At 35.6% G+C, this 72089-nt stretch overlaps 2 protein-coding genes across 10 annotated transcripts; one reads left to right on the forward strand and one right to left on the reverse strand.

Moving 5' to 3' along the window:
* The first annotated feature begins 5105 nt into the window (after nucleotides 1-5105).
* Nucleotides 5106-15922, forward strand: LOC120085665 (dihydrolipoyllysine-residue succinyltransferase component of 2-oxoglutarate dehydrogenase complex 2, mitochondrial). Of its 7 annotated transcripts, none has more exons than XR_005484011.2 (16): nucleotides 5106-5379; nucleotides 5638-5699; nucleotides 5774-5848; nucleotides 6104-6164; nucleotides 6270-6297; nucleotides 11474-11544; nucleotides 12250-12324; nucleotides 12419-12474; nucleotides 12581-12625; nucleotides 12708-12965; nucleotides 13066-13160; nucleotides 13588-13678; nucleotides 13811-13921; nucleotides 14375-14569; nucleotides 14935-15185; nucleotides 15562-15922. XR_005484011.2 is itself a non-coding variant. In XM_039041792.2 (15 exons), exons 2-15 carry the CDS (start codon nucleotides 5649-5651, stop codon nucleotides 15124-15126), a joined length of 1404 nt encoding a protein of 467 aa, XP_038897720.1. In that variant the 5' UTR covers nucleotides 5106-5379; nucleotides 5638-5648; the 3' UTR covers nucleotides 15127-15479. The 7 variants fall into 7 exon arrangements, 4 of the variants coding, with proteins under 4 accessions (XP_038897720.1, XP_038897721.1, XP_090174031.1 ...); XR_016532153.1 differs by having other exon boundaries at nucleotides 5226-5379; nucleotides 5786-5848; XR_016532154.1 differs by having other exon boundaries at nucleotides 5254-5379; nucleotides 10577-11544.
* A 5917-nt stretch (nucleotides 15923-21839) lies between these two features.
* Nucleotides 21840-42478, reverse strand: AT-HF (HIS HF). Of its 3 annotated transcripts, none has more exons than XM_039042013.2 (19): nucleotides 42034-42478; nucleotides 41865-41947; nucleotides 41425-41519; nucleotides 41171-41274; nucleotides 40577-40746; nucleotides 40351-40465; nucleotides 39957-40012; nucleotides 39815-39853; nucleotides 39507-39605; nucleotides 38228-38290; nucleotides 38054-38116; nucleotides 37865-37947; nucleotides 37619-37727; nucleotides 37480-37533; nucleotides 32398-32485; nucleotides 31914-31951; nucleotides 29837-29942; nucleotides 23049-23215; nucleotides 21840-22238 (listed from the first exon to the last, which is right to left on the reverse strand). In XM_039042013.2, exons 1-19 carry the CDS (start codon nucleotides 42224-42226, stop codon nucleotides 22179-22181), a joined length of 1785 nt encoding a protein of 594 aa, XP_038897941.1. In that variant the 5' UTR covers nucleotides 42227-42478; the 3' UTR covers nucleotides 21840-22178. The 3 variants fall into 3 exon arrangements, with proteins under 3 accessions (XP_038897941.1, XP_038897942.1, XP_090174033.1); XM_039042014.2 differs by having other exon boundaries at nucleotides 39815-39850; nucleotides 42034-42391; XM_090317907.1 differs by lacking the exons at nucleotides 21840-22238; nucleotides 23049-23215 and adding an exon at nucleotides 29723-29746 and having other exon boundaries at nucleotides 42034-42455.
* Between the last annotated feature and the right edge of the window lie 29611 nt (nucleotides 42479-72089).

A 72089-nucleotide genomic window follows, 5' to 3' on the forward strand; every position in this document is an offset into this window, starting at 1 on the left:
CAAATAAGCCACTGATTTCATCAAATAATAATTAAAAAAAAAAAACTATTGATTTCAGCAAATAATAATAAAAATAATAAACTTAGTCGGCCACCAGATTTCATAATTCTCAAGCAAATTAAAACCTTATTCAACAAAATCAACCCAGTCTCATTCCCTAAATTCTCAATACAGAGCGCGAGACTTTTGCTTAACGAACGGATGAACATAATTTTTTTAAAAAATAGATGATATTATTATACAACAACAAGGAGGATCCCACAGCCGGGGATCAAGGCATCAAAGCAACAAAGCACAAGCAAAGACAGAGCAACAATACACAAACAAAGCCAACAAGATAAAATCAGAACATAACTAAACATAAACGTAAAAAAACCCTCAAAACACCAGGGAAAAAGCCAGAGAAGAGAAACCAAAACCCCACAACTAGGGACAACAACAAAATAGAGAGCAACAACAAGTTCAAAAAGAAGAAAAGCAATCGTAAACACGCTAGATAAGACCAAGAAGATCAACCCGCCAGGAAGCAGCTCGAGCACGAACTGTAGAGACCATAAGGTAAAACAAAACAAATACCGACCTCGGTCGACCTCCATGCAGTTGCTGATTACGCTTCTGCCAGATGTAGTAGATGGAAACACACCAGAATATACGGAGCAACTTACTACATACCCCCTTACCCGTCTCCACTCGGCACAACTAACTTAACTCGACATCCCAACCCCCCACCCGATGCGACGAACCCAATTGACGCAACACACTAAACCACACCTCTCTCCCAAACCCACGCTCGAAAAATAAATGATCCTGAGACACTATACCTCCCCCACACAGAAGACATCCCCCCTCTTCCTCCTCCTTTGACAACACACCCCAGCTCCTCAACCAAACTCGCATACCTAATCTGTCCTCACAGCTAACTACATAATTAGTTTGTAATTCCTAACTGGCCATTATGGATTTGGCAAATGGACTCCCGAAACTGAAAAGAAATCTCAAGGCCTTAATTAATTAGATTACATATATTAGGAACAGGCTAATAAAATAATCTAATGTGATAAAATATTAATCCATATACATAGTCCATATTATTATTTAAATGCGTCTAACATAAAATCCAAGTACATTTCAAAACCTAAGTATTACATGTAAACTGGTGTTATTATGAGTTTGAGTAGGAAGATTGCATATCTTTTGTGAATGTATGATTTTCACATTACATAGAAGGAATATGTATCAGAGTTGTATTTCATGTTTTCATAAATGTATTTGATAGAAAGTACATAAATTGGATCACATTTATCCAATATAGTTCTACTTTGGAGTCACTACTTTCAGACTATATAGACTAAAATTGGACATTTGAATATAGCAGAACCAAAATGATATTTTAACTTTTTAAAAACAATAAATCAAAAAATAGAAATTATTATCAAATAAGAACAAAATTGAGATATAAAAACTACCATACGCTGTTTGATAAAATAATCAAAATTCAATTATCAAGTCACTTGTACACATTGCATTTTTTAGAACATCAAATAATTTATATACCAAAATGAATATAACTCAACTCATACATGTACCTATCAATCTCGAAGTCATAGATTTGATTCTCCCATCCAATATATTGTTAAAAAAATTATAATGTTACTAAATAAAGAGAAATTCCAAAATTCAATTAACTATATTCCGATTTTCTTTTTAATCGAGTAAATATTGAATCTCTCCCGTAGGATTTTTAATTTACCCTAGCTATGGATCAAGTTAAAAAATATGGTGGATTTTGAAATTATTGACAAAAATGGGTATATGGGAAAATATTTTTAAAAATAGGTGGGAATGGAAAGTATTGACAAAAATAGGGTAGTTTTGGTATGAAGGAAAATCGTGTACGGGGTACACAATTAGCATTTAATCCAGCACCACGTCGGCTCAGTTGGTTGACCGATCGAAGAGAGACTCGTGGACCGGGTCCATGATTTGTTTTCTTTTTTCCTAAAAAAATAGATTGACTAATTATTATTTTTTTAATCGGAGATGTACAACAACATTAAAACTTTAGGACCGGGTCTACAAATTCCTTCATTATTAAACTTAATTATATATTTAATCTAAATGAAAACATAATTATTCTGCACTCATATTTTTTTTAAGAAAATATGTCATGATACTAAAGAAGATTTACAATTAGTTCTTTAATTTGAAAATAGCAGTTTATATGAAATTTAAAGACGACCCCTTGGCCCTTCCCCACATGGGGGTTGTCTTCGTGTGCCTTTAAATTAGTTTCGCCCTGCTGTCGTTGTCGTCTACGATGAATACGTTTTCGATCAGTGTTAGCAACATTGAGTCGTCTTGTTTGTTGAATAATACTTTCTATGTTGACCAATGTTTAGTGACACGTTGAAGCCAACTTTGGTAAGTTGTGTTGTACTGAATATTGTTGTACATCTCCAATATTCTGTACGATGGAAAAAATAAATATTAAACAATATTCATATCATATATTTGGAAAATGTTTGATTTTAAATCTCTTACCATGCAGTAATAGTAAGCGTCATCAGGTGTGATTAATCGCCTCATGATTGAATCGTACCAAGAAAACTAATCATCTGATACAACTGGTCCATTTGTTATTTCTCCCTGTGCACAACGATCATGTCGTTCATGCCAGTAGGATATATGTTCCACGTGAATTCGACGTTAGTCTTGGTCGTGCTTACCTCTTAAATCAATCTGGTGTAGTGTTGGGAGTGTATAAGGCAACAAAGGTATCGGTTGTCATAGACCAAACTATCTCAATACACGATCTAGATGATGTCACTCTACTATATGGAAGCAAATAAGAGGGCTAACGGTCAACCAGATGTCTTCACCATTACGATAGTAATCAGGTAGTGATGACCAAATATCTTGTGTGTATGACGTCCAATTAATCTGACAAAAAAAGTTATACATCCAAAATGTTTTAAATATTCATTTATATATACATTTGTTACCTGATTGTGCATCAGTCTGTCAAATATTTTTTGGTATACTAGCAACATATTTGCTGACTGTTTAGAGGCAGCTAATACACCACTCCATCTAATATAAAAAATACAATTAATTTATATTCTTACATAAAATGATAACAAAATAAATATATAAATGAAATAATACCTGACACTAAATGGATGATGACCTAGGGCCTGTAACTGGACTTGTGGTGCTATAATTGAAAATCTATCATAAACCCATACCTGTAGTAATATCAGCAGCCCCACTATTCCCAACGTTTGTGTATTGGTAGCCCAACAAAGTTCTCTATAAAAGCCATGCAAGATAGGTACCACCCCACGAGTACGTACGAGCATGCTTAAAATCAGATAGTAGCAGGGAAAAACATGAGATGTACTAGAATGTTTGACTTGTCAGCGAACAAAAATCTTCCAATAAGCTGCATAATGTATGCTCGTGCATACCTACGTACGTTGATGTCGTCGGCATTAGGAGGTAATTCTGGAAACTGGGACACCAACTATAGGATACTCAATCTAGAGCCTTTTCAGATTATCTGGTAGAACGTCTAAGAGCTCGTCACAAACATTCTTCCAATCATATTGTAATGAACCTGTCAATGGTTCTTCGTCTACTCGTAACCCAAACTGAATGACAACATCCTGCAATGTAATGGTACATTCCCCACAAGGTAGGTGAAATGTGTGGGTTTATGGTCTCCAACGCTCAACTAAAGCAGTAATGAGGTGCCAATCAAGTTGGATAAATCCGATCTGTGTAACCCCAAGGAAACCTGTCTGTTGAACGTAGGGAATAATACATTGATCAAATGGGATAGTATGTTGTGCAAATGCCTCCCTTATCCGACAACTCAAAACTACAGTAGAAGAACTATCCCATATCGATTGTGAACGATGAGTATTTTGTTGATATAGTTGTACAGGATTAGAAGGAAATAAGCTTTAGGATAAGTGAGAGATATTTGTTTTTCTTTTATGTTGCTTGCCATAAAAGATAACCACCTTCACTAAAGTGGGTGGAGAGAAAAGATGGGGAAGGGAGTTGTCCTAAAGCTTTAGGGAGACCAATGTACAATACAAATAAAGTACAAAAATACAATAAACTTGCGCATACACTATACATTACCTTCGAGCTTTCACTAATGCTATTTTTGGTATATGATGTTAACTTTAAATTTTACTTTTTTTTTGGTCCTAGGTTTTGAGTCTAGTTTTTATTCGGTCCCTAAGTTTTAAAATGTTACACATTTAGTCCTTAAATTTTGAGCTTGGTTTTCATTAAGTCTTGAAATGTTTTAATTTTACCTTGAGATTTAGGTTTTGTTTCAATTTAATATCTAGGTTTCAAGATTTACGCTTTTAGTTTTATTTTTCACTAAATACACATTTTCTATCTTTAATGTTAACTCTGTTAATTAATTTAAAATAATTATAATAATTATAATAAATTAAATTTCACCATTAAAATTTGATTTAAAATTTCACTTAATAACTATTTCAAATTAAATAATATACATTGATGTCAATGTTTGGAAATGAGTATTTAATGAAAAATCGACGTTAAAAATATACAATTTTGAAACTTAGAAACCAACAGAATTCAAATCTCAAAAGTAAAATTGTAACATTTTGAATATTTAAGATTAAATTGAAACTATATTCAAACTGTAGTACTAAATCTATATCATTTTGAAATTGGGACCAAAATGAAAACTTGGCTCAAAACTTTGGTAACAAAGATGTGTATTTTCTTTTTTTCCTATTTCAAAATATAGAAGCAAAAAGGATATTTTTTTTCCCAAAAATATCTAATTTATGTACGGAAAATTAGGCCAAGGTTTTCAAGCAAGTTTGGGGAATAATTTCTTTCCATACTCTCTATATTCTATTTGAAAATTCAAAATTCTTGCAATTTGTTACTGCTAAAATTAGGTCAAAGGTTGAATTCAAAATAAGACAATTACAAGAGGGGCAAAAAGGTCAAACCACAAAAAATATGAAAACGATTTCCCCCAAGAAGAGTGGGGATCAGTAAAATTAAAACGGGACTAAAATAAAAAAATAAAAACAAAAATATCCAGCCCAAGGAGCACCTTCTCCAACTCCTCTGACTTTTCTACTATCCTCCAATAAAAACACGACACGTGTCCAAGCTCACTTGAAGTGGCCCACACCTTGTGAGAACCTCGAGCCTTCCAAATCATGGCGTAAAGGAAGCAAATCGAAACGTGTTAGAACATTCCTTTTCCTTCCCCTTCCCTTTCCCTTTCCCCTTCTCTTCCTCCTCCTCTCCCTGTCTTTCTCTGAAGCTCTTCCGCCTTGATCCCCCCGAGTTCTTACGGTCTCTGTCGTTTCGGTAAGCGCTTTCAATCGATACGTTCCTTGTTCTTTTTTTGTTTGATTTGAGTTCTCATTTCGCTGCTGAGATATTTGTTTTGGAATACCGGTTTTCTCTGATCTTGTTTGATTGTATTGTTCTTTTTCTGTTTGTGCGCATTTGATTTGGAAGAAGTTTCTTTCTGTTTTTCTCTCTGTATGTGTTCTAAATCGTGAGAGACTGCATTTATGTGGATTCTGATCGGCGCTCTGGTTTTTGTTTTACTTGCTTGAACAGAAGTTGAGAAGATGAGTTTTGGAGTCGTAAGGCGACGGATTGCGTCTGGAGGCTCTAATCTGGTAAGTTTCAGAGCACTCTATCCATTTTCTTCAGGCGTATATTTTTTGATTTTTTTGTAATGATTTCATTTCAGTTTTCTGCGCAGTATTTGCGGGGACTTCGACCTTCCATTTCTGCAGGAAGAGTTCGTTCCGGTGCTGAGAAAGAGGTAGTTGCGTTTTCTGAAGTTTTTGTCTCCTCGTGTGCTTTGTCTGGAGATGGTTTTTACTTTGCGTCGACATATTTTGATAATGCACGATTGATCTCTTATACACCTTAATTATTTGCTATGTATCTCTTTGGTCTTCCTGATAACTCTCTCTAGGTACTGAAATGAAAATTGAATGGGATGTTATTTGGTTATTTTTCGTGCAATAATTTATTCACGAATCTCTTACGTGCCTTGTCTTTCTTACATGTTTAGATTTTGCACCAGTGTAGAAGCTTTGGACATGTCAGAAATTTTTCTCACCTACTTTCACCTGGTAATTTTGACTATGGCGTCTGTGTATACTGTTTTTAAGCTCCTACCTCGTGGAACTAGCTCAAGTATGTGCTTTCCTTTGATTGATTGATTCCGTATGTTGCAGGTGGCCTTGCTAGTCCTCAATCTCTAAGGTCAGTTACCAATATACTTTACGTATGTGGCTCATGTTTACTTTTGACCTTGAGGCAAAATATTATTTTCCTTTTCCTTCTCTTTCTTGGTGAGTGGTGTTTGCTATCATTTGCTACATTTGATCGATGTGTTTACGGACCAATTTACTATTCTTTGGCCTGCTTGTCCCATGTCATGATCAGAAATGAATTTCGATTTAATATGGTTCGTTTGTTTCTACATGATTTTAAAGGATTTCAAAACTGAATAGACTTGAAGCGAATTCTTCTATTTTTTTTATCATTTAAAAAAAAAAAAATTGAAGGTGAAATGACTACAACTCTGATTGTTACATCTCATACATGAGAAACCTTCCCGTCTAATCTAGTTAGACATTGTAGATGTTAATTTAAAGTAAAACTAATTTAAAATTTAACTTATCAGATTTAAGATCTCATTTAACAGAAGGATATTATCGTAAATTGATCATTTTCTTAATGTTCTTAACATCCACACAACAAAATTTTAGTACATTTGAAATGGATGTACAAAAGAAAAAGGTTAAAATACCATTTTGTTCCTTGTACTGTGAGACTTGTTCAGTTTTAGTCCATTCCCAATTTTAGTCCTTGGACTTCCAATAGATCTTAGATTTACCTTATTGCTTGTTTATTATTGATTTTTTTTAAAATTATTATCTATAGCATTTTCTCCATCAATTTTAGAAACATGTTCACATTTTATTTTCTTGCATGAAATTTTTTATTATTATTTAACCAATTTTGATAACAATTAACTTCGAGAAACTAAATTTAAGATTTATTGAAAGTAGAAAAGCTAAAATTGGACATTGAAAGTACATTGAGGCACCAAAAGGGTATCTGAACCAAAAAAATAACTAAGTATTGGTACATTCACGTCTAATCTATTTTATTCCAAACTAAATTGAGAGTCCAAAATCATCTATGGTTTATAATATCACGTCATTTAAAATCCTGCTAATTCTTATTTGATTCAAACAATTTGATAATTCAGAAACAGATTTTGTTGCTATACCCTAAATTTTCCTTTTTGTAATTGTTGTTATTTTAATTTTGGATTGATGTCCCCGAACTTGTTTTTCTACTGGGAATAATTAGGTTTAATCCTATTTTAGTCTCTGAATGGTTACACTCATTGTATTTTCAAATGTTTAATTTTTTATTCTTTAAAAACATTGCGGTCCTTATTGTTGAATTTTCATTTTTCATTTGATAGAAATCTTGGGCCATCTATCTCCAAACTTTATAGTTAGACCAAATATATCTGCCTTAAAAACAAGTGTCTGTAAAACCTCATAATTTTTCTTTTTGATAAATGCAATATAGAGTTTTGATGGCAAAGACAAGTGAATGATAAGCATATTTTGGATATTGTTGCTCATTGCTCAATCAAGGATTTTTCTTGGAATATCCACATCACTACTTGTGGGAAATGGACTCTTGGTTTTTTTTATTCTGTTTGTTCGCTCCTTTTGGCTTGGGCTTTTTCATACTGCCCTCATGTATTCTTTCATTCATTCTCAATGGAAGTTTTTGGTGATAGGGACTCTTGTCGTGATGAGTCTCTGGTAGCACGAGTCTTCCTTCTTAGTGTCCTTGTAATAAGAGTAGAGAAATTGGCAATTGAAAGGAAACTATACCTTGGCTATCTCTACTTTTCTCTAAAACCTTTCTTAGGAAGAGGAATGGAATTCAAGAAATTCTAATATGCTAGATCATTAGGTTTTTAAGGTCTGTTTAAATCTCAAAGCACATTCCTAGAGTAGGGACTACTTATGGGGGTTTTATCAAATCGTAAGGACTTTTAAATTCTACTTGTAAACCATAAGACTAAGTTCTAACTGTCCAATTCATGGATACCAAAATTGTAATTTAACAATATAATTCCATCAAATTCACCTTTAATTCTAGTTTTGATTTCTAGTTCATAAGAATAGGATAAATATTAGTTGAAGTTCATGTGCCTGAACGCTCACAGTCACAGATAAAAAAGAAAGAAGAGGATAAGCAGATTCCGATTTATTGTTATAAAAAACTAGTTTGGACGAAGTTTTTTCTCTTATCTATTTTCTTCAAAATCAGCATACCAAAATTTAGTAACCCTTCTTAGGTTCTACAATTTAGAAATAATGACAATTGCTGCCTGCCCATATGAACGATCATGTCGTATAGATTTTCTATAGCTTTCACACATTTTTCTTATCTATCTAGCTTGAGCACAAGTCTTTCAAATCTGTAAAATCATGTGTCATTTGACATCTGGAATATACAGCCAGCTATCAAAGAAGCAAAAAGGCGAAGTACCGCAAGTAAAAGTACCTGCTTCAGATAGTAATGGAAAGTGAATACGAAAAGTGTGAGCTTGTCTTGATACCCTTGAATTATCAAAGACATTAGGGACTTATTGATTAAAGGGTGAGAGTTTCCATCACTTAACCTTGAGCAACTATACTGATCATTAGACAGTGGCAATGCCTTTTCCAAAAGCCTAAGATCTTCAATAAGCTTATTGAATTTTCTCGTACCTTACCTTTGTCTTCCCAACAAGTGATATTAAAGTTACCACCAATACTCCAAGGATCTTCAAAGTAGTAAAACAAGGTATGTAATTCGTCCCAAGGAATTCCCCTCCTGATAGTCTTCAGGACCATCCCCCCCTCCTTTTTGCCTCTAGTTGGTCTAGTAGTTCTAAACTATTTTGTGACAACTATCTATTATGAGTAATCTAACCCAAAAAACTTGGAGAAAATAGTCTAAATTAAATCGGTTGAATTGCAATAAAGAATATGGCTCTAAGTCCACTAGTGCCTTGTTACGAAGAGTTCATCACTGTAGCCCAACAAGATGAAAGAGAGACTTCAATCCAGTCCATAGTGCTACCCCCAATGTAAAATTTGTCATGCAAAGAACTTGACATTCTTGGGAATTCCTATCTAAAATGGAGCATAAAGGGGAAGAAAAGGAACAAGTGATATACAAACCTATGGATAAAGACATGCAAGAGAGTCCTTTCAAAGGATCGAGTGACCAAAAATCTTACTCTCCTGCTGAAAATGACTGAACAAAGAAATTAAAACAAAAGTGTCTAAGGTCTACATCTACCTATGAGATAGGGCGATCAACTCAGAGTTGATTAACAAGGAAGTAGTCGGGGAGGAAATGGAGGATAGGTGACAAAGGCAAGGAGATAGAAGATTGGGATCTATCGTTCACACAATACTACCGAAAATATAAGTGTTGGAGCAGTCCCCAACCAAGACATATAATTTGACTCCAACGGGACATTTTCTTGGTTCCCCTTTCTTTAGTAATGAAAATGGCTCTTCTGCTTAGAAATGAAATGTTCCTGGAAATTCTTGCTCCCATTGGACCATTTGTATCTATATGCATTAGGATCCCGATTCATGGATCTCTCGGTTCGATCGATTACGTATTAATCAATATTCGATTGATTGGTATGAGGTTCTCGATAAAAAAGATTTGTCTAAGTCACTTTGTTTCTTTTTGTCCAAGTTTCTTCTCTTTTTGTCTAACTCACTTCCTTTTTTCTTTGTGAGTTTCGGGAATATCCCCATTCATAGGTTCGAGATCCACATCTATGAATTGAAAGGTATGAATGATCAACTCTGCAATCAGTTGTTAGAATCAGTTGGAAAATCGTTCATTTGAAAAGATTGAAACCCCCAAAAATCGAAATTCTTGATCAATGGAGGAACAATATTACCATTTTTGTTCAATTCAATAAGATCCAAAGTGGATGATTGACTCATTCCATACTAGAAATAATAGTAGGAAATCCTTTGATAACACTTCTTTCTATCTCTCAATGATATCCCACAATCATGAAAATTGGCTAAATCCCGTGAAACCATTTCATAGAAGTTCATTGATATCTTCTTTTTATAAAGCAACTCGACTTCGATTCTTGAATAATCCACATCACTTTTGCCTCTATTGTAACAAAAGATTCCCTTTTTATGTGGATTATGTGGAAAAGGCCCGTATCAATAATTATGAGCAAACCACGGGGCGGTTCGTCCTATTCAAATATTCATGACCAAGAAACTTGGGTCAGGGCACAACGTAACCAAGAGAGCCATTCATTTAGGGTTTTTTGTATGTCTTTGTATTTTCATTTTTGCTTGTTGAAAGCAGTTGTTTCTATAAAACATGGAAATTGTCGTAACCATTTAGCCATTGAGGCTTTCTAACAGATTTAGTATCAGGCATGTTAATGGTAATAATACTTGCATTCCAGGGTCAGATGGCTGGTAGAGCAACCATTGATGAAGCAGAAGAATTTATTTTGTGAGATTCGGGAGGAGGAAACCAAGTCCTGATCCAGAGAAATAATGAATTTGGACTTGGCCCTCAGAGAGTGCTAAATGGATTTTGTAGTAAGAGAGGAAATAAAATGAGGTGGACAATTACTCATCGAGTAAATTATTTCTGAAGTCACTATTCTGAGGGCTAACCCCAAATGACTGTTACCTAAAAATTCAGCTCAGACAAAACTTTCCAATTTTAGGTTTGTCATGAAGGACTTGATACAAATTTGAAGCTTCTAAAAATTTATGACCCCGTTGCCTGGTTTGGTTCCCACTTGTATGAAAAGCAGTTAAAATGCAATGCCAGGGCCCATGTGCTACTTTTCTGTTCTTATGACAAGTGTCTGGTAGTGTTGGGAGTCCGTCCTCTATTTCGACCTCTCTTCGGGGCTATGGAGTTTACATTGGTGCTGTATTGGGTTTGAAATTCTCACTACCAATGCAAACCCAATTTTCCCTTTTTAATTTTGAATTTTTATGAGTATTGTGAAGTCCAATTCAACCTGAAACTCGACTTCCATCAAAAGTAAGGAACAGCTTGAAGACATTATATATCTATTATAGGAGTTGTCATTAGTTTTCCATGAGCAGTTGTTCCCTATTCAATTTGAGCCATTAAGACATTATAGGAGTTGGTCATTTGACTGGTAGATAATTCTTCTGTTACATGTTATAATAACCATTCCAATGTTGGATTTCTTATTGAAACAATGTTACACCAAAATGTGGGGCACATGTAGAATACTTCTTTTATTTTTTTATGTGAACTATTCATTAGTTCTTTTGCTACTGCCCCCTTTGGTTTTTAATTTTTATTTGGTGATCAGGGTAGCATTTGCAAGTTTGCAGCAGAGACCTATGATCCAAATGAATGGTCGTAACTTCTCTTCAGATAATGGTGCGGCATCTGTCTTTTCTTAATTATTTTTGCCTGTGTTTCATCATGAACATTTCGTGGGCATTAGTTGGAATGCTGTTAGCTGATGCGGTCATCATGCTTGCAACATTAGGAAAGGACACTTAATATGACACTAATTGGAGAACCCTTATGTAATCTCCAATGGTTTCCTCTTCTGCATTCCATGTCATGAACGAAAGGTTTAGTTCCTTAACATAAAAAGACTGAAAAAAATGCCATCTTTCTTTCATCATCATTTATAACAAAAATTATATTTTTTTCGGGGGTGGGGGGACAATGAACAGAATTTTCATTTCACAGTAAAATCTAGTAACTGTGATGCCATTAATGAAGGATATCTATCTCAGTTGTGAGTTCCAAATGGTGTGTAAGATGTTGCATTTAGGTAAAAATTGCTGATACAGTTTTAACTTTGTTATACTGACATCACTTTGAGGAATTGGAATGATTTATTTACTCGTCCATTAAATTTGGCATTGAATCATAATTGAGAGTGTTTGGGCATGCTGTTGTATGAGACTTAAAGCAATATCCATTTTGATGTTGCTTGCTTGCTTATTTATTCAATGAAAAATATATTGCAAGCTCTCTCTGTGCACAAATTTCTTTTTCGTTAGTTGTATTTGTGCATGCAAACCCTTTTGTCTTTTTGTAATTAACTTATTGTCATGTTTGGTATGAAAGGGGACCTGCTTGACGTTGTGGTCCCTCCATTGGCTGAGTCTATTACTGATGGAACTCTGGCAAAATTCCTGAAGAGTATGTCCTTTATTTTTCAAGTATATGGATTGTTGGTACGTAATACACAAATCTTTTTTGGTTAGTAAGAATTATTCTGATATGTTGAGGGCAGATCCGGGTGATAGAGTAGAATTGGATGAAGCAATTGCTCAAATTGAAACAGATAAGGTGCTGGTTTTTAGATTTGTAGTTGAAAATTGATTTTCTTTCCCTTCCCCTATGAAAATGATATACGTTTCATATTTTAAATCCTCTGCTCATCATTTTCTATCAGGTTACTATTGATGTCACTAGTCCAGGGGCTGGTATTATTCAGAAGGTGACTATTTTTGGCCCTGCTAGTTAATTTCCTTATCTAGGCTTTTTGTAAATTGATGACTAATTAATATAAATGCTGTCAGTTTGTTGCTAAGGAAGGAGATACGGTGGAACCAGGTACCAAGGTCGCTGTTATTTCAAAATCTGGTGAAGGTGTAACTCATGTTGCTCCTTCTGAGAAGACATCAGAGCAAGCTGCACCTCAGGCTGCTCCAGCTGAAAAAATAGAAAAGCCTAAAGCTGAAACTACGGTCAGTGAGAAGCCTAAAGCACCATCTCCACCGCCTCCTAAACGTTCAGCTACAGAACCCCAGCTTCCACCGAAGGATAGGGAAAGACGAGTAAGAACATAATTTAAAATGTGCAGGGCTTTAATATGTATTCACCTGTTTTCTGTAAGTTTGTAATGACTAGCTTTACTCGGAATTGTCATGACTTTAGGTTCCAATGACAAGGCTTCGAAAGAGGGTTGCTACACGATTGAAAGATTCTCAGAACACATTTGCTATGTTGACGACGTTTAATGAAGTTGACATGTAGGTTTACACCTATTGTATTATCTGACTTCCAGCAGGTTTTTTTGCATTGGGTTTCCTCTACCTATGTAGAAACTATCGTTGCAGGCTTCTATTTGCTTCTATTTTACCTTGAACGTTGTTAGTTTCAATTTCTTTTGTCTGTCATGTCATGCCTGGATGCTATTGAAAGTGAAAGACTGATTTTGTTATTAGTTAATCTGTTCCTCCCATTTTGTACATGTAAACCCACTTAGGCTGGAGTTATCTTTAGGGCATTTTAAGGATATGTGGAGGGGTTTTCAGTTACCTATTGGATGCATTTATTAGTACGAACTCCTGTTAGTTGGCTTTATCCTCACATCTCTTGCATTAGTTAATCTAATCCTCGTCATTTTCAACAGACTCTTTACAACTTCATTTTAACTTACGAATTGCTTCTACATAGGACAAATTTGATGAAGCTTCGTTCTGATTACAAGGATGCTTTTGCTGAGAAGCACGGAGTCAAGTTGGGTCTTATGTCTGGATTTATCAAAGTATGTATCTGTCAACTTTGTGGATATGTTTTTTTTTTTTTTTTTTTTTTTTTCGGTTTTAAATATTCTTTTCCAGATATGAGTGCGAGATATGAGTGTATGCCAATTCATTTTCTTCCGTTCATGTTTCAGGCTGCTGTCAGTGGGCTTCAGAATCAACCTATTATTAATGCTGTGATTGACGGGGATGATATCATATACAGAGACTACATAGACATTAGCATAGCCGTTGGCACTCCCAAGGTTTGTTGCAGTTTTGATTTTGTTGTAAAGGACCTAATGGTTAATTGCAAACAGAAAAGGGGAGAGTTATCTTATCAAATCCCTGCTTGTTTATGCCCATTGATTCCTCCTGATTTTTTAATAGATTCCTTACCATATCCTTACCATATTCTAGCTTTGCTCTTCAACTCGTGAGGTTTAAAATGTACGAGCGTTACTCTTCTGAGATGGCCCATATTTTGTAATGGTCGATCACCACATGTGAAGTTTTAAGGGCCATCTTCTAGGAATTTCTGGTCTCTTAAGTATGACATCAAATCAGCTTGAATTCAGCGGTCACAATACAAATATAAATTAGCCTGGACCAAAATCTATTGAAAGAACTGATGGTTCTGCTTACAAGTTACGATGTAGATCATAAATTATGAAGGGATACAAGGTTGCAACATTATGTTTCATCATTTTTCCTTGCAGGGTCTTGTTGTGCCAGTCATTCGAAATGCTGATAAGATGAATTTTGCTGAGATAGAGAAGGAGATAAACACCCTTGCAAAGAAGGCAAATGATGGTACCATATCAATTGACGAGATGGCTGGAGGTTCCTTCACCGTATCTAATGGTGGTGTTTATGGAAGCCTTTTGAGTACCCCCATTATTAATCCCCCTCAGGTTTGTGTTTATAAATCTTGCCTCCCCGCCCCCTCCACAAGAAGACACCATCCTTGGTGGGAGAAGCAACTTGCCTTCTACACTATTGAATGCAATTTTCATATTAGCTAAATTGATTTTAACCATTTAGAATCAGTCAAACGCGCGTTTAGTTTAATACGAACAAAGATATCCATGGAAATTTATTTTGGTCGATTGGGGTCATTGGTCAGCATATTCCCTCACATCCTAAATGTTCGATGCATTAGTATCCATGATTTGCTGGTTCATTAATTCTAAAACTGGACTGCACTATTACCATCTTTCTTAGATGTCTCTTCATTCTTGTTCTTGATAAGAAACCGGAATTTGAAATTTCTTGGCAGTCGGCAATCTTGGGAATGCACTCGATCGTCTCCCGTCCTGTGGTGGTTGGAGGCAATGTTGTCCCAAGGCCAATGATGTACATTGCTCTAACATATGACCATAGACTCATTGATGGGAGAGAGGCAGTGTTCTTTTTGCGCCGCATCAAAGATGTTGTGGAAGACCCACGAAGACTTCTCCTTGACATATAAAGTCTCCAAAACCAACAGCTATTATGAAGAAAATCTTCAGCATGTGGTGTTTCCAGAGGGTAAAACTTCAAACCTTAAAGAAAAAAAATCATTTCGGAAATAAAATACTCAGTTTTCTTCAGATTTCAAGTTTTGTAGGGATATTATTTCCATACTTGTGCTCCCATAAGTTATTGCGGCTTGTCTCATAAATTGATACTGAAATGAGAGATCTTTGTTGGAAAGCATGTTTTTAAAGCGGTTTTCCATGAATTTGTGAGCTGTGGGAATTGCCACGTTCCATACTGTTGAAATGTTTTCGTATTTGATTTGATAGAGTGATATCTCTATGAGATTTTATTATTTTACCCAAACTTGAAATATGTCAAGTTCCGAGCTTTGATTTTTTTTTTTAGTGTTATAAGCAGTAAGCTCTTTATTGCGTAAGTTTTACAGGGTTTTCCTTTCGTGGTGCAAATCGAACTCAGCATGGCGAGGTTGCTGACAATTAATTCGGAGCTTACAAGTTCTTGGTTCTTTCTTTATGGGTTATGCCTTGGATAGTTGAAATTTTCTTAGTTTTCAATAATTACATTTACAATTGAGGTGTATTTGGCTGTTGACTAAGCTAGACTATGGGGAGGTAGCATGAAAACCTTTCTTCTTTCCTTTCAAAGTCCTAGTTTAATAATCTTAATGCCTTTGCGGGCTTTGGGAAGGAGGAAAAGAAAAAGGACCATTGATTGCTGGTTACAGCTCATTATTTTGTAATCGCCTGCTAAAAATATGGATTTTAAGGGCATGCATTTTACATCAAGAACAAGAATCACACCCAAAAAAAGAAAATCATGAAATAGTGGAACATAGGAAATATTTCCTAGAAACATTGAATCCAAATTTGAATTTTTTAATTTTTTAATTTTCTAGGAATACGAGTTCAATCTTGACTTCAACCAACAAAGAGAAAAAAGAAAAGTGAAAGTATAAGAATAGATAAGTACCGTATTCAACTATGAGGTCATAAGGCAGAATCCGTTTGTTTTAAGATTTGAGTCATTGTTAAGTAACTATTTGGTTTTTTGTTTTTATTTTTGAAAATTAAATTTATAGACTACTTTTATATCTAAATTTCTTCTTTTATTATCAATTTTTTAGTCAATTTTAAAAGCTACTCCTAAATTTGAAAACTAAAAGAATAGTTTTTAAAAATTTGTTTTTATTTTTAGAATTTGATTAAGAATTTAACAATTGTATTTAAAAATTATAAGAAATGTAAAGGAAATAATGAAGATACCAAATAGGCTTACGTTTTAGATTTTATCTCTTTTTCCTTTTTGTTGGATGAGAAGTAGATAAGAATTTCCACAAATGTTGCTGGTTGGGTTCAGTTTATCCTTTTGATGACCAAAAGGTACCTCATGGTTAGATTGTGAATAATCGCTCTCATTAAAAGGATGAAGGGAATCCTGCAAGCCTCAACATTAGTGATTGTATATGTAATGGTGTGAATTGCAATTTTTTAATTCTTAAATAAATTTCTTTCGAATTATTATTGGAATCGACAATAATCAGCGCATACGGGAAATGAGGAGTGTTTTTAGTTTATTTGGTATGGAAAGAATAACCTTCAATGCTAAAATGAATAATTAATAATTGTCTTGGCAACGAAGTGATGTCATTTCAATCTTTTACCTAAACTAGCCTTTTAGAGAATTTTGTAAGTTTAATTAATAGATTTTATGGAAAAATATCTTTTTGGTCCCTTGATTGTGGATCTAATTTTTATTTCAAAATGTTATACAATTAATTAATTTTGAATTTGGTTTCAATTTAGTCTCTAAGTTTTAAAATATTACAATTTTACCATTTGAATTTTGCTTCAATTTGATTTTTATGTTTGAAGATCTACACTTTTAACTTAGATTTTTTTAGTAAATATGTATTTTCTGTCATTAGTGTTAGTTTATGTTAAAAAATTTAAAATCATTAAGAAAATAATAATTAATTCACTATTTTTTATTACTTTTAAAATTAAATTTAAGTTTAATTTTAATTAGGAAAATTGTTTTAAATGAGAAAACTATTGAAAATATTTTCAAATATAGCAAATGTCATAATCTATCGGTAATAGACACTGATAGTAGTCTATCACTATCGCTAATAGACAATGACATTTTACTGTATTTGTAAATATTTTTGTTCATTTTATATTTGAAAACCCTTTTAATTAATTAATAGGAGAAGATGTCGAGATAAAGTGGCAGACAGAGTAAATAGACGGTAGACGGGAATACTGACCCTACCAATCGAGACCTTGAGGTCAGAAGAAACCTAGTGGCAAGGAAGAGAAGAGTTAGAGAACTTGTGAATTAGGAGACGACATCAGAGGGAGAGTCGAGTACGCCTCAAGCCAGGACAGATCCTCAGTTAGAGGATAGAGTGTTTGACAGAATTGCTCAGAAATTAGCGGTCAGTGTAAGTTCAGTATAGGCAGACTCTGAGAAGAAATATAGCATTGAAAGGCTCAAAGCCCTAGGTGCAGTGACTTTTGAGGGCACTGCAGACCCTGCAGAGGTGGAAATATTGTTGGATTTGATAGAGAAACGTTTCAATATTATGGGCTGTTCGGAAGATCGGAAAGTCGGACTAGCTGTGTTTTTGTTACATAAAGGAGCGGAAAAGTGGTGGAAGGTGGTATCCGCCAAAAGAAACAGTTCAGATGTAATGATGTGCCATGAGTTTAGGAAGATTTTTGAAGACAAATATTATCCCATAATAAAGGTGTTATTGAATATGTCTATTGCTTGAATAGAAATCCAATAAACCTAAAAGTCTCTTGACTATTGGATGAGTACTTCAACTTTATGTGGAGATATAAAGGTGGATCAGGTTCGAGTAAATAGTCAAAATGATCTATAGTATATGAATAAGGTTGGGTACCTTATTCTGGTAACGTTATTAGATGCGGTCTGCTCTGTAGTTGTTACAAGGAGTTGTAAGGTGCTACAAACTTAGTGATCCTAATTCTTTCATGTTGCACATGAGGAATGGGGGTGTGAAAGATCGGACCACGAAATGAGTCACTCTTACTTTATAACGTTGTTTACTGTAAGACTGACTATTTCAAAACGATGACTTAGATAACTTGACCTAACTATGAACTCCTGTTTATTCGGTATTACCTTTAGATTTGCATAGGTGAGGGTTGGCTCAACAACGCTGACTCAATAAGACTCCTATTTCAAGGGTAAGACTAGATAGATAGTTGGGGATATAGAGTGCAAGAGGGAATTCACTCCTACCTGCTTTTAGGGATAGTCGAGAGGTTGTTCCCTTGAGTGCTGATTCTGGGGCTTGAACAAGGGATCCCGCCCTCTCATTTGGCATGAGAGGGACTTGGTTTTGTTGATTGGATCACAAAAAAATTGTTCATCAAGGGATCAGTGGGGACTTAAGGAACAAGAGGTAATTTCAAGGGTAAAACAGAGACTTGACTCAGCCGTTATTACAAACAACCTGTGAAGAGTTAACTTACTAATCATGGTTATATCGAGTGGACACAATATATCTACAGTGAGGGGAGTTAAACTATGGACTTTAGTGGAGTGACTCATTAGTTAATGAATGGGGGTTAGATCGGTCTAATGAGTTTAGCCGATTAATCTCGGATCGTCGGAGCCTATAATCTGTAGGTCCATGAGGTCCCCTACTAGCTTGGAAATGGATTAGCTCTAGAGTAGCGTGATAAGTTAATTTGAAATGTTCAAATTAGAATCAAACGGAATTGGAGAAAATATATTTAAATATGATTTAAATATATGAAGATGAATTTGTGTAAAAAAGTAATTTAATATTGGATATTAAATTAATTAGAATTATTTAAATTGTTTAAATAATTGTTTATTAATTTTATTAAAAAATTAATTTATAAAATTAATAAATTTTGAATTTAGAAATAAAATATGATTTTAAAATCAAAAGGAATTTTAGAAATAGAATTGCACAAAAAGGAAAAATGGGTTTTTCCATCTTCAGAACTTACTCACTAGAAACCCACTACCTTCAAGCTTCAATAACTCCAAGCATTAGGTGCATCTCATGCAGCAAATCTCTTTGCATGATAGTCTGCATTATATTGAAGAGATTGGAATGAAGTTGAAACGATGCAACCGATAGAATTTTTCTGAAAAATTCTTGAAGAAGAAGGTGTTCTTCAATGGGTGATTCAGTGAGCTTTCTCCAAAATTTCCTTTGATTCCAGCTTATTTTGACTCCCACAACTCAATCTAGAGCATCAAGAGGATAGTAGGGAAGATCTTGTGGCGGTCTACACAAAGATTTGGAGGAATTTGCAGCTAGAAATCAAGATTTCAACGGTTAGGTCAAGGTATGTTCTTGAAACCCATTAAACTCTGTTTTAGCATGTTTTCTTTTCTGCCAAAATTAATGAATTAGAGTGCTTATGGATCCTGTCTGCTTCCGCTGTGTGTTGATGTCGATCCAACGGACAGTAGAATATGAACAGAAGTTTACTGAGTCATCACAATACGCTCTTCCAATCATAGCAGAAGAGAAGGACAAGTGTAGGAGATTTAAGAATGGTTGAGGAAGGAAATCAGAACTCCGTTAACTTCTACTGCTAATTGGTTGAACTTTAACCAGTTAGTGGAGACCGCTATTCGAGTTGGGCAGAGTTTGACAGATGATGAACAACTACAGAAGGACCGATATATGTCAGTGGGGCCGAAAGACAGAGGATTCTGCCAGTTGTAGGCCAGTCGGGTATGGGTAAATCAGAGGTATGAATTGGCAAGAATCCAGGAGGAAGAGATCTCGACCCTTGGCTAGCACAACTAATCGGTCAGAAGTAGCACGTGCTGGTGAGTCAGTCGCCAGTACAGATCGGAAACCACTGTGTCAAAATTGTGGTAAGAGGCACCTGGGAGTATGTTACAGTGGGAGCGGTGTTTGCTTCTAGTGTGGGTAAGCATGACATTTCAAGAAGGAATGTCTTTAGTTGACCAGAGAGGCCCAGGTAGTATAACGGGTAACATCTTAGACTGTTAACCAACTGAGAGGTGTTGGAAATAGAGGAAAAGGATCAAGCGGTGCGAAGCAAAAGGGTGTAGTAGGCCGACCCTAGTAATAGGGGCATGTGTATGCAGTTATGCACCAGGAAGCCGCAGAATCTCCATACGTGGTAACTGGTAATGTGACTTTATGTAGACAGCCTGCATATGTTTTATTTGATCCTGGTGCCACTCATGCCTTTGTATCTAGCATGTTTGCATCACATTTAGATAGGTTTTCTGAAAGCATGTCTAAGGATAGTGTTGCAAACACTGCGAGAGAAGCAATTGTATGCGAAATTCAGTAAATATGATTTCTGACTAGAGCAAATAGTGTTTTTGGGTCATGTAGTTTCTGCAGCCGGAGTTAGTGTAGACCCTCAGAAGATGGAAGCCGTAGTAAATTGGAAAGACCCACCAATGCATCTGAAGTACATAATTTCTTAGGTCTAGCAAGTTACTATAGACGGTTTGTAGAAGGTTTCTTGAAGATAGACCTCCCGTTGAAGAATCTAACTAGGAAGGATGTAAGATTTGAATAGTCCTCTGATTGTGAATGGAGTTTTCAGGAGTTGAAGCGGAGATTAGTGTCTGTACCTATACTTACATTACCCACTCCAGGTAAAGAATTTGAGATATATTGTGATGCGTCCCGACAGGGACTAGGTTGTGTTTTGATGCAGGACGGGAAAGTGGTAGCTTATATCTCCCGACAGCTAAAAAAGCATGAATGCAACTATCTCACTCATGATCTGGAATTGGCGGTAGTGGTTTTAGCTCTAAAGCTTGGGAGACATTATTTGTTCGAAGAGCGCTGCCATATATTCAGTGATCATGAGAGTTTGAAGTATATCTTTGATCAGAAAGAGCTGAACTTGAGGCAAAGAAGATGGATCGAACTAATCAAAGATTATGATTGTACGATTGAATATCACTCTTAGCAAATGTAGTGGTTGATGCTCTAAGTAGGAAGTCGACAGGGTCCAGAGCTACTATTTGTTTAGTAAGAGGAATGTTGATTCAGGAGTTCTATTCCAAAGTTGTTCTAGCAGTCGGTCAAACAGGTGAATTAATAGCCTCATTCCAGGTACGACCTACCTTAATGGATGATATTGTACATGAACAATTGAAAGATCATAATCTCCAGAAGATAGCAAAAGAGGTAGGTAAAAGACCTGAACTGACTTCCAATTGGGAATAGATGTAACCGATAATGTAATTTTATGTAATCAATCTACCTATGTGTTAGTTGTATGTTAAATGTTGTGAAACCCTGTGGTTATGAATGTGAATACTCTGATGGTTTTGTTTATGTAAATGTTGATGGTTAAAAATTGTATGTGCATATCAAGGTTTCTATATAGTTATGAACGTAGGTTAGGCAGTAAATGCCAGCAAAATGGTTGGAAACTGCGGCAGTCATATTCCCTTTCAGATTAGGAGGGTAATCTAGGAGGGGGTGTGACCTAAGGACTAGATTGAAACAAAACTCAAATCTCAACGATAAACTTATAACATTTTGAAACTTGAAAACTAAATTAAAACAGAACTTAAAAATTAAGAACCAAATAGAAACCAACCTAAAACTTGGGGACCAAAAAGATATTTTCCCCTAAATTTTATGTCGAATCACAAGATTTACCTCCATGTCCATCATTGTTACCATTGAACAAAAATATTTTTTTATTATAAAAAACAATAAAATTGTGAGAAAATTGTCAGTTTTGACATCATCGAACTAAAAATTATCAGATGTTCACAGGAACAATATGAGGTCAATGCAACTCCGTTGTCTTTGTTCTCCCAATAAAAAAAAAAGGTAGTTTCGTTCCATTTAATTATTCAAAAGATTAGAAACTTAAGGTGGACTTAAATTAAAGCAACTAAAAGTGATGGTACAAAATCAGAAGCTTTTGAATAAAATAGCCAATAAAGAAACGTTCTAACTGGCATTTTGGCACTCTGCTGCGAAGGAGCTTTTAAAAGATTGAAGTGGTCATTTCATTAGATTCTGACTTCTATGCCTTCCTGAAATAAATGCTCTTTTACAGACTGAATAGGCACCTGCCATTCACAATATTGAGAGGCCAAAACTATTAAAATATTGTCATATAAATAGCAACTATAAGATATAAATAGATTGCTAAGGAAACTATAAGATATAAATAAAATGTTTTTTTTTAAAAAAAAAAACGATGAACTGGGATACAAAAGAAGCTCCTATTTGAATAATAATTACCCCAAAAAAAACAATTCAATCTATTAGCGATAAGACTATAATTAAAAAGGAGAAAACAACTTCCTCCCAAGTGATTGATAAAAGAAAATACGAATCACTAAAACAGCTAGTGTCATGCTTGTCCAAGAAGATTCTATATCTCATTTCATCTAAAAGGCTCCAAAAAAGGCCCAACCATGATTAACCCAAAAAATATTTTTGTCTATTTTGAAGGGGCACCAAAAGGGGAATGTTTGCAAATAGTTCATCACAATTTTATGATAAGGTAGGTTAGGTGGAGTGAAATTTGTTGCACTGCGAGTGATTTTGAAATTACTAAAATTATTTTTTTTAACGTTTGAAATCACTTCCAAACATGTATTTTAATCATTCGAAATCAATTTAATATTGAGATTTTACACTTCTAAACATAGTTTTCATACAATTGAAATCATTATAAACATATTTAAGAGTGATTTTGAAAATGACAAAAGTAGTTTAGATCATTTTTAAATCAATTCCGAACATGCTATTAGACGAGGAAGTTTAGGGAGTGAACTATGATTTTCCTAGAAACTGCTATAGTTGAATTAAACCTTATTAGAGCTTCTACCCTCATACAAAATGTAAAAAACATGGTGTCTAAATAGAAATACCTCCTTGCGATGAAAAATGCCAGCGGCAAGGGCAGCAGATGCATTCGTTTTGTTAAACACCTCAGAGAAATGGTCGGGAGATCCAGCGCCACTGCTGGCAATAACGGGGATGCTCACAGAATCTGATATCAGCTTTACAAGATCCGTATCAAATCCTTTTCCTTGACCTGTAAAACTTTACTTAGAAACCATGTAATAATTATAAATAACGTTATGCATGTTTTTTCGAAGAATTCAGAAATGATCTATATCTGTCTGTCCCAAGGCAGATTTCTACCAGCAGCTTTGATGTCTCCGTAAAAAAATAAATAAATAAAAGAGGATTACAAAAATAAAACCTCTTACACTGATAAGAGGGAAGGAAGATTGTGATTACAAGAGATGATTGATGAATTACACCAAAAAGAGCTAATTACATGATAAGTTCTACAATCTGAGTCGGGAATAGAGTGCTTTTATGAGCAAATCCAAGTGTTCTTTCCAAACGCTCCAAAGAAAAGCTCTGATGAAAAATTGCCTGCACTCGACTACCTCTCTAACAAGCTTCACGATCAATAAACAGAAAGAAATTAAGAAGAAAAGAACAAGTAATAATTAGAAATAACACCGATCTTCTTATTGAACTATTCCTTCTTAAACAGCCACAAGTTCCAGACGTATTCACACCCAAAAACAGAAGAAAAATAAATGAAATACTCAGAAAAACAAAATACTCAAACAATCCAGTTCTGGATTCGAGAGATGCTGGGAGATCCCTCCATGAAGATCGACTCTTCCCTTTTCTTCAGTAATTTTTCCTCCTCTCTTCATTCCAACCTTCTCCCCTTTTGTTCATCCTCTCGTGGTCCCTCCTCTAACGACCTCCTCCTCTATTTTGTTTGTTGAAACCGTGTATTCACCTCCCACTATCTCCTTAACCGCATTCAAGTGTGAGTTTCCCTTTTTGCCCCTCCTTTTATAAGTAAATATGATAGGAGGTTTTACATTACCGTTCCTCTCAAAGTACACCATATCCTCTCAAGGTGGAATGATGGAAATTGCTGTCTTATGTTTGGTGCTGATTCCCACGTAGCCTCATTATCTGGAAGACCCTTCCATTTTACTAACCATTCTTGTGTATTCAACTCTCCATTCCACCTTACTCTTGACACAACTTCAGGGGCAACTTGTAGCTTAAAATCTTCGGTGAGCATCGGTGGTAAGTGTTGCACCTGTTGAGATTTGCCCAATTTTTTCTCGAGTTGAGAGACATAAAACACATCTTGTATAGCTGCTTCAAGTGGTAGATTCAAACGGTATGATACTTCTCCTATCTTCTCGGACACTTGATAAGGACCAAAAAATCTAGGGGACAGCTTCTCACTTTTTCTTTTTGCCAATGAACGCTGTCGATAAGGCCGTAGTTTGAGGAAAACTTCTTCCCCTATCTCAAATTTCAATTCCCGCCTATGTTGGTCGGCTTGCTTCTTCATTATGTTTTGCATTATTACTAAATTCTCTTTGAGCGCGTTCAAGGCCAGGTCTCGGTCCTGTAAGAGCCTATCCAAACTGGCATTGGTTGACTTTGTTTCTCCATAGTGCACTAGAGGTGGGGGGTACTACCATAGATTGCTTGGAAGGGTATGGTTCTTATAGACACATGAAAGGTAGTGTTGTACCAATACTCCACCCAAGCCAGCCATTTATTCCACCTAGTGGGTTGTTAATTGCAGAAACACCTCAAATATGTCTCTAGGCAGTGATTTACTCGCTCGGTTTGGCCATCGGTTTGAGGATAGAAAGCCGTGCTTCTTCTCAACTTGGATCCCAAGGCTGTGAATATCTCCCTCCAGAAGTTACTCAAGAATATCTTATCCCTATCCGTGGTAATCGACTTAGGGATGCCATGAAGCTTGATGATTTCTTGAATAAAGATTTCAACCACCTGTTTAGCTGAAAAGGGGTGTTTCAATGGAATGAAATGCCCATATTTGCTTAACCTATCTACCACCACCAAAATGGAGTCGAAACCCCCTGCTCTCGGAAGTCCCTCAATGAAGTCCATCGTCCATTCTTCTAAAGTTAGTTCGGGAATGGGCAGTGGTTGCAGCAGTCCTGCAGGCATTAGAGACTCAGACATGTTCCGTTGGCACATGTCACAGCCTTCCACATATTTCTTTATATCGTTTTTCATTCCCGGCCAATACAACTCACCACTCATCCGTTTGTATGTTCTCAAAAACCCTGAGTGACCCCCAAGTATCGAATCATGAAATGTGTGTAGAAGGGATGGTATTAGAGTTGAATGTCTCGGAATTACCAACCTCCCTTTATAGAGTAGCTTGCCCTTTGTCCATTGGTAGTTAGGTTTGCCATCCGTGTTGTCTTTCAGCAAGGAGATGATCTGCTGTAGCTCCTCGTCCTCTTCCACCTCTCTAAGAATGAGCTCCACATCTACCACTGCTGAAGAGTACAAGCTGAGGAGTTCTGTGGGGAGTTGCACATGTGAGAGGGCATCAGCTGCCTTATTCATTAGTCCCGGCTAGTAAAGGATCTCAAAATCGTATCCTAGGAGCTTGGTTAACCAGCGCTGGAATTGTGGTTGCACTTCCCTCTGTTCTATTAGAAATTTCAATGCTTTTTCATCTGAGATGACCGTGAATCTACCCCCTAACAGATAATGTCTCCACCTTTGGACAGCTAATACCACTGCCATTAATTCCTTCTCATAGATTGACTTATTTTGTGCCCGTGGTGAAAGTTTTTGACTGAAGAAGGCGATTGGCTTGTCCCCTTGAGTTAGCAAAGCCCCCACTCTGGTCCCTGAGGCATCAGTTTCTATGATGAAAGGTTGATTGAAATCCGGCAATGCGAGAACAGGGCACAATATCATCTGCTGTTTCAAATCCTCAAAGGCTCGGGTGGCTGCTTCATCACAATTGAAACTATTTTTCTTGAGTAATCTCGTTAAAGGAGCTGCTCTGGTGCTGTACCCCTTAACAAAACGCGGTAATACCCTGTTAACCCCAAAAATCCTATCAATTTAGTCACATTTGTGGGGCACAGCCAGTTTACCATAGCTTGGATCTTCTCCCCATCTGCTTCAACCACCTGCTGTGAGATCCAATGCCCTAAGTATTGAATTCTCTCTTGGCAGAAAACACACTTCTTTTGATTGGCAAATAGTTGGTTATCCCTTAGCACACTAAATACTACCCCCAGGTGAGTCTTGTGGGATGAAATATCTGGACTATAAACCAAGATGTCATAAAAAAACACAAGTATAAAACGGCGTAAGAAAGGTCTAAAAACCTGATTCATGAGGGATTGGAATGTCGCGGGTGCATTAGTGAGCCCAAAAGGCATAACCAAGAACTCGTAGTGTCCTTCATGGGTCCTGAATGCTGTCTTCTCAATGTCTTCCTCCCTCATTCGGATTTGATGGTACCCAGACTTCAAATCGAGCTTAGAAAAGACCACAGCCCCGTGCAACTCATCAAGTAGTTCTTCGATTACAGGAATAGGGAACTTATCTACTATTGTAGCTTGGTTCAACCTCCGGTAGTCTACACAAAATCGCCATCCACCGTCTTTCTTTTTCACCAACAGTACTGGACTTGAGTAGGGACTTCGACTGGGCCGAATGAAGCCTGCTTGTAGTATTTCCTGGACTAACTTCTCTGTCTCTTCTTTCTATGCATAGCCATACTTATATGGTCGAACGTTGATTGGATTTATGCCCTCCTTGATGGTTATCCTGTGATCGACTGCTCTTCTAGGAGGAAGGGAGGTGGACAAGGAAAAGATATCTTGATTTTGGTCCAACAGCTCCTGGATCATGATGGGTAGCATGGATCGAACTTGGTCTTTCTCCCCCTTCTCTGTCCCTTCAGAATCCTCAATCTCAAGGTGCTGGAAGTCCATCAAGAATCCCAGATCTTCTTCATCCCACTGCTTACTCAATGTTTTAAAAGATACTTCAACTTTAGTGAGGGATGGATCCCCCCTCAACATGACCTGAGCTTCCCCTGACCAGAAAGCCATGGTTAAAGAGGGCCAATGAATACCCATGAATCCTATGGTACACAATCAGGGCATCCCAAGGACTACATTCATTCTCCCCAATTCCATTGCCAAGAAGTCAGCCTTCACTGTCAAGTTCGGTAGTTTGAGCTCTATCCCCTTACCTTCTATCTCGCTCCCATTTCCTATAACCACCCAAAATTTTTTTTGATGTTCCACCGGTAATCCAAGTTCCCTCACTGTATCATGATGTATAAAGTTGTGTGTAGCACCGGAGTCGATGAGTACTACCACCTCTTTTCCTCTGATTTCTCCCCTTAGCTTCATGGTTCCCTTCGCAGAAAACCCAAGTAGTGAGTTCAGTGATAGCTCTGCCTTCTCCCTCACCTCAATATTCTTTATTTCGGCCACTTCTTCCCCTTCTGCTATCTCTTCTTCCCCTATTTCTTCCTCCTCGTTGGTTATGAATAGCATCAGTTGCCTATTCTCCTTGAATTTACATCGATGCCCGGGTGCGTATTTTTCATTGCAACGAAAACAGAGTCCCTTATCCAGCCGGTCTCTGAACTCCGCGTCACTCAACCTCTTCAGAGGTGCCTCTTTTTTTATGGGAAAATTGGGTTTCGCCAGAATGGGTAATATCGGCTTCACCGGAATCGCGACTTGCTTCATGGAGGGTTTGTCCTGATTCCTACCTTGGGTTTTTTCGCCCAACTCCTTATTGTTCAGGCCCATTCTTTGGATCAGCCCAATTACTGCCCATTTCCTTTAATAATAACTTAAGGGCGATATTTCTATCATTAACCAACTGTGCTTCCTTCAAACATTCATCCAAGGATTTGGGATTTCGACTAATGACTTTAGCTTGTAGCTCCGATTCCAGTCCGTTCATAAATGCATCCCTCAAAACCTCCTCCGATAGGTCCGGCAAGGGTGCCGAATAATTGACAAACTTCTTCACATACTCTTGGTAAGAACCTTCCTGTCGAATTTTGAGCAGACGTGCACACAGACTCCCTTCTCCTACCTTCCGATAATGTTCAAACAACCTTCGCTTCAGTTCGTCCCAAGTAGTGATGGCCCTTCGGTTATTACTCCAGCGGGACCAGTCGACTTCATCGAGGGCAAAGCTGATCACTGCTACCTTAACTTTCTCGGCGTCGGAGAGATCGTGTATCTCAAAATAGTGCTCCGCGCGGTAAACCCATGACTCTGGATTCCAGTCCGTTCATAAATGCATCCCTCAAAACCTCCCCCGATAGGTCCGACAAGGGTGCCAAATAATTGACAAACTTCTTCACATACTCTTGGTAAGAACCTTCCTGTCGGATTTTGAGCAAACGTGCACACAGACTCCCTTCTCCTACCTTCCGATAATGTTCAAACAACCTTCGCTTCAGTTCGTCCCAAGTAGTGATGGCCCTTCGGTTATTACTCCAGCAGAACCAGTCGACTTCATCGAGGGCAAAGCTGATCACTGCTACCTTAACTTTCTCGGTGTCGGAGAGATCGTGTATCTCAAAGTAGTGCTCCGCGCGGTAAACCCATGACTCTGGATTGTCTCCTGTAAACAGAGGGATTTCGAGTCGCTTGTACTTACCTCTATCCGAGCTTCCAACAACAGAGATTTGAGAGGACTCTGCTTCCTCTATCTTTCCTTTCGCCTTAAGGGTGCTCCCCTCGGTTAACGTCGACTCCTCTTTCTTTCGAGCTACATTGCTCTCCCGAACTTCCTCAGTGAGCTTCTCGAGGTTTTTGCACAAGCCCATCAACAGGTCTTTTAGCCCCACCATCTCCTTCTCCGTGCTGTCCACCTTCTCTTCCAATTGTTTCTGTGTCATGGCACGCGTTTTCCCCAGGATTGCGGCTCTAATACCACTATTGTTAGGAACCTGCACTCGACTACCTCTCTAACAAGCTTCACGATCAATAAACAGAAAGAAATTAAGAAGAAAAGAACAGGTAATAATAAGAAATAACACCGATCTTCTTATTGAACTATTCCTTCTTAAACAGCCACAAGTTCCAGACGTATTCACACCCAAAAACAGAAGAAAAATAATGAAATACTCAGAAAAACAAGAATCAAACAACCCAGCTCTGGATTCGAGAGATGCTGGGAGATCCCTCCATGAAGATCGACTCTTCCCTTTTCTTCAGTAATTTTTCCTCCTCTCTTCGTTCTAGCCTTCTCCCCTTTTGTTCATCCTCTCGTGGTCCCTCCTCCAATGACCTCCTCCTCTATTTTGTTTGTTGAAACCGTGTATTCACCTCCCACTATCTCCTTAACTGCATTCAAGTGTGAGTTTCCCTTTTTGCCCTTCTTTTTATAAGTAAATACGATAGGAGGTTTTACAGATAAGTTCTACAATCTAAGTCGGGAATGGAGTGTTTTTATGAGCAAATCCAAGTGTTCTTTCCAAACGCTCCAAAGAAAAGCGCTGATGAAAAATTGCCAAAGAATCTTCTTGTTCCTCTCGAATGGATATATAGTTGTTTGGTACAATAGAGGGTGGAGGATTCAAACCACAGACCTTATTTTCAAACTTTTTACTCCTAGTCCATACAAACAGGTTCTATAACTATGACTGAGTGGAGGCCAGGCCTCCTGTTAACTTCCTCACTGGACATTCCTTGAAGGGATCTCTATCCACCCAACCCTTGTAGTTCTTGCAACATGTAGGAAGTTTTTCATTCTACAAAACGAGGGAAAAGGCTAATATGATATTTCCATGCTCGGAGATGATGATTATACAATTTTTATTGGAAGAAACTGTCATCCTTACCATCACAATCTATGCAGTTCAGCAGTATTTCTCCAGCTCCAAGCTCCTCCACTGCTTTTGCAAGCTCATAAGCTCCAATAGGTCGACCTTCTCGACCTCCATTAACCTATTGAGAAGAAAGCAAATTTGGTTAAATTAATTAAAAATAAAAATTATGTAAAACAATAAAAATAAAACTAGATGCAAGCCCAAACAGTTGGGAGTTTCAAAAACAACATTTTTTTAATCAAGTCTTAAACTTCTCGTAAAAATAATGAAAATTTTGTTTTCCTTAAAAAAAAAAAAAAAAAGCACACAAAGAAGCGAATCCATAAAGAAAGAGTATACACAATAACACATTCCCAGAGAATTTTCTTCAACTACGAGAATTCTCCTACCAATCTTCTATCCTATTTTTTAAAAAAGAAATGAAACTTTTCATTGATGGAACAGAAGGTGATAGATTCTCGAGATACAAATCTTCTATTCCAAAAGGCTCTGGATGAATGAATTCTGCAGCTGCACCAACTTTACTACTCCAAACAATCTCCTTCCACAAATTCATAGAGAATTCATAAAGAAAGAACAAGTGCTCCTGGGTCCCTGACATTCACTATCCTTTTATAAAACAAGCAGCACCAGTTTGGATGAAGGCCAATCCTAGGTCATTCTTCTGTATACGCCAGACATATCAGTCGAGGTATAATGTCCAAGGAAGAACCACACTTCACTGCTACACCTTCAAGAAAAAGATTTCTAGACCCATCTTTTGATTCAAAATCCATGGATTTATAAGAGAAATTCTCACTTCTATATGAAGACCCGTTGTCCTCTGAGTTCTACTAGATTTTAATCCTTGGTTCTACTTCTACCATGGTCATTTTTGGTAGAAAGTTCTGCAGAGCTCATCATCTCATGCTAATCAGTGTCTATAAAGGATTTTGAGAAGGAAGGCTTCCAGCTATTATGCTTCCATCCCACATCTCACGACTCACATATAAGACTATCCTGACAATAGGTTGTCCTGGCCATGGTTTGCATTTTTTCTTCAAGCCAATCATCTTCCCAAAATATTAATCATCTCCAGAGCCATCTTGAATCAATGAGTGACATCAGAGCATTTACTCATTCCATAGTTGAAAGCAGGATGACTGGCTAATGGAAGGGCTTATTGGTTGGAATTGAAAGGCAAAGAGAGAATGGTTGGTAGCTGCGCCTTCAAGCCTCTTTTGCGGCATTTATGGAAAGATAGAAACGCTAGAGCATTCGAGATTAGTCTTTATGCTTTAATTTCTAGTGTAACTAGCCATAAAAACTAATCTTCAAATGCTCTTGCATCTCTTTCTCTGAATGCCACAAAAGAGCCCGTAAGGCACAACTGCCAACCACCCTCGTTTCAGTTTCTTTATGCTTTAACTTCTTTTGTATGTACGACCTTACATGAACATGATCTGATCTATGAGTTGTACAACTGTCTCCTTGAGTTCTAAAAATTTCTTTTATAATTATGTACAAAATCCATCCTCTTGGTCAATCGCCTACATTAAAAATTCTTTTGTAACTATAATTTATTGATGATCGTTAATGATTGGTTGGCCTTCTTATGGAGTAGTTTTTAGGCAGGTTCTCTCTACCCACCCCTAGATTGTATTCTCTTCCTTGTTTTGAATTATATTCCTTTTGCCGTTTCTTATCCCAAGAACAGATGAAAGAAAAAAAAATCCATTCGTGGTTGAGAGCTAGAATCATTTGGAGTTCACTTTAGGCCACTTATTGGAGAACCTTCTCGTCCTCACTCCAATATTTTTTGACAATTTAAAAGAAAAAAGACAACCGGATCTCCTTTTCTTTCTCTACTTAAACTCTTGACAGAAGTATTATTCAGGAGAGATTTGGGGAAGAAAAAACCAACCGAGACTTTTCTACACTTCCAAAGGATTTGTTTGGGTACATATATATAAAATCACAAAGTATTGTTCTGGTAGCTCATGTTCTCAAATTTTAACTAGGAGTATATAATGGCAGCTTGTTGAAAAGAAAGTTGCGTTGAGACAATTTTAGAGCAGAATAGATGTGTGAGAGAAGGAAGAGTACTTACTGTACACTGATACCATGCATATTCTTCTCCATTAGGACCTGAAATCAACAAAAGTCCACATTTATAAATTCAATGTGTGTCAGCAGGAAACTTCCTTTTGGGTGGGGGATAGAACCCTCAAACATACACCCGTACCAGACAAGCCGATTTTTTCTTTTGAAACGGAAACAAGACTTTTCATTGAAATAATGAATGAGTCCAGTGCTCAAAGTACATAAGAGGTAACAAAAATAAAAACTTCAAACTTAATACAAGGCTAGAGCCAAATTACAAAATAGAGACTAAAGCTCTAGAGAATAACCAAAAGCAATCCAGTTGAATAAACACTAGCTCACTTGTTCCCAAGCATATCATATCACACAGTCATCAAGAGAACAAGAAAACATTGCAACGGCAGGACTAACACAGTCACACTTAATGTACGCCTATAACCTACAGGGATGAGAGGGATTTTGAGGAAACAATAGAAATGAAGCCTTTTTACCTGGGTTTGTTACTCGTATGACTTTGAACTCTACATCATCGGGACTTTTAAGGTACACTCTACGAGGATCGATACTTACCACAACAGCCTGCAATATAGAATTTGGACAAACTCACTGAGATTGGAATTATTTTTTTATTTCTAAGAACAAATATTAAACATCATTGTACACTAAATTAATAAACTGTTTCATATTATACAATCGTTTTCTGTGAGCCATTCAACCAGACAGCTATAAATTGTAGATGTGGCCAATTAGACATTGACAGAGTTTTTTAAAAAAAGAGAGGAAAAGTGTACGGATAATTTATTACATATTCCCATCACCAGAAGCATGAACAAGGATGTCATCTGAACAGAAAAATGTAAAGAAAAAAATGTAAATTACAGAGTTTGGACAGACATAGCATCGATGCATTGGAGTTAACAAGCTCAAAATAACTCTATAGTATCAAAACCATCATGGATTGGCCTAGTGGTAGTGAGAATATCAAAAAGAGGCCAAAGGCTAAGGGCCACGGGTTCAATCCATGGTGGCCATTTACATAGGGTTTAATATCCTACGGGTTTTCTTGACACCCAAATGTTAGGATTAGACGGGTAATCCCGTGAGATTAGTTGAGGTACACATAAGCTAGGCTGAACACTCACGGATATTAAAAAAAAATCTGTAGTATCGGATGTGAGATAATCATACAATACTCTATTGCATCTTGATATCTGATAAAAGTTTTTTTGCTTTTCAATATAAAGCCAATTGCTTGAAATAGTAACCTGCTAAAGATGACCCCTATCTAATTACTAAAAATGGAAAAAGAAAAAGTTGTTATAAAAACCAGGTGACAATGAAAAGCAGACACGGATTATAAACAAGTCTTCTGGAATCTGGACCTCATAATTCAATGACAGGATTAAATACATAAAGGATGAGAACCGTTGAAAATAAGTATTTTAGCCCAAAGGGCTTTTTTGTAATTTAGCCTTACCCTAGGGTTTCCTACTTGTCTATTTATTTGAATAGTCTTTCTTGTATTCTTGTATTCAGATCATCAGAAAATAATAAAAAGTATTCTAGTATCGTGGTCTTTTCTCCGTGTTCTAAGGTTTTCCACGTAAACGTTGTGTTCTTCTTCCCACTTTTTCATCATGGTGCCAGAGCATGGTGATGAAACCCTAGCCGTCATTGACGAGAATCAACCACTGGAGTCACATCCTTCACCATCTAACAGCACTGCCTCGGCAGGAATTAGCGGCGCCATCCCTGTCGATGTAGCCGACTGTAGAGCGGTATCTTTAGATCGCACTCCCACAGCTTCTTAAGCTAGCGTCTTCCTCAGCTGTAGTCGAGACCAACCCAAATCTACAGCCGGTACAACTTCTTCAGCCGCGTGGCCAACTAGATGTAGTCGCCCATCCTTGACCGGTTTGGGAAGCCATCAGATGCGGTCGACCAGCTAACAGGATGTCTTCACTCAACATGCCGCCACCGGTCACGATCAGATCCTAATCGGAGCCGTCTCTGATCAGCTCCACGCCGCAGCTGATCGATCGGGCACCCACCTATTCAACAGTTTCTTAGCCGCGCACCTCACGGTTTGATTCTAGTGGCCTCAAGCGACAGCACCAGCACCAATCAACAGGGTGTTTTTAAGCGTGGAGAGTCTTGCCTATTCTAAGAATTTGGCAAATTCTCTCCCTGCTTTGCCTATGACGAACCTTTTGTTTGGATCAATGGGAAATTCTGTAGGGTTTATCATTGGAGAGAAGCTGAACAGCCAAAATTACTTCTCGTGGTCCCAATCGATCAAGATGGCTCTTGAGGGACATCATAAATTTGGATATCTAACAGGTGAAATCCCAAAACCTAGACCTGGTGATCCTCAAGAACGCATCTGGAAGGGAGAGGACTCATTGCTTCGATCTATGTTAGTAAATAGCATGGAACCACAGATTGGAAAACCGTTACTTTATGCTGCAACCGCTCGGGATATCTGGGATGCGGTACAGAAGTTGTACTTAAAGAGAGAATGCTTCTCACTTGTATGTGTTCCAATCTGTGGTTCCATGTTATTCACTAACATAGACTGAAGCAATGAGTCCTCTCCCTTCCAGATGTGTTCTTGAGGATCACTAGGCCTAGATTTTAGTATTTCACCCGTTAGATACCCAAATTTATGACGTCCCTCGAGAGCCATCTTGATTGATTGGGACCACGAGAAGTAATTTTGGCCGTTCAGCTTCTTTCCAGTGATAAACCCTGCAGAATTTTCCATTGATCCAGACAAAAGGTTTGTTGTAGGTAAAGCAGGGAAAGAATTTACCGGATTCTCAGACTACATCGGTAGGTTGGCAGAGTCATCTGAGTGGCCTGGTACAGATTGAGTATTTGTGGTTGTGCCAAGAACCGCTCCGAGAGCTGCAATCTGTTGTTGAAGATGGGTGAACTGTCGTTAGACCTCTATTGGAGATAAACCCATGGAACCTATAGTGCCCTAACTTCTTGGAACAGGCTGCTGTCCAAGGTACGGGAAGGAAGACTCTCCACGCTTGAAAACACCCTGCTGATCGGTGCTGGTGTCGCCGCTCGAGGCCACCGGAATCAAACCATGAGGTGCACAGCTGCCGCTTGACGCAGCTAAGAAACTATTGAACAAGTGGGCACCAGATCGATCAACTGTAGTGTGGAGGGCGTGCGATCTATCAAGCGCGACATGGAGCTAATTGGAGATGGCTCCGACGGCTGGTTGATTCTCATTAGATTTACCGCTTGAACCTGAGCCTATCTTGAGTATTAACGACACGGTTCTTCCTACCAAACAAGTCGTATAGATAACATACTATAGGAAGAATCTCATGAAGGAAATAGTGCCACTTGTTGCTGCTCCGACTCCGGTCCATGAATCTGACCTAGCATCAGCTCCAAGTACTTGTATCCCTACTTCTAATGATATTGGTACTTGTTATGAGAATGATATGTGTAATGTGGGTAAAAGTGAAGAAATTATCGACAGTTGTACCAAGGACACCATGTGCGATGCATATGAATGTGTTGAAAATAATGGTGTTGAGGAAACGACTCCAAAAAGTGATACTGTTACAAGGAAGGATGAATGTGTGAAAGATACCTCAGAAGATAAAACTCTTGAGCAAAATACTGAATGTGGTGAAGGGTCAGAGGAGATAAAAAGTCATGATGCCTCTCTCGATCTTCTCATTGCCTTAAGGAAAGGTACTAGATTCTGCATGAAGTATCCTATGCATAGTTCCATGTCTTACAGTAATTTGTCTTCTGAATTCAAAGCCCTTACTACAAGCCTGGATACAGTAACGATACCAAACAGTATACAGATGGCAATGGAGATTCCTGAGTGAAAAGCTGCAGTTATGGAGGAAATGAGAGCCCTTGAAAAGAACAACACTTGGGATCTAGCTCACTCCCTGAAGGACACAAGACAGTTGGATGCAAGTGGGTGTTCACCGTAAAATACAAGTTTGATGGAACAATTGACAGATACAAGACTAAACTGGTTGCCAAAGGCTTTACCCAAACCTTTGGAATAGACTACTCAAAGATCTTCTCTCCAGTAGCAAAACTAAATACCGTCTGGGTTCTTTTGTCAGTGGCTGTGAATAAAGACTAGCCCCTTCATCAGCTTGATGTAAAAAATGCATTTCTTAATGGTGAGTTAAAAGAAGAAGTCTACATGCGTCCTCCCCCGAGTTTTGAAAGTCAATTTAATCACTGAGTTTGTAGACTGAGGAAGTCACTGTATGGGTTGAAACAATCTCCAAGGGCTTGATTTGACAGATTCACCACCTTCGTGAAGTCCCAAGGGTACAATCAAGGGCACTCATATCACAATCTATTCACAAAGAGGTCTGTATCAGGGAAGATCGCGATTCTCATTGTTTATGTGGATGACATTGTCCTGTCTGGTGATGATGTCACATAAATTATCAGACTCAAAGAGAGAATGGCTGAGGAGTTCGAGAATAAAGACTTTGGGAAATTGAGATATTTTCTTGGAATGGAGGTTGCTCGGTCAAAAGAAGATATTTCAGTTTCTCAACGAAAATACACACTTGACTTATTTAAAGAGACAGGTATGACTAGATGTAAGCCTATTGACACTCTTGTGGAATTCAATGCGAAACTTAGTAATGTGGATAACAGAGTTCCAGTTAATAAAGAAAGATATCAATGTCTTGTTGGGAAATTAATTTACTTATCTCATACTAGATCTGACATATCCTACGCAGTCAATGTAGTTAGCCAATTCATGCAAGCTCCTCACAAAGAACATAAGACGGCTGTGGAGCGCATCTTGAGATTTTTGAAAACAACTCCTGATAAGAGCTTGCTGTTCAGAAAGTCTGACAAACGATGCATTGAAGCTTACACCGATTCTAACTGGACAGCTTTCTGTTTGTCTAGGGTAATCTGGTTACTTGGGGAAGTAAGAAACAAGGGGTGGTAGCCAGAAGCAACGCTGAAGCTGAGTACAGGGCTATGAGTTTAGGGATATGTAAAGAAATCGGATTAAAGAAAGTTTTATCAGATCTCCATCAAGACAGTGATCTCCCGATGAAGCTCTTCTGTGATAATAAGGCAGCAATAAGCATCACAAATAACCCTGTTCAGCATGACAAAACAAAACACGTGGAGATTGATAGACACTTCATCAAGGAAAGGCTGGATAGTGGCAACATATGCATTCTCTACATTCTTTCCAATCAGCAAGTCGCGGATGTCTTCACAAAAGGATTATTCAGACATAGCTTTGATTATTGTGTTAGCAAGTTGGGTCTTGTTGATATCTATGTCCCAACTTGAGGGGGAGTGTTGAAAATAAGTATTTTAGCCCTAAAGGCTTTTTTGTAATTTAGCCTTACCCTAGAGTTTCCTACTTGTCAATTTATTTGAACAGTCTTTCTTGTATTCAGATCATCAAAAAATAATAAAAAGTATTCTAGTATTGTGGTTTTTTCTCCCTATTCTAGGGTTTTTCATGTAAACGTTGTGTTCTTCTTCTTCCTACTTTTTCATCAAGAACTATAGCTTGTGTAATTGATATTAGTCACCTGGTTTCCATAAACCTTAGAAATCTGCTCCAAGCTGCTCTTTCCTGTCTTTACCTGATAGTTGACAGTTCAAGAACCATATAAGTGAAACAACCATGGACACAAGCTAAATAAAACAGATGATTGATATAAAACTTACGCCAGTTCTTAAATATTCTTCGGCAGCATAAACTGCATCACTTCCGATAGATATTTTATCAGCTCCAGATCTAAAATATTCTGAAGCAACTTCCAAGCTAGAATAGTGTCTGACAAGGATTTGCATAACAAATTGTTTGTGAAGAAGATCAAAGCAGCATAGCTGCATAACATACTTGATACAACCTGTAAAGTTGAACAAAGTATTTGAAAACAATTAAGTACCAAAGTAATACACAGAGCACACCTGCCATTAGCATCCTTAAAATCTCTAATCCCGCCCCCAACAGTCAGTGGTACAAAAACGTTTTCTGAAGTGTATCTCAGCACCTATGAAGGGTATCGAGGAGGATTAAGATTAGACAAAGAACTGAAATGAAAGTTATATATACGGCAACATTACAGTGGAAAATAACTGCAACTAAAATTTAACAACCTGCAACATTGGCAAGTCTCCGAGAGGGAAGTCACGGAAACCAGTTATATTCAAAAAACTGACCTGCATTTGACATCATAAAGGCATCAAGCAGATGAATAGCTGAATAACATCACTTTAGAAATAGTTACCACCAGAAGGATGAAAGTTTATAGAATAAAAGGTGAGACGTACCTCATCAGCACCATCCTTGTAGTACTGTCCAGCAAGCTCTACCGGCTTGCCAAGGTTCCTCACCTAAACATTAAATAATATTGTCATTCCCTCCTTGCAAATTGAAAGAATATGGATCATTACACCAATCAGCCTCCCAGAGTCATTAAAAGTTGGCATTTCAACCACGGAACCTAAAATAAACTGCTACTTTAATTTTTTTCAAAAATAAAAAAATTGGTTATGAACAGTGGTGGATTCAAAGATTTTGTTTAATCGAAGGGCCGTTAAGGAAGGAAAAATCTAGAAAAATAAATGTAAAGAGTGGGGCATAAACTTGGGTTTAGAGGGGCCTTAAAGCCAGATTTACCATTGGACTAGCTACTGATATTGGTACTATGTCAATTACATATATAAATATATATAATATAAGGAGTTTGAGCCTATATTAAATCTGCCCCTGGTTATGAATTAAGGTTCTATACAAATTTGTTATTAGAAAAAACAACTATATTTACAAGCAAATTATCACATAAATGGTAAAACCAGTACATAGAAAAAGCTGTCACAAATTATAACTTGTAAGATGGCAGATATTTAGCTGGTATTAGGATTTTCTTTGAACCTTTTTAAAAAGAAAAAAAAAATAGAAATCACGAGGTTTTGTTAGAATGAAAGAGCAAGACATGGCAAAACAAGGCAGAAAAGCATTCTCAAAAGATAAACGATCTCCTTAAAGAAAGCCATGACCTTTCTAATTTCATTGATGGAATGAAATTACACAAAAAAAAAAATGATGTAATCCCATCCAAATGAAGTTACAAAAAACTTCTCCAATTGAATCTAAGAGAGGTTAAAGAGTAACTGCTGAAAGTAAATTTCTATGTTTACAACTTTACACCAATAGGAAGCCAAGAAGATAACTTGCTCGATGAAAGCCATAACCTATTAAAAAAACCTACTGCAATTAAATTCCACCTGTAATTACTCTCAGATGTAATCGAGGCCCATAAGGACATGCCGAAGTGTAAATGTTTCACACCTCAAAAGATCCTCTTTCAATCTTTAAAGACTACAACTATACCAAAATATGCTGAAAAGAGTAAACTTAAAACTTCCTATAACTGAAAACATTAAACGCACTCCAAGATGGGACAATTGGTTTAAAAAAATAGCGTACAGAAATAACTTCTTTTTTTTCTTTTACAATTGTGACTACTCAAACCAACTGAAACATATACCTTGGCTCTAATTACTAACTGAATGAAAATGTTTAATGTGGCTAGAGAAACTAGTATACCTCATTCTCTTCTGTCTGCTCCCTTACATCGTATTGGTCCCCTTTGGTAACGACAAGGTCCCCTTGGTCATTTGTCCGCACATCAAGACAAGCAATTACCTAAGAGAATTAAAAGGATTTGGTGACAATCTCCTCTATCACATTTATGGAGGACAACAGGATTGACATAAAACCAAAAGTTGTATAAGAAAATCAAGAGCTTTCTGCTAGGACTATTACACTTAGCTGCCGTGGGATAAGTATATAAAAATGAAAAAAATATATACTAAAATTATGGTATTATATTGTTACTTTTGAGTGATCATTACCCTTTTTGCAAGCCTTGATGCCTTTCCCTCAGTAGGCTTCTGTCGTAAATGAACATTTTAAATTGTTAGTTGACCTAAAAGAAACATGACGTAAGTTGATATATGATGCAATGTTCACATCCAAGGATGAAAGTTAACATACCTTGGTCACAGTCGACTTTGGAAACAAGAATCTTCTTAGGACAGACAGACCTACATCTGATAATTATACACATATGCCATTAACCATCAAAATATGGGCAACGATTTTGAAAATTTATTATACAAAAAGTAATGACAGAGTCAAAGAGCACAGGGAGATTGGAATAAATCAACTGCTGTCAAACACATGAAATAATGTAACAACGACATAGTTTACACCACTATGCTTAAGCAGTAAAGCGTGGCAGTGTGGGTAGAAGATACATTTTTATGTCATACATTGCTGAATTTTAGAGGAAATCCGCATATTCTCCAAAATCATATGAAAAATTTGAAGGTAGGAAGAAACTGTCCATCTAAATTCTAAAAAACGAGTACAAGCAAACATATCTTACCTCCACTTTTTTCTGGGTGGAATTGAACTGCATGAACATTTCCCCTTCTAACTGAAGCTATAAACCTGTCACCATAGCTGCAAGTAGAAGAAATCCAGTCCTTGTTCTTGTCTGACTGCAATATGAGAAAAGAATTAGATTACTACCCCATATACAAAATGTTGAGAGAAAAGGAAAATCAAAGATCATGTAGAAAAAAATTATTTCCAACGAGACAGTATCTTACTGGCATAGCACGGTAAGAGTGAACAAAGTAGACATGACGGTTAGAAATTTCATCCAATATCTCAGAGTCCTCTGAGATTTCCAAAGCATTCCACCCAATATGGGGTACCCTAAAACCATTGGAAGAGTCAAAACGTCCAACCACACCAGGTATTAAGCCAAGACCTTTTACTGAAACACATAACAAGATAAATTTAGTAGTCTTTACCATAAGAACAGGGATTTTGAAATAATCATTTAATTCAATATTAAGAAAAGACCCTTCCAGTAAGTGGTGTCCAAATGTTTCTTTGGTAAAATGCCCTCATTGTCGTATTATGGGAATTTTGAAGGGAGTGGAATAGAAGGACAAGTGTCAAGGGATTTGAAGTATCTTGACTTAATCATTTATGTTACTTCATATCGGTGCAACCTCTCAAAAGAATTCAAAGATCATTCCTCCTTTCTTATTCATGCCAATTGAAGTAGTTTTTGCTAAACTCCCTCTATCTCTTCTTTTGTAACCTCTTATCCTCTTCGATGAAATTTTTACTGCCTTCATTTCAGAAAAAGAGAGAACAAATATAATAAACACATGAAAACATCAGTTTCAAACCTGGTCCATTCTCATCGCTTGACTCAAAGAGTAGTTGAAGCCCAAGACAAATGCCTAAAAACGGGCGATCATTCTCTATGTAAGTGCAAAGTGCTTCAGCCATGCTGCAAACACATCGCACACGCTCCAGATGTTAAATACTGCTTAAAACTATTGATTTGCACCATTCAACCCATTCTGATTACTTCGTTTCGATGCTAAAAAGCTTATGCACACGTGTGTATTAAAAATAAAAGAGGAAAAAAATTAGTTACCCTTTACTGTTTAGCACATCCATGGCAGGAGCAAATGCCCCAACTCCAGGAAATATTAGGCATTTTGCATTTAGAATGTCTTCTGGAGTTTGCACCTAAAAATCAGTTTTCATATGTCAAGTCGTTGCCAGATGGTACAATATATATATATCCTCATAAGAAATGGTATGAGGCATATTAACTACTCAATGACTAAACTAGCGATTACGACACTGAAATACAATATTATGGAATCAGTGTAAGATTGTCAAAAAATCATAAATCTTGATCAAATGCTATTCATCAATCCTTCGAGTTACTACTATAAGATAACAAAAACAATATTCTTCGTTTAGAAGCATAAACTACTGCAAGTTCATAACTCTCTCAGCATCCTATTACAGCGCGAAATCCATACAAAGCCAAAAAGCAGAAAACAGGATATGAAAAGAGAATCTCACATCTTTGATGTCAAAGCCAAGGTAACGAATTGCATTTCTCACACTACGAACATTACCAGCCCCGTAATCCAGCAAAGTCACAACTAGAATAAAAAGCACAGTAAAATTACGAAGGAGAGCGTGTGAAATGAGCAACAACTTCATGAGCAGAGAGAGAGCGAGAGAGTACCTGAGTCACCACCAAATGAGGCACGAACTGCCAACTTACCGGAGGACTTGACTTTGATATGACGACTTTTGTAATGATTGTTGCGACGACAAATGAGAGAGCTGGTATGAGACGACGATGAAAGTGATCGAAATACAGTCTTAGAAGAAGAGGAAGAAGAAAAAACAGCGATGGAGAACGACGGCGCTTCCATTACAATCTCTGAAACTACACTGCCGGCCGGAACACTAGCGGTGAAGTGTGGACGGAGATTGGAGCTTTGAATTGGCAATTGCTCCAAGAAGAAAGCTCCGGTAGCGGCGTTCGACTGAAATGGCGAAACTTCTGTGGGTGATTAACATTAACAAAGAAATTTAATAAAAATTAAATTCTAAATAAGGATTAAAAAGTAAGTTCGTTTTCCTTTTTTTCTTTTTTTTTTTTTTTTGTAATTTTATTTAGAATCAAATTTTCTAATCTTACATCAATTTTAAAATAAAACAAAAGAAAAAGTTTTTTGACCCAAGAAAAAAAAGCTACTAAAGAAAAATTGATTTACATTATTTTATTTAAGTAATAGTTAATCTTCTAGTTATTAGAGGAATAATTATAAACAGTGAAGGTTCGTCGATTTTATTATTATATTATTATTATTAATAAATTTGACCTTAACAATTTGTTATTTAAACAAATTGTACCGCTTAGTTTAAAACTAATAGTAATAACGAATTTGGCACAAGCTACCTTAAATTTTAAAATGAAACAAAAAAATTCTTTATATTATTTCATCACCAATATTTTTCTTATTAGAATAATAAAGATAAATCATTGATGATGCTTGGAATCCTCTATCTAAGATAGGAGGCCTTTGGGTGGGTGGGTGGGAATCACCTGGGTCAGTTTGCCTTGTTGGCACAAATCTCATTCCTTGTTCTCGTGAGGTTAAAATCCTGACAATTTATTTTGGTCCGAAAAGTATTGTCCAAATCCTTCGTTTGAATCTCTTGAGGAAATTTAATTGTTTAAAGGTGATCAACTTACTAAATAACATTATAGATAATGTCACTGAGGTCTCTTTCTTTATTGAGGAGGCAAAAACTTGGGGTAATATTTTAGGGACTATCTTTTTTTCTTATGTTCATCGATGTCATAATAGTCTAGATCATGCTCTTGCGTCAAAAGCTCTAGAGGAGCATGAGTCCTCCTATCTTACTTCTCCCTATTCTGAGTGGTTTTCGATGCTTGTGACTCATGATGAAGTCTTCTAGTTGTTGTTTTTTTAGTACTAGTTATTTGTTTTGTTGTTGTTGCTTGTGTTGTCCTAAAAAATAATAACATTAATAATTATAAATACAAAAAGTTAGGGGTGTTCACGGTTCGGTTTGGGACTCAAAACGAATCGTAAATTTTTAAAATTGTATTTTCTGAAACTGAATCGAACTGCATATAAGCGGTTGGATTCGGTTCGATTTCAATATATATATATATATATATATATATATATATATATATATATATATATATATATATTTAATTTTTTATGCTTTTGCATAATTTCTAAATTACATGTGCTTTGGTTCGGTTCGGTCTTACCATTTTTTTAGTTTTTATTGCTTTGTCATATTTTTAAATTATATATATATATATATATATATATATATATATATATATATATTTATCAGAAAAGTAGTTCAGTCCGATTTCAAATTGGTTTCAAATTTGAAAATGAATCGAATCGCAATAATTCGGTATGAAAAAATATCAAATTGAACCGAACCACATTAATTCGATTTAGCATTCAGTTCAGTTTTAGCGGTTTCAATGAACACCTCTATAAAAAGTTTTCAATTTCATTGTTATGTTATTTATTAATTGTGAATTTCATCTTGTCAATTCAATTTAAAATTAATTTTCTAAATAAACTCAAAATAGATATATAATGAATGTTAAAATAAAATCTTAAAAAATTACTACAAAATGCTTACTTAGTTGTCTCATTATAGGTTATAATATACAATTGAATTTTACCGCGAATATCTTATTCTTTGTCACTGGCCCACTTACATGTATGTATACAAGTTGAACCATGCTCAGTTCGACTCAGTTACACTAGTTATATTAATGAATTTGATCTTACCAATTTAATTTAAATCTATTATTTTTAAGCCAACCGAAATTAAATACTAATGAATTTGATTTAAGTTACAAAAATTTTAAAATAAACACAGGAAAATACTGCAAAAAGTTTTTATATTGTTTTTAAAATTTGTTTTTAATACATTCTATTTTATATTAATAAATTTTATCGATGTTATTCTTATCCGAAGAACAATGATAAATAGAGAATATTGTTCCATTTTATTGTTAGGTTATGCATTATATTAATGTCTTTCATCTTACCAATTTAATTTTTTTTTTTTTTTTTTTTTTTTTGGTTGCAACATTGTGAAGGATCCCTGTTGGAGTTGCAACAAGATTCCTCCAAGAACTTGTTCTTCTGAATTTCGTTCAGCCGGTTGGTGTTGTATCGAGAATAGAAATGAAGTCTCATCCTTAGTTTCGAGCAACCATATCCTTCACATTAGGAAGAAGCAAACCTTCCGTTGGTGATTTCTGAGGATGGAAATGGACGATCTCCTAGAGGACGAAAGAAACTCCGATCGTCTGAAGATGAAAACGCAACCAGAATTGGCTTCGATCACAGATTGATTCTTTAATTTATGGTCTATTCAGTCATTGTCTGATCGGTAAACTGATGTCATCTCGCACCATAGCCCCCGAGATAATAAAAAATGTCTTTATAAATGTTTGGAGAACCAAACTCTGTTTCAGCGTCAGAAATCTGGGGAAGAACCTCTATTTTTTCAAATTTGACTTACGAAGAGATAAAGAAATGGTCTTTCGACTTGAACCTTGGCTAATGGACAACTCATTACTTGCTCTTGAGGAACCTAAAGCAAAGGTCAAACTTTCACAATTATCGTTCGAAAAAGCTGCTTTGTGGGCTCATTTTTTTGATATACCTCTCGGTTTCCAAAACAAATTTATGGCAAAAAAAGCTAGGAAATACTCTGGGCGAATTTTTGGAAGTGGACTATGACCAGAAAGACTTTTGTTGGGGAGAAAACTTAAGAATGAAAATTTTGATGGATATAACTAAACCTCTGAGAAGGGAATTTGGATCGAACCAGGAGAAAATCAGGAAAGTTTATGGATTCAAATAAAATATGAGAGGCTTCCAGATTTTTGTTATGGTTGCGATAGAATAGGCCATGTTATCAAATAGTGCAAATTTTTTGCTGATGGAACCAACGCATAGACATGAATTTACTAATATGGGAGTTGGTTAAGGTTTCAAGGTAATATCCAAAGACGTAGGAGGAAAAACTCCCCTACAATCTGAAGGTCATTTGTCTAATAACAAAAATTTGAGAAATTGGAAAAGAAAATCTAGATCTGAAATGCTAATTTCTTCAAACTCTTAAGCATTCAAGTTAAATAGCCAAAGAAAAGACAAAAGGGAAGTCTTCATTACCTCCAATAACAGATAGTTTTCAACATTTATTTGCAGAGTTTGCTATGAAACTCTGCCAGCAACCATGAAAATCATATGTTGGAATGCTCGAGGTTTGGGGAATCCTATAGCATTCCGAGCTGTCTGACGTAGGACGTCATCGAATACTTTTTCTGTCAGAAACAAAGTGTGGTAAAGATTGTACTAGTAAGATTAAAAGGATGGGTAACTTCTTTGGTTGCTTGACTGTGAAAAGTGATGGAAGGATTCAATTGAGTTGGAAGTAACCTCTTACTCCCAACGTTATGTGGACTCGTTAATTAGGTGGAATGGCCATTTAATTAAATTTACAGGGCTTTATAGTCACGTAGAAAATCACTAGAAATATTTTACATGGTAACTTCTTCGAACCCTCCACAATGCAAACAACTTACCTTGGTTAATAGGAGGAGATATAAATGAATTGTTGGAATTAGTGTCTTCAATCTTTTTGTAATCTCGTAGTTTGTAAACTTTGTATAAATATATTATTGTTAATAAAATAAGTGTTATTTTATAAGCATATACTCAATCCAATAAACTAAGATCCGAAGTTATTTAATATAATTTAAATAAGTATGTAGAGACATACAAGTAGATCTTGTTTAAATAATAACCTAAACGGTCTGTAATAGATGGATAAAGTTGGGTACCTTATCCTAGTGATACTATGGATACGACCCACTTTGTCGGTGTCAGAAGTGTTGTAAAGTGCTACAAATGATCTGATCCTGATCATTCATATGGAGACATATGAGTGGGATATCCTATACAAAGAGTTTGTATAAGACCGAACCACGAAATGGTTAGTCTCTTTATATAATACCGTTAATAATAGAGACTTACATTTCACTAGGATGACCATAGGTGATATGACCTGAATCCTTAGTGAGTTGTGAACTCTTGCTCATGAAGGCGATCCTTTGATTTGCATGGGTGAAAGTGGTCAGATTGCCAACTTAACAAACCTACCATTTTGGGATTCGTCTGACTGGGGAGCTGGGAACACAACTACACAAGACGGAATTCACTCCTTCCCCGATGCATGGGCAAGTAAATAAATTGCTCGGTTGATTCCGGGTAACATAATGGCCACACCCTCTCTTGAGCCAAGAGGGACTTGGTCATAGTTAGACTATGACTTATTAGAGGGATCAATGGTACTTAAGGGGCTGTAACTACAAGGGCAAAACGGTAATTTTGGCCCAGCTATACTTACAAGCAATTTATGAAGGCTCATTGCACTATTGACTGGTCATATTCAATGGACATATAAATTTATCTGTATTGCGAATAGTGCAACTGTCGGTCTTTAGTGGAGTGACCAACAGTTAACGGATCTTGGGTAATTTAATTAAATAGTATAATTAATTATCCGAGTACTGCTGGAACTTTAATCTACAGGTCCATGTAGCACAACAGGAATTTCATTGAGAATTAATTTTAGATTAATTTGAAGTGTTCAAATTAATTGAGGGAATTAATTATATATGATGTAATTAATTAAATTGATTATATACGTGATATAATTAATATAATGTATTTGATACATTATAATTTAAGGTAATAATGAGAGGATTTTGAATATAATTCAAATACTAATGATATGAATGAGATTCATGTAATTAAATTTAATATAAATATGATTTATATTGAGAGGAATTAAATATTTGGATATGATCCAAATATCAATCATATGGATGAGATTCATATAAGTGAATTTAATATAAATGTGATTTATTCTAAATGTCATGTATTGTTGAGAGAAAATAAAATCTATAGGTTATGTTGTATTTGATGCAATATAAAACTATATGCTATATGTTATATTTGATATAACATATAGTATATATATATATATATATATATTATTTTAATTGAAATTAATTAAAGGGGAGGAGCTACAACCCCTCAATTGTTATATGTGGGATTCAAGTGGTTGGAGATCGATCTTCTTCCTTAATTTTCTCTGGAAAAACAAAAACAAAAAAGAAAAGTTCTTCTCCTTCCTTTACTCCCACATTTCCTTCCCTCTTCTAAGGATTCAAGCAAAACCCACAACTCTTGCTTGAATCTTTTATCCCAAGAGAATACAGAGGATTCTCAAAGTGGTGGTGTCCCTTTTGAAGAAGGAGATCCGCGTGGAGAAGGTGATCTGTTCGTGGCTTGTACGAGGGAGTTTTGTGAAGAAAATGTTCTTCAAAGATAAGGGTTTCTGAAACCCTAAGTATTTTATTTAAAGCATACTGTAATTTAAGAAAATGTATATCTTGTTCTTATTTACTGTAAAACTTATATTCAATGAAGAATGGAATTTAAGTCGATCTTTGTTTCCGCTCAAAGGATCTTTTTCGAAAATGTTCTTCAATTGGTATCAGAGTCAGGTTGTAAGCTTATGATCCTAAATTTCATTCTTTTCTATTGAATCGATTTTACAATAATGGTGGATTTTATATATTCTACATTCTGTTTCATGTGTTAAATGGTGATGAATGTAGTTTTGTTAATGGATGTTTCTGGATAAGATACTTAGTTTTAACGCTTTCTTTGTTTACAAATTTGGATTGTAAAGGCCCCTGCGTTTTTGGGCATTAACTATAGAGTCTGTAATTCATAAGTTTGAGTCGCTCTTGCTGTTCCCGGGAGCTTCAAAGAAGAGTTGTAGAGCACTGTTTTGTTGAGGAAGAAGAGGCAGTTCTACAAGATCGTGTAGCTACAGCTACACGATTGTGCAGCTTTTGCTACACGATCATGTAGCATTTTCTAAACGGTCGTGTAGCTAATGCTACAAGATCACTGCAAAAAGTTTGCTGAAGGGCGGTTTGGTTCGAGCAATTCAAGGCCTGGTTTACCTGTTTTTAACCGGATGACTTAAGATTATGCAATAGTTAGCCTTTAAGTTTCCTTTTAGGTGTCGTATCCTTGTCCATTAATTATTTATTTTAAAATATACATATGATGTATGTTTTTTTTCTTATATGTCATATTGTATGTCATCTAGAATCAAAACCTACCATAGGTTATGCATTTAATTTCATGCGTCATTTATATTATAAGTGTTATAATATATGTATATGCATGATTTAATTTTATAGCATGCACATGCATCATATAATATAAGTGTTATACTATATGCTTGCATGCATAAATAACATAGTCATGCATCATTTATATTATAATCGTTGTAATATATAGTTTGAATGTATGCATGCGATGTATATGTTATTTAATTTCATTACTTTGACACATATAAGTGTTATGTATATGTAATAATGAAATGAACATTGCATGATGTATGTCATTACTTTAGGTAATCTTATAAACATTATAATTTTATAAAGTATGTCAATCGATGTAATGTAGGTTTTAATTTGTTTCATTTACTTTATAAGATTTATAAATAAATGAAATTAGAAATTAAAATCAATAACTAAGAGTTGCATGCAAACTTAGATAAAATCATTTTTTAAAATAGTTTTAAAATATGATTGAGATAGACCTAAGTTCACAAATTTCTAATGAGATTAGAAGATTAATCTTTTTTAATCGGTTTAATAGGATTAAATTGATTTCAATAAAAGATTAAATATGTGGCAAATATATCTATAAAGGACCTTTTGTCTAAGGTAGGTTCTGGCTAGGCTGGGGTATTTAAGATGACGGAAACGAAACACCCCTACCTGGAAAGGCGAATTAGATAGATTGGCTACAAGCATGCAATTGCTAATTAACATTTGTTAAAGTGTTTAACGTATATTAATCAAAATTGTTTAACTTTCCAAAGTAAGTGTTACTTTTGGGAAACTTAAACAATCACTTAGTAAAAATAATTAGCCGTATTTTTCCTAAGTAAATTAAACCCTAGGTTGTTGAAATTCTCATTGGGAGGAAAAGATATATATGATACGTCAATTTTTCCACCCACATTTCTCCCTTAATATTCACACTGTGAGACTCATGCTTGGTCTTGAGGCGCCCTGGGAGCGTCCCCCTTCGGATGCTATTTGCATGAGTCAATATCAAGGTGAATAGAGAGAGTATTTATAGTAAGTGGGGGAGGGATGTATGTCAACATGTCCTACAGTCTCTTTCATTGGTTTGCACCGTGAGACCTTCTTGCACGACCTCGAGGCGCCCTGGGAACGTCCCCATTCGGATGGTTTGTGTAGTAGGTCAATATCAAAGCAAACTCTAGAAATGGATAGGATCGCTTTACTTTTTACCCCAATCGGTTTTTCCCTTCAGTTGGCTCATTGGGGCGGAAATCTAGGATCTAAAATGAAGGGTCACACTTAGATAAATTCTTAAGCAAGTTAATGATTTCTTGACTAAATGAATGATGACTGATCGTTATAGGAATAAGAGTTATTCTGGTGTAATGATTGGTTGAGAGTGTCTCAATTCAGTGAAGAGATAGCTGACTACCCTTCCGTGGCTTTTGTCCTAAATCACTGAAGTGTCATTGCAAAATTAGATGTTAAATGAGGTTTATTTAAATTTCGCTAAAACTGATTGGATTTTTTAAGAGTTGTGCTAAAATCTAATGTAGATTAATGTGTTTATTTTTCAGCAAATATGTCAAATAGCATTTTTCCATTAGTTGTCTTTTCTAGTTTGACCGATTTCAGTTACACAACATGGAAAGAATCTATTAAAATGTTTCTCGTGGTAAACAACCTCAAAATTTTCATGATTAAGGATTGTCCTCAAGTCCTAACCCCTGATGTACTACAAAATGTTCGTAATGCATATGAGGTATAGATGAAGGCTAATTCGAATGCCCGAGTTCACATTTTGGAAAGTATACTTGATGTATTGGCCAAAAGGTTTGAGAACATGGTCATTGCACATAAGATCATAGAATCAATACGAGAATTGTTTGAACGAAAGTTCTCACGATTCAAGCAAAACGTGATTGATGACAATGAAACCAGTAGTGTCAGTTCCCAAGATAATCTCCAGTCCATATTGAATGTCAAGGGACTAATAAAGAAGCAATCGTTACCAACTCCGATGAAGTTCATCGACGAAGATTGTCCTCTAAAATGAAATTTGTAGTTTATGATTTGGGTTCTGGAGTTGATCTCACTACTCTTCGATTTATTTGCCTTGGAGACGTGTTTAACAGAGAATGATGATTATATCTGGATAGTTTATTCAGGAGCTACTAACCACGTGTGTTCTTCCCATCAAGGATTTAATTCCTGGAAATAGTTGGAAGCTGGAGAGATGACTCTTATAGTTGGTACTGGTGAGGCTGTTTCAGCTGTTGTTGTAGGCAAGCTTAAGTTATTTTTGGACAATAAACGATATATGCTATTAGATAATGTATATGTAGCTTCTCATATCAAGAGAAACCTAATTTCAATTTCCTGTCTAATTGAACAAAGGTATTCCTATCCTTCTCTGAGAATAAAGTGTTTATTTTTAAGAATGGAATAGAGTTAGGTTTGGTTCAATGGAAAATAACTTATATGTACTAAGGCTGTTAGTCATAAAAGTTATGCTCAATATTGAAATGTTCAAAACAGCAACAATTTTCAAAAGATCGAGAATTTCTCCTAAAGAAAATACCCATCTTTGGCATCTAAGGTTAAGTCACATCAATCTCAATAGGATTGAGAGGTTGGTGAAAAACAGACTTCTAAATAATTTATAAGAAAACTCTTTACCAGTATGTGAGTCATGCCTTGAAGGCAAAATGACCAAATGACCTTTTATTGGAAAAAGTTATAGAGCCAAAGAAACTTTGGAGCTTATATATTCAGACCTCTATGGTTCGATGAATGTAAGAGCACAAGGTGTGTATGAATATTTCATCTCTTTCATAGATGATTATTCTAGATTTGAGTATTTATATCTAATACAAAATAAGTCTGAAGCTCTTGAAAAGTTCAAGGAATACAAGACTGAAGTTGAAAACTTGTTAGGTAAAAAGATAAAAACACTACGATCTGATCATGGTGGAGAGTATATAGACTTAAGATTCCAAAACTATATGATAGAACATGGAATCACGTCCCAACTCTTAGCCTCAGGTACATCTCAACAAAATGGTGTATCAGAAAAGAGAAACAGAACTTTGTTGGACATGGTTTGGTCTATAATGAGTTATGCTCATCTTCTTGACTCGTTTTGGGGATATGCAGTAGAGACTGCAGTTTATATTTTGAACAACATTCCCTTAAAGGGTGTTTCTAAAACACCTTTTGAGTTATGGAGAGGATGTAAAGGTAGTTTACACCATTTCAGAATTTGGGGATGTCCAACACATGTGCTAATAGCAAACCCCAAAAAGTTGGAACCTCATTAAAAAATGTGCCTATTTGTAGGCTACTCTAAGGAAACGAGAGGTGGATACTTCTATGATCCAAGTGAAAACAAAGTATTTGTATCGACAAACGCTACCTTCTTAGAAGAAGACCACATAAGGGATCATAAACCATGAAGTAAACTTGTTTTAAGTGAGATTTTTAATGAGTCTGTCGAGACTTCAACAAGAGTTGTTGAACAGGCTGATAGATCAACAAGGGTTGTTGATGTCAGTTCATCTTGTCATCCATCTCAAGAATTGAGATTGCCTCGACGTAGTGAGAAGGTTGTGAAACCACTTGTACGCTACATGGGTTTAACAGAAGCCCAAAACATCACAATTGATGATGGAATTGAGGATCTATTGTCTTATAAGCAAGCAATAGAAGATGTTGACAAGGATGAATGGATTAAAGCCATGAATGAAGAAATGGAGTCTATGTACTTTAATTTTGCCTGGGAGCTTGTAGATCAACCTGATAGGGTAAAACCTATAGGTTGTAAATTGATCTACAAAAGGAAAAGAGGTGTAGATGGAAAGGTACAGACCTTTAAAACTAGACTTGTGGCAAAGGGTTATACTCAGGTTGAGGGAGTGGACTATGAAGAAATTTTCTCACCTGTTGTCATGTTAAAGTCTATCAGGATTGTCTTGTCCATAGCCACATATTATGACTGTGAGATATGGCAAATGGACGTCAAGACTACCTTTTTGAATGATAATCTTGAAGAGACCATCTATATAAATCAACCAAAAGGATTCATTGATCAAGATCAAAAGCAAAAGATTTGCAAGCTTAATTGGTCCATTTGAACTGAAACAAACATCTCGATCTTGAAATATAAGATTTAATACAATGATCAAATCTTATGGCTTTGATCAGAATGTTGATGAGCTTTGTGTTTACAAGAAAATCATCAACAGCTCAATAGCTTTCCTCATGCTGTATGTGGATAATATCCTACTCATTGGGAATGATGTAGGTTTTTTTTATTGATGTAAAGAAATGACTAGTTGCCTAATTTCAAATGAAAGATTTGGGAGAGATGCAGTTTATTCTAGGGATCCAGATTATAAGAGATCGTAAGAACAAAAAGTTGGCCTTATTTCAGGCATCGTATATTGACAAGATGCTTGTCAGATATTCGATGCACAATTCCAAGAAGGTTTTATTACCTTTCATGCATGGAATTGTATTGTCTAAGGAATAGTGTCCTAAGACTCCTTAAGAGGTTGAGGAAATGAGATGAATTCCCTATGCATTGGCTATTGGCAGCCTTATGTATGCAATATTATGTACTAGACCTGACATTTGCTATGTAATAGGGGTTATCAGTCGATATGAGTCCAATCCAAGATTAGATCACTGGATGACGGTCAAAACGATCCTCAAATATCTTCGGAGAATGAGGAACTATATGCTTGTGTATAGAGATAAGATTTGATCCTTACAGGATACACAAACTCTGACTTTCAGACTGATCGGGATTCTCGAAAATCCACATCAAGGTTAGTGTTACTCTGAATGGAGGAGCTATAGTATGGTAAAACATCAAACAATGATGCATTGAAGACTCCAGTATGGAAGCCGAATACGTAGCTACTTGTGAAGCTGCTAAAAATCTGTTTGACTTAAGAAGTTCCTTACTGATTTGGAAGTTGTTCCAAATATGTCTTTGCCCACCACACTTTATTGTGATAACAGTGGTCTTGTGGTAAATTCTAAGGAACCTAGGAGTCACCGAAGAGACAAGCACATAGAACGTAAATATCATTTGATTTGGGAGATTGTGCATCAAGGTGACTAGATTGTCACAAAGATTGCTTCGGAGCACAACATTGTTGATCCATTTACAAACCACTAAATTCAAGACACCTACCTTTTTTTTCTTTTTCCACTTTCCATGTGGAACATAACCTCTTTACTAAATTATATTTTACTTAACTCCTCCATAAATCTTATCTCTCTCACTAAGAATTTCCATCTTGTAGAATTCCTCTTTGCCAATTTGCATACGTTTAAACTCCAAAAGACTTTTGTTTTTTCAAATCTGTCTAACTTGGATCTCCTTAACACAATAAGGTGCAAGGTTTAGTCTAGGTATACTAAAATAATCCTTCAACCTAAACAAATAACACCTTGCTTTAACCCCTTTAAGTCCAAGGTCATGTCCAACTATTTTAGCTTTCTTTAATGATCTACTTCACCAGATATTCCAAAAGAATTCTTCATATCATTACACATACTTTACCTAGTCCATCAAGTCGTAGTATTACCCAAATGATTATGACTTATGAATTCTTTCTAAAATTCTTCTCGAAATGTTGGGTTTTTAATATCTCAAAACCTTTAATGAATCTATAGACTCTTCTTCTTTTCGTCCTTTTTCATAAAACAACTTTTAGCCTTATACTTGAGCACTGGCCTGTGTATTTATACTACCACCGATTGCACTATCCAACACAAAACCTAACACTAGTCATTGATCAATTTTTGTCTCAACAATTTTATTCTTTGGCTTAAACATTTAAATACCTTCATTCCTAAATTGTCATAACTCTACATAGTTTCATCAATCTTTAGCATCTCTGAACTGAGGCATATATTTTTTCGTTCCTAACATAATTTTCATGAGATAAACTAGTACCTGACCTCATAATTTACTCTATTTTACTTTTCTCCTTTTGTAGTGTCGTACTTGATAATCCTCTTATAATAACTTCAACGAGTCACTAACCTAGCATTAGAACATAACTGGTGCATTTAAGCTAAACAAATATTTTAATGTACAACTATCATAAAACTTGTAATTGATAAGACGTGCCTGACGATGAAGAGGAATCCGTTCATGGGCCACGGGGACAATCTAGACTTAATAGTAAGTCAGTCTACAGAACCCAAAACATGGGCTCTGATACCAACTGTAACGACCCGACTCCCTATGAATTAAGTTAGGTCGTTACTAAAAAAAAACATGCATGCATGGAACTTAAAACGACACTCTTTTATGGTGAAATAAATGCTAAATAAATAAAGTCAAATAAAATATTTTCATTGAAACTAAATAAAAGTCAAATAACAGGTACCCGTAAATCATAATTAGAAATTTAATGAGTCTAGAAAACTGTAAAAGTTTGGAAACAAATACTAATCAGTAAGTCTCAAACATGAAGACTAGAAGTGGAAAAACATTAAAGAAATCTAAGCATCTTGAGCAGAAGCATAAAACTGGTCCTAGTGGCTTGATCACGGATTCCGCTTGTCACTCGCCAGTGCGTCCCTACTCTTACTTGAAACATAAACATGAGAAAGGGTGAGTATAAAAATACTCAGTAAGTAACCCCATTACTGGGGTCAGGCTAGGCATCTATGTCCTCTAGATACCCGCCTCTGATGAAACATATAAACTGCTCTAGTCCTCATGGGACACATATACACATGAAACAAGATGGAGACTGAGTCCTATCCTACTATAGTTAAGTATGCCTACTATCTCTGGTGAATCCCGAAGGAGACACAAACTGGTGAATCCCGAAGGAAACACAAACTGGTGAATCTCGAAGGAGACACAAACTGGTGAATCCCGAAGGAGACACAAATTGGTGAATCCCGAAGGAAACACACACTGTTGAATCCCGAAGGAAATATAAAATCTAATGGGCATCTAACTAATCAGTAAGGACATTTGCATAGTCTCAACATCACAATCATCGTTGTACGAATCTATGACATACATATAAACCTCAACACCATGGCTCTACATCATACACATATACCTCAACATCATAGTTCTACAACATAAATGTATACCTCAACATCATCAGATTAAATACAACCATGGAACACATACCATCTCATACTAGCATTCAAGTGTCTATGTGCATAAATAAATAATCCGGATCTCATAACAGAACATACTTTAATCATGTTATACTATCAATCTTTCATGCTGTCATTCTGCCATAGCCTTCATTTAACATGCTAGCATACATCTAATGTCTGGCCCGTGGGCAGTTCTAGTAGTAAGATTACTTACCTTGATACTAGATTCGATATTGATCCAAGCGACAGTCTTCAATAATAAATCTTTAAATTCAATTCCCCAACGAAGCCTGAGCAATAACCACCCTCAATATTCCAATCTCCAAATTTTTCCTTCAATCAGACCTTACTTCCAACTTTTAATCCTTTTCTCTTGTAAAATTTTCAATTCACAAAGAATTTATCTCACTCCCTTCCACAATGAAATTAATTATTGACATTAATTTCAAATTAAATTTGTGTGACATTAAAAGTCCAATTTCCATAACTTCCCTCCGATCAAACCATTAAATTGAAACACCTCTTCTGTCCAAAATGAAATTAATTCCTGCCATTAATTTTCAAATTGAACAATTTCAACGTTAATCCATTAATTTTCAAATTAAATAATTTCAACGTCAATCCATTAATTTCCAAATTAAATAATTTCAATGTCAATCCATTAATTTCCAAATTAAATAATTTCAACGTCAATCCATTAATTTCCAAATTAAATAATTTCAACGTCAATAATTAAATTCCTGCAATTACACTTAAGTCCAAAAATTTCAAAAATGCCCTTAATTAATAAAAATTACTGAAATTACATAAATAATAACAATTCGGGGTGTTACACTTTCGGCCTTCTTTCGTTATGGGCCTCTTCCTCCATACCTGTCATCTAGAACATGAGATAAAAGAAGTCCAGCCACCACCCTTCCCGCAAAGATTGAAAAAGAAACAAAGTGATGACGATAAGATTGCCACGGAGGTAGTAACACAAAATACAATGATCCCACAAAAAATGTGCAACCCAGGAATCTTCACAATACCATGCTCCATTGGAGGGGTCTACAGTGGCCAGGCACTATGCGATCTTGTGGCGAGTATAAACGTAATGCCACTATCAATCTTCAAACGATTGAATATGGGCAAACTCACGCCCACGATGGTGACTCTCTTACTTGCGGACAGATCCCGAATACATCCCGAGGGAGAGTTGAAAGTTGCCGAAATCTCAATTGATAAATTCATCTTGCCAGCAGACTTCATCATTTTGGATTATAAAGCGGACAAAGATGCGCCCATCATATTAGGATGACCATTTCTCTCGACTGGTCGTGCTCAAATTGATGTGCGCAAGGGGGAAATTGTAATGAATGTCAATAAGGAAAAGCTCCGGATTAAGGCAGACAAAATCCCAAAGGACCGAGAAAAGAAGAAAAATCTGTCGTGGACGTAAAAAGTCCAGCCTGAAATAAGCAGTCTCTGCGTTACTATGCAACTCAAACTCATCAGGGACGCATTCCTTTTGAAATATCATTTTTTTACCAATGCTTCATGAACTTTTATCACCTATCTTTATAATAATAATAATAATAATAATAATAATAATAATAATAATAATAATGATGATGATGATGATGATGATGATTATTATTTGACCCTCTAATAATAATAATAATAATAATACTCATCAGCGATCGTGTTGAACGATTTTGTTAACTTTGTTTTTGTATTTGACCCTCTCAATGTTTTTCTTGCAACAATCGAGGTGAACGATTGCGGAGGCGCTACACGAAGACACAACTACTTTATTTCGTCCCGCAATCCAAAGGAAGTAGATCGCCGCAAAGCAGGATGCGTCAACAAATAATGCGGGTGACAACATAAATTTGGGAGTTGTATCTTTCCTTGACTTTATTCCAAATTTTGCACTATCGCATTGCATTTTGATTTTGAAAATTTTATCACCACATCCTCTTTGGTTGCGCAATCATTTAACATTGATCAATTTAGTAAGTCACCGCGTGATTTCTCTTTGCCAATTATGATTTCAAGGATGAAACACATGCTTCTATTTTTTCGTGTATACTAGAGTCAACTTAATTTTAGGACGGTCACCTCAGGAAATATTTCTAGAAGTTAGTGGTCTACTAGCTTTCTTTCAAACTGACCCTTTCCGAAACTTCTTAAGAGCATCGCATGAGTTCTTTCAATCTTTTGACAATGAGGACATTGCCGTGTTTTAAATTTGGGGGTGCGATATTCATTTTCGACCTTGTTATTTTTAGCCTTATCTAAAAAAAATAAAATAAAAAATAGCATAACGTTGCGATTGGATCCTACTCGTAGTTGATGTCTGCATGACACCCGTGGGGGCAATACAAAACGAAGGTAGGAATCGTGATCAATGCATGAATAAAATGATCACAACTCTGCAGCCAAATGGGCATGAGTTTAGTCTGAGAAAGAGTGCCTTGCTCGTAGTTGGATGTCCGCATAACACACGTGGGGGCAAACCAAAACGAAGGCGAGCACTTGGATCAACGCAAGGTTAAAGAAAAAAATAATGTCTAAAAAACGCAAGGATAATAAAAAATCATTTGAAAACACCCCATAGAAAGTTTTTTTTGAAATAAATCATGCGATGCCCTGGAATATAGTAAAGTCTTTTTGAAGGTTAAGCTTGCGGTCCCTAAATTTTAGAAATATTTTAAGAAGAGACCTGGATAAAAGTTAAGGAAATTTTGGTGTATAGGATTTGAATAAAGCATCCTTGAGAAATCTAGGAAAAGAGAAGGCGGTCAACTTTCTAAAGGAAATCTTTAGCTTATGCTTGAGGACAAGCATTGTTTAAATTTGGGGGTGTGATAATGGGCAGAAATGCACGTTATTACAGTGCTAAGTTATTAAATAATGTAAGATTGCGATGATAAAAATATACAAGATTTCATCCAAAAAGCATTAAGCTCATAATACTGCGGTCGCATGCGTCCATTCCATTAAAACAACTAACTTGTGTATTTTTGTGCAGAATATGCATTGACGCAAGGCGGAAAATGTGATCCAAAGAAATCAACGGCCGAGCGCATCAAGAGATTGCGTTAACGCAAGGCTATGCGATCATTTGTGCTTGCGATTATCTACTCAAGAAGGTTTCCGTATAGAACCGGCGCATCATGGTGGGCCATCTGTTTGAAAAGCGCAATAAATCACGATGGGATAGAAAGCTGATGACGGTCGATTCCGAATTAAGTTGACAAGCCGTTAACGAACTACTGTAGCAAATACACTCAACTTTTCGGTGTAAAATATTCGGCGCATCAGACAGAGAATTAATGTCATCCCATCAGTGCAATCATAAGAGAGAAGAAGCCTTTCACCCAGAAGCTTTATAAATACCAGAGGCCACCTTCAGTGAAGGAGTTTGTGTAGTTAGATAATTTTCTCCATAGATAGAAGTAGCCTTGTTCATAGTTTTCATATATTTAGAAGGCGGAGCAAGAGAAAGGAAGAGGCGCCGGAAGATCACTCTGGTCAGCTCGAGAGAGAACCAGGAGGCATAGAAAAACAGAGAGAGGGCTGACTCTTGCGAGAGCAAGATTATCTTTTGAGCAGAATAGAGAAGAACAGTGTAAAATTTTTGGGAAGCAAGAGATTGCTACCAGGCTCTTTTGATGGAACCCGAGACATACGCAGCGGAATAAGGATCTAATTACACTATAATTGCTTTTAATTAAAAGGAAATTAACATGCAAATGAAGGAAAAACAGTAAATTAATAAGGATAGAACACAACTTTTGTAGCTCCCGAAAAATGCTTTTCCTTGCTGAGTCTCGACCCAAACTCTTTCAGACCACCACTAGAGCTGACCTACTATCATCTGGACTCAGAACCAGGTTATGGGACCTGATGGATGAAGAAACCGAGAGAGAGAAAGAGATGGAAAATAGAAGATGGAATTTTTTGCTTTGGGTTTTTATTTTCCAGCAAAATTTGAAAACTAAAATTGGCAAAAAGTCAATTTTTAATCCAAATTGAAAGCCCATATTTATATAAAAGTGTCATGCAAAAATTGCATAAAACCAATTCATAAAAACCCAACACCTAGAATCCACTATCTAAGTGGGCTTAATGTCTCCACTATAAGCCAACACCTAGCCCACTATCTTGTTAGTGGAATTATCCAACAAAAGTTTGGATTTTCCCACTAACTTTAGTCAAAAGGCAAAACAGTCATTTTATCAAAGTCAAACTTTGACCTAAAAGTCAACATTTTGACTTTTTATGATTTTTTTCGTGTTGACTAATTTTGACCTCCCGAGCATGAATCTGCATTCATTTTCTCGAAATTCAAATCACATCTGAATATATGGTCGGTCGAAATTCAAATTACATCTTTGTCCATTTCCATTATTTCCGAGCTTCCGAATATGAACGTATTCATATTCTTGATATTTAAATCATTTTTAAATATTAAAGCTGTATCTCTAAACTGCAAAACTGACCACTATATCACATATACTTGTCAGTTTCTCTCTCTTCACCTAATTTGAACAATTCGAATTATTGTATCATATTGTTCTAAGTTTGTTCCATATGAGCTAGTAGGGGAACCTAATGGACCTATAGATCATGGGCTCCAATGATCCGAGATTAGCTGGCTAAACTCTTTAGACGGAGCTAATCAACATTTATTAACTCATGAGTCATTCCACTATAGTCTTGTAGTTGCACTCCCCCCACTATAGATATATTTGTGTCCATATGATATAATCATTATTAGTAAGCTAATTCTTCATAAATTGTTCGTAATCTCGGCTGGGTTATAAAAACCGTTTTACCCCCGAGACTACATCTTATTCCTTAAGTTCCATTGATCTTCTAATGAACAATTGGTTTAAGGTCCAACCTATAAACCAAACCCCTCTCGGGCTAAGGAGAGGGTGGGGCCCCTTGTGCAAGACTTGGATTCAGTATTAAAGGAAACAACCTATCTACTATCCCTATAATGGGTAGAAGTGAATTCCATCATGCACCCTATGTTCCCAGCTATCAACTTAATCTTACCCTTGAAATAGGAGGCTTATTGGACTAGCAATAATGAGCTGCCCTCACCTATGCAGATCTAAGGATAATTCCGAGTGAATAGGAGTTCATAGTTAGCTCAGGATTAAGATTAAGTTACCTCGATCATCAATTAACGAAATAGTCAGTTTTATATATAAAACGGCGTTTAGAATGTAAAAAGTGACTATTTCATGGTTCAGTCTTATGTAAACTCTTTACATAGGATGCCTCCACTTTCATGTCTTCACATGAATGATTTAGGATCACATCGTTTGTATTAACTACAAAATGGGCAGCATCCATAGTGTCCCCAGAATAAGGCGCCCAACCTTATTCATATACTATAGACCATTTTGGCTATATATTTGAACTTAATCCACATTTATGTCACTACATAAAATTAAAACTACATTAAATAGCCTCAGAACCTTAGTTTATTGGATTCAAGATTACAATTTCAATAACAATTTTATCGAAAAACAAAATAGAATATGTTTATTAATTTACAAACTACGAGTTTTAGGACATAAAATCCAACATCTTTATTCTTATTCTGCATTGTCATTCTGTATTTCATTTATATATCTATAAAATGGAACTTTCTTATCTACATCTGTTCACTCTCTTAAAAGCACGCATGAGTAGCTAAATTTATCGAATGGGTTGAGAAGAACTTAGCTAACATGACCTAGGATTTTCATTGCATGCGATCATCTTGTCTTATGTTGCGCCCATCACCTCTTTAAAGCTACTCGAGAGAGAGAGTCTAAAGAAAGAACCTAAGACTTGAGAGAGCTAGGTTAGAATTTAGACTCGAGAGAGCAAGATTAGATCTGCATAAGCAAGAGATAGAGACTTCGAGATAAGCTCTGTTTGTCAACATGCATCACATGCACCCTAGAGATAGGTTATAGTATTATGCGGTCGCCTTATATGTGTGAGTGTCAATTGTCATTGCATAGATAAGAATAGAGACTTATGTGTAGGTCCTATAGACATCATCACATATATCACATGCGTTCTAAGACTACAAGCCGTAGCATTTGCGTTGAGAGACGATTTGCTATTGTATGTGTGTAGCATGATCGAATAACATGAACGCAATCCTAGGAAGTGTTAGCTGAACCCTTTCTCAACCCGTTCTCCGCATATTCATCGCATCTTCCGTATTCTTAACTCCGCCGCATACATTTTATATTGTAAACAACAACCCCACAACTATTTGATTTATTGGTTACCGCAAAGTAATCTAAAAATTATTGCCGCATATTGTTTTTCTTAGTCCTTGAGTTTGACCCTGAACTTACCAGGAAACTTAGTAGGATTTATACTTGGGTCCTGCTGAGAAAACTTGTTGCACAACACATTTTCCATCACCGCAATTTCCTTTCATTAATTCATTGCATAAAATAACACATCAGGTTGTCGCATGCGGTGACCTGTTTCCTACAAAACAAAGACTTGGACATCCCTTTTTGCCATCGCAATGGGGTTAATAGGTGTGTTTCCGACATTTTACAACTTTTGCATTTCTAACCCAATTTCTATACGTTCGACGCAATTTTTTCTTTCTTTTTGCCGCATATTCTAAATAAGATGGCATAAATAACTTGTATTTCTACAAGTTATCATGCTGGTAAATATACATCCCAAGCTTTTGATGATTATTTTATGTTAATTGGGATAAGTGTTGAACATCCTGTAGCCCATGTTCATACATAAAATGGTTTAGCAGAATTATTCATAAAACGTTTGCAGTTAATTACTAAACCATTGCTTATGAGAGCCAAGCTTCCTACATTTGTATGGGGACATGCTATTTTGCATGCAACATCACTTATACGCATTTGGCCAGTAGCTTATCATAAGTACTCCATTACAATTAGCTTATGATCACAAGCCAAATATTTGCCATCTAAGAATATTTTGATGTGTAGTATATGTTCCAATTGCTCCACCACAATGCACTAAGATGGGTCCTCAAAGGAGGTTAGGAATATATATATTGAATATGATTTTCCATCAATTATTAAAATCTTGAACTCCTGACAGATCATGTATTTACTGCACGATTTGCTGATTGTCATTTTAATGAGACTAAGTTTCCAACATTAGGGGGAGGAATTGAAAAATTGAAAAATGAAATTACATGGAATGCATTGTTATTGTCTTATTTAGATTCCCGTACAGATCAACATGAACTTGAAGTTCAGAAGATAATTCATTTACAAAATATAGCAAATTAGTTACCAAATGCATTTATAAATGCAAAAAAAGTAACTAAGTCATATATACCAGGTGCAAATAATGTTCCATCGAAAATTGTTATCTTAACAGAATAAGTTGTCACTAATGAGTTTCGAACATGCCATAAGCGTGGACTTGTGGGTTCCCAAAGATAAAAATCCTCGAAAAAAGAAAAATAATAAATAGTAAAAAAGACTTGGTTGAGGATATAAATACCCATGAAAAAATTCTTGACATGACTAGTGAGGAAGAGAAATACCTAAAGATAATAATGAGATTTCAACAAACTATGTCAGACAAGAAAAAGATGGAAACAACTAATGTAGTTTTTGACAACATTTTTGCGTATAATATTGCTCTTGATATTATATCTGAAAGTGAAGATCCTAAACCAAAATCTATCGAAGAATTTTAACGTAGAAAAGATTGGCTTCAGAGGAAAGAAGCAATTGATGCAGAATTAAACTCACTTTCAAAAGTTCATGTTTTTGGACCAGTAGTCCAAACACCAGAAGGTGTCAAACCTGTGGGTTACAAATGGGTATTTGTGAGGAAAAGAAATAAAAATAATGTGGTCACAAGATATAAGGCAAGACTAGTTGCATAAGGTTTTTCACAAAAACTTGGTATTGGTTATGAGGGGACGTGTTCTCTAGTGGTGGATGCAATTACATTAAGATATTTAATTGGTCTGACTGTGTATGAAAATCTGGACATGCATCTTATAGATGTAGTCACAACATATTTATATGGATATCTTGATAATGATATTTACATGAGAATCCCATAAAGATTTAAGATACTTGAAACATATAAATCAAATTCCCGAGAACAATAAGAATGAATGTGCTACAATTGTCTGGGTGGATATTTGTTAAAAGAAAGACATCAAAACAATTCAATATGTCTATTTGTTTTTATAAATAAATCACAACCTGAGATTTACTATATGTTGATGATTTGAGTACGAAGAGATTTCAAAGACAATAGAATTTTTGAAGAAAGAATTTGAGATGATAAATTTTGCTTTAGCTTGCAAATAAAGTATAGAGCAAATAGAATTGCATCAATTTATACATAAAAGTTCATTTGTGGATTTTGTACATCATTGAATACTCCTATGGTGGTTCATTTACTCGATGTGAAAAGATCTAATCTCAGAAAGACAATGAAGAATATTACGTTCTGAAGAACCATAAATTTTGAAAAATAAGTGCACTTATATAGCTTTACTAGTTTATACACTACATTTTGAAGTATTTTTCCAGTAATTTTGATACATATATATGATATTACTCCAAAAGGAGGATATTGGACTAGAGTTAAATATATGGTATGTTTTATTTGAGAAATAGTTTACATTGATTTATATTATTATAATAAATCTAATTAAGATCTAGTTGATTGTGAAGATGCACGTTAGCTATCTAACCAATACAAGCTAGATCTTAAACAAGTTACTTAGTACATGGAGAAGAATTTTTATATCATGACGATCAGTGAAACAGACTATAACAACTACTTCCTCAAATCATGCTGAAATTCTTGCAATCCACGAGGCTAGTCGATAATGTGTATGGCTAAGATTAATGACTCAACACATTCGTGGAACATGTGGTTTGTCTTCTAGTAAAAATCTTCCAATGATATTATAAGAAGACAACACAACATGCATATCCCAAATCAAATAAGGATATATTAAAGGAGAAAGAAGAAAGCATATATCACAAAAACTTTTCTACACTCATAATCTTGAGAAAATGGTGACATCATTGTATAACAAATTTGTTCAAAGGATAGCTTAGCAGACTTATTTACAAAATCATTACCAACCGCAACCTTTGAGAAATTGGTGCACAATATTGGAATGCAGTGACACAAAGATATCAAGTGATGTTACCATGAGGGGGAATAAATATACTGTATTTTTTTAAGAGTATTAGATTATATGAAATATGTACTTTATTCCTTTTAGTAGGATTTTTTCCCTAATGAATTTTTTCCTAGTAAGGTTTTAACGAGACATATTTCATATATATAATAGACATCTACGGGAGAGTATTATAAATATTATGATAACAGATACCCATTAGATGCTCATGCTTAGTGTGCATTGACCATGTGTCATGTCTTCATTTTCCAAAGTGTTGTCCATGTGTCTCAACATCATTATTAGTGTCCATGTAATCCACTACTACTTGTCAAATTGCCAATAAATGTGACATTTGGCGGGTTTTGGAACACACATACATTGGGCAAAATCCAAAAAGATTGGAGAAAGTGGAGAAATCCATCTTTTTATTTTATTTACTTTTGTTATTTATTTATTTCATATATTTATATATTATGTTTAATTTATTTTAATATTTATTTATTTTATTATTATATTATATTTATTTTAATATTATATTTTATTAGTATCCGTATTCTAGTTGTGCTCCTCAAATTCATAACAATGGTTAATTAAATTTATACCAGGTAATTAAATTTTTTTATTTGTAATTTTTTTTTATGATTTTACGTATTTAAGAATATGTTAGATTTTGTAACCCATGCTTTACAAAAGCATCATTTAAGATTAGTTGAAGCATGTGTAAGTTGACTTTGGACACTCATAGATATAAAAAAAATAGTATCAAAAACAATACTTACACGAGACATTTACATAAATAACATATTATATGTGTATATATATATATATATGGTAAGAAGTTTAAATTTTACGATAACAATATTCCTTTAGAAAAAAATTATCATAACAATATAGTCAAAAATCAATTTAAATTCAGATAGAATACAAAATCAAACTAATAAAAGTTAAATTTATACTATATTTGTAAAAAACCTGAAAAAGTTATGGTTAATTAAATTTGTAGCATGTAATGAAATTTTTTTATTTGTAATTTTTTTTCTTATGATTTAAGTATTTAAGAATATGTTTGGTTTTGTAACCCATGCTTTCAAAATCTATCATTTTTGCCCATCATCGAATTCTCACTTTAGAAAATGCCCATCTAAATTATGTTATTTAAATTTTACGGACACTTTTAATACATGAAGTTGGAGGTTCATTAAAAAATATATTGACAGATATTTTTAATAAATAAAAGAAAACTGATTTTAAGATTTTTCCTCTTTAAAAAGAAGATTGAAGATGTAATTTTGAAAATGGCGTATTTGGAAAGTACTTTTTAAGTGTTTAATTGGAAAAAATAAGTAATTTTTTTTAAAAAAAATTCAAAATAATTTTTTAAATGTATTTTCAATAACTTTTGTCAAGAGTGTTTAAATAAAAATGAGTTTTTTAAAAATATTTTTTTCTTAAATTAATCAAACTGGACCTAAGTCACATTACAACCCAACTTCAATTTTTTGTGTTTATTTAGTATTTAAACTTTTAATTTTGTATTCAATATATCCTTGGACTTTCAATTTTGTGTCCAATAGGTTTCTCAATTTTCATTTACGTGATAGGTCCTTGATCTATTTAACATTTTTTAAAATTTTCATTAAACACAAAATTTAAGTTCGAATCAATTATATCACTGAATTTTTCAAAAAATTGAATATGCTAGGAACTTATTTAACACAAAATCAAAAGTTGAGAAACCTATTAAACGTGTTTAAAGCTCTAAGACTTATTATTACATGCAAAACTAAAAATTTATAGACCTATTAGATTTTTTTAAAGAGAATAAATATACATAAACTTGCATTGGGTCAATTATAGTCCACTCCATATTTGAATCTCCCATTATAAAATAGGAGACATTGTATAAAAGGTCTAAAATAGAGAAGTCATTTTGGAAAAAGTCTATTTTAAAATTCCTTTGAAAAATATCTAAAAACTTTAATTGCTATATATTCCTGTCGTCGTCAAAACTTACAAAACTTTGAAAAATATCCCTGTCGTCGTCGCATTCTCCCAAAATTGGCATTGGATCGCTCCACATGACGACTGGTTGATCAAGGTCGAAAACGATATGTCCCAGAATGATTAAAATATCAACCCCCTGTCTAAATTCTACTTCAAGCCATTGCCCAAAAATTTCCCAAGGTGCTAAACTTGTTGAATTATCCAGCTTTGTCGAGAACATGTGTTGCTCTGATGATGCCGACGACTTGTTTAGGGAGAAGGTTGCTTACAAGTGTTTAAATTACAACGACAGTGACTTTGTTTCGGTTAGGGTTGGAAACGGGATTGAACCGGACGAGGACTCCCATCCCTGTCCCCGCGGGTATTTTCCCCTTCCCCCGTCTCTGCCAATTGAAGGCAAGGACGGGGACGGGATTCCCCGTCGGACCCATCCCTTTTATATATATATATATATTAAAAAATAAAAAATTTAATCGGGGACGGGACAGGGATACCCTCCCCGTCCTCGACCGGGGACCCGATTAGGATCCTTGATCAAACCAGAGATTCCTTGCTCCAAGGATTTTTGCCAACCTTAGTTTTGGTTGCTTACAAGTGTCTGAATTACGTTGATAGTGAATTCGTTTTGATTACTTTTCAAGCTCGTGAAAAATTGGCTAGGTTTAAGTTGGAGAATGGGCAAGTGGTCGAATTTGAGCAATGGTGACAACGTTAGGAAGAAGACACCTCACAAAACTCTCGGTTTATGTCAAATGATTTTTGTGTAGTCATTAATTTTGTCATTTAATTTTCACAATATCTTGAATACACTGTCTACACATGCTTAACAACACAAGCAAAAAAACATGTGTATATGTAGGGGATGATGCAGGTTTACGTTTTAAAAAATGGGTATCAGAGAGTTGAATAAGTACTAGAGGTATGGATTATTATTTATTTGATCTTCCCATGCAGATCTTGTATTTGTGGTTATATTATTATGGTTTATAGTTATTATTTGTAATGATATATTTCTTTTAGTGAATTTACATTTTTGTTTATATATTGATTTTGCTTATACTTATCCGCATATGATGTATTTTTGTGCACACGGTGTTTTGATAGAGACTATTTTTCACTTTCATAGGGTATTTATTTATTTCTTTTAAATAATTTACTTACTCTAAGTAACTAAATGCTTCAATCGATTTTTTTGTGTGCATGAAATCTTCTTATTTTTAAGTTATTTTGAATTAATAGATTAGATTTTGATTCCTATATTTACGGAAATTTTGATTTTTTTTATTAGATTCTGTATTTAAATATGGTGTGAAAAAGTGTTAGGATGACTCAACGCTCGACGGATGTTAAATGGAAAGCACTAACAAGTACTGTAACAATGGTATTTTAACAACAATAAAAATAAATGAACATGGGAGTTCGTAACCCAGTTCGGTGATAAACCACCTAAATTTGAGGAGCTATGTGCCCAGGAAAGATAATCCACTAATAATGATGAGTTAAGCAATTTACAACGTAGTACTTATTTGTAATATACCAACTATTATAATGGCTCACATAAAGCTCAACTCATAGGTCACCTAGGTTCTCCCTAGATGTGAGGCTCACTCTCAAATGAAATTAGGCTCCCCCTAAGCATGTTATTAGTGATGAGACTCCTCTCACGGTGATATATTCCTTCAAGATAGTGAACTCCCTTCACTGATGAATCTTAGATCCCCTTAAGATAAAGAACTCTCTTCTCCGAAACTGAGACTCCCCTTAAGATAGAGAATCCTTTCTCTGGCAGCTATGCTTAGGATCCCCATAAGTCAAGATAATCTTCAAAGTGTTGCAATTGATGGATGAAGATCTTGCACAATAGAATAAAGTGAGCAATGAGCAAGAACACAATGTAGAAAAATTCAGTCGAAGTACTGAAAACGTATTGCTCTAAAAAATATAAATCAGCAAAATGAAACTGCTCATCGGAAAGCATACCTAGACACTCCTTTTATTGACAAATCCAATAAAGGAAACATCTACCAAATAGGAGAAAATAAGTTGCACCGCAATAAAGGAAAATATCATACTACATCATTTTCTATTGTCAAAACCTGATGTTAAGACTACATATGAGACACCTGCAGAAACCACGGGGTATCTTAGAAAAAATATAGAGTCAATCAACAAACCTCCAACAAACTCCTCCTTTGTTTTATATTTTTTAAGGATAGAAAAAAAAAAAAAAAAAAAAGCAAGACTAAATGTCATTAAAGAAGTCTTAACAAATGTAGTAACATCAACAAATCCAGTGCAAACCCACCAGAAAGAAACAAAGTCTTCAGATATAAACAAAACTAAAAAAACATCAAGGTCATGGTAGTTTTTTTTTTTTTCCTCCAAACACCAACCATCAACCAGTCAAGCAGTAACAAAAAAACAATCGCCATCGCCATCGCCAAACAACACAAAAAACCCACACTACTCCCCCTTTTTATCATAAAAAAAATAGGCATGGGGATAAAACGCTTTAGCAAATCTGGCCAATGCTGCATGCATTGTTGTCAACAATCCAAGCACTATGTTTTTACACTCCTGAAGCTTTTGGAGTTGAACATCAATGTCTTTGAGATCAGATGACAAATGATGCAAGGCACGACTGCTGAGAAGAGATTAAATGAATCCCTTCCATAGACCATCAACACAGGTATCTGTAGTGGGAGTTGCAAGATCAGGCACATGAAAGTTTTGTAACAGTTTTGGATGAATAGAAATGAGGGCTAGAGCTGGACCAACAACCTCATCAAAATAAATAATATCCAGTTTTTGCGCAAACGACACCCCACAAATCAACCGGAGATAACAAATGGGAAGCTTTAAGGCCTGAGATCCAATATGTCTTTTGATTTGATTTAGAACAAAAGAGCCAAAATTAAAAGAAGTACCAGCACCAATCTGGAATAATAATGTAGCAAGGGAGACAGATAGACCAGACCTATGTGAAGAAGGACACCAGTTGAAAATGCCAACCTTGTGGAGAACGACGTACTTGGAGCTCAGGATTGCAGTAGACAACTGACCTTTCTTTAGCTAGGACGATCAAGCCCCACCAATCAACTAAAAAACTAACTCCCTCCAGGAGAGTCGCTTCTTAGGAACCTCCATAGTCACCGTTCAATTCAGATATTTGTTTATCAAATTAGCATTAAAGACAAAAGGATGGCAACGCACATTCACCTTCTGAAAGTCAAGGTTGTTTGGATTGTCAAACTCGAAAGAGAGATTAACAATAAACTCTCAGACTAATTGAGGATAAAAGGGACCTAAATTCAATATTGTTTTGTTTAACTGGGTCAGCAGAATCAAATTTACAAAATCAAAGCATTCTTGAGTCTAGTCAGAGGGTTCTTTTTCATCAACGATATTCCTTTACACCACATATTTCCACATGTTGGATTCTTGCTCAGTATGAAATGATACTCCATCTAAAGGAACAAAAGATACGTTCAAAGAAGCTGTTCTAGAAGAAGTTGCTTTCTTCCAACGGGTTCTGACAGATGCTCTAGTAACCCGATTAGGAGAAAGCTTGTCAAGATCAGAAGATGTTTTCGATATACTGTCTACAAAAGAGTCAGACACATCCTCAAGCTTATCTTGATCGAACACAGAATCAGATGTCTCCAAAGACCCACTACTAACACTTTTGACATCTGTAATTTTCTTTCTAGACAGTTCTGACAGAGGTACAAGATCATTCGAGTCAGTCTCTTCACTAACGTCTACATCCTTACTATCGTGGGAACTGTTAGAGCTATAAAAGTACTATTTCCCTAGGCTTAATTTAGGCTCGTTAATGGATCTTACATGTTAATTATGCTATTTTTTAGGTATTGAGTACCAAAGAGGTAGAATCAAGCTGAAGATGTCAAATGAGGTTAATTTGAAGCAATTTGAAGGTAATTTGAGCATCCGAGCTTCAAAGGAGGAAAAATGACCAAAACACCCCTGACTGGAGCGTTGCAACCCTCACTCGATGCTATAACACAATGCTAGAAGGCAGTATGCATGGATGCAGAGCGACGTTGCAATGTTGTGAAAATAAACAAAGTGCCACTAGCAACTTGTCGCAGCATAGTGTTGCACTAAAGGTCATTTTAGAGAGCATGTTTCTCGATTTTGGACATTCCAGGCCAAAATTCATGAGATTTTCTTTAGTTTTGAGTTGTAATTATTAAATCTTGGCATCATGAGTAAGCTTTGATGAATGATTGAAGGCCACGATGTTGGTTTTTGAGGTTTGTAGGGATTTTCTTGAATATTATGAGTTTATTATGGATTTTTTATTGGATCTCTCTATTTCTTTATGATTTCCATTCTTTGATTCAATTTCTAGCACAAGAATATAGGATTGATGAATTGATGACTCAAATTTCTTGTATGTTTGTCTTTGCTATATGTGTCTTTGATGTCCGTAATTGCATTGAAAGCATATTCAATTCAGGAGCAATAGGTTTTAGTTTGAATTATGACATGATTTTTAGGCTATCTAGGATCACCTAATTGATAATAAAACCTAAAAATTGGGAATGTATTAGGAGAGAATTGACTATTCTTGCTTAATGTCTTAATCAATCCAAGAACATAATGTAATTAACTAAGTAAATTGTCTTTCTAACGAGCTTAGTTAATTTAAGGATTAACGACATGTCAATTCTCATTAGGGAGTTTGTATGGGCTATCCGTACATTTGATTGAGCTTAAGAAATAGTTAATTCATGATTTTTTTTATTAATCGATGATTAGATTTATAGAAAACTCTACAGTCTCTAAACCGGCGAAGGTAATTGTCAGACCCCTTTCAGATTATCCTCTAAATCCGAGAAGGGATGTGAAGGCAACAGTCGTCGACCCTCTTATGATAATTATGGTCCAACTTGTTCCTGTGAACCCATCTCTTTAGCACTTGTTAAACCTAATTAACAGTTTATAATATCAACATCCTACCATAATCTCATAATCATTTTCACTACACATATATGTATATACTACTGAACAATTACCAAACCAACGTACATTAATATATTCTGGAAACTTAAGCTTAATACAACAATAGCTTGACACAAGTTCTACCTTTCTCTGATGACTGTACAGATAAAACCAGGGTCTAAACATAGCAAAATGGACCACCTAAACTTCAAAATACTTGGAAGATCCTCAGTAGTGATTGATT

Source organism: Benincasa hispida, chromosome 9, assembly GCF_027475165.1.
Source record: "Benincasa hispida cultivar pf3 chromosome 9, pf3_genome.v1.1, whole genome shotgun sequence".
Taxonomy (NCBI): domain Eukaryota; kingdom Viridiplantae; phylum Streptophyta; class Magnoliopsida; order Cucurbitales; family Cucurbitaceae; genus Benincasa; species Benincasa hispida.

Coding starts and splice junctions, on each gene's coding strand:
- AT-HF (XM_039042013.2), bottom strand. CDS start 42,226: ATGGAAGCGCCGTCGTTCTCCATCGCTGTTTTTTCTTCTTCCTCTTCT. Junction 41,520..41,864: donor TTGGCTTTGACATCAAAGAT/GTGAGATTCTCT, acceptor ACTGATTTTTAG/GTGCAAACTCCAGAAGACAT. Junction 37,534..37,618: donor AAGAATATTTAAGAACTGGC/GTAAGTTTTATA, acceptor GTCAACTATCAG/GTAAAGACAGGAAAGAGCAG.
- LOC120085665 (XM_039041792.2), top strand. CDS start 5,649: ATGAGTTTTGGAGTCGTAAGGCGACGGATTGCGTCTGGAGGCTCTAAT. Junction 12,626..12,707: donor GGGCTGGTATTATTCAGAAG/GTGACTATTTTT, acceptor AAATGCTGTCAG/TTTGTTGCTAAGGAAGGAGA. Junction 12,966..13,065: donor CGAAGGATAGGGAAAGACGA/GTAAGAACATAA, acceptor TCATGACTTTAG/GTTCCAATGACAAGGCTTCG.